Genomic DNA, 72089 nt, shown 5'->3' with positions numbered 1-72089 from the left:
GCCAATAGCCAAAGTTTGGAAAGAGCCCAAATGTCCACCAATTGATGAATGGATAAAGAAGATGTTGTGCATATATATACAATGAATATTACTCGGTGGTCTTAATGAAATATTGCCATTTGCAACAACATGGATGTAACTAGAGAGTATTATGCTAAGTGAAATCAGTCAGAGAAAGACAAATATATGATTTCATTCATATGTGGAATTTAAGATACAAAACAGATGAACATAGGGAAAGGTAGCAAAAATAATATAAAAACAGAGAGGGAGATAAACCATAAGAGACTCTTAAATACAGAAAACACACTGAACGTTGCTGGGAGGGTGTTGGGTCAGGGGATGGGCTAAATGGGCAAGGGGCATTAAGGACGGCACTTGTTGGAATGAGTATTTACATTTATATTCAAATGATGAATCACTAAATTCTATTCCTGAAATCATTATTACACTATATGTTAACTAACTTGTGTGTGTTGTGGGTATGTGTGTCTGTATATAGCGGATACTTCTGGGGTGATCATATACATAGTATAAATATTCATGTAAGTACTATTTTATATTCTGCTTTTTTTACTTATGCCTTAAATATACTTCAGTGTTTTATATAATTTAATTAATCTAAAGAGTTTATAATATTCCATTTTGACAAACTGACATAATTTATTAAAGTATTCTCTCAATTTTGTTTCCTTTATTTATAGTATTACAAAAGAAGTTCTCATAAACTGCTTCATACAGATGTATCTTCACTTTTTTTCTTTTTTCTTTTGATCTTTACTTCTGTTATTTTATTGAGGTAAGTTTCTAGGGATAAATTTCCTGAGTTAGAAGTATGAATATTGTTACCTGCACTAACTGTTTTTCCATTTCTTTCTCAACTGGCAGTGATTATAAATAATGTTTACCAAAATATTAGGTAACAGTCTAGTTTGGAACTTGTGTAGTCCAGTTTAGTCTGATAAAATAGTAATCTCCTGTAAAAACAGATATTAATGTTAACTCCTAACATGAAAAAAAAATTATCATCCCCCAAAATAAACCTTAAAACTTTGCATGGGAATAAAGAAAGCTTCTTTTTGATATAAAGTCCCTCTAATACAGGAAAACATTACATAAGGATCATAACCCTTTGTCTGCAAGTCACAAAAAAACAAGTTTACACTAAGTTCTGCAAGAAAGGAAAGTTTGGAGAGCCATGAAGTAGCCCACGTCATAAAAAAAAAAAAAAAAAAAAAAAAGCTCAGACATCACCAGAGACCTTGTTAAGAACAAGAATGTTATCAGATCTCTCCACCATCTCTTCCCATCTTCTTCAATCTAGAATTTGGCTTTGTCTTCTCCTACTGTAGACAGATGTCTTCACATGGAGCTCATTGCCAACCGCTCCACACCCATAAAGGAAAGGAGCTGTGGTATATTGGAGGATAAGTTGCAATTCTTCACCCCTCCATGTATCCACACACTAGCTGTGGTCTCCTCATGGGGGGTGCATACTTCCTCCCTGGCTTTGGGCTTCTCCATAGGACTAGCTTTGGCCAATATCATATGGGCAGAAGTGACAGTGTATACTTGGATACGTTGCATACTTCTGCTCTGGCTTTGGGCTTCTCCATAACACTTGCTTTGGCCAAGATCATTTGGGCAGAAGTGATAATGTGCCACTTCTAAGCCTTGATCTACAAGACTTTGCATGTTCTCGCCCGCTTTCTTGTGGGACATTCCCTAGCTAGTCTGCTGGAAGGTGAGAGACATATGCAACAGACATGCAAACCTGCAGTGTGGACTAAAGACACCCCAGCTACCACAGCCTGAATCAGTCAACCCACTTCCAACCTGAAGACACGGAAGCCCACCTGAGATTAACAGAGCCTGCCCTGTAGACCTGCAAGTATATGAACTCACTGTTTTAAATGTTGTTTTAAGCCACTTTGCTTTTATGGTTCTTTGTTATGCAGCAATAGCTAACTGATACAGATTCTTCTCTCTGCTGGCTCTAGTCTGAAAAGTCCCAGGGAAGAATGCTTTGACTCTGCTTGCGTCAAAGGCCCACATCTGTCACCAGGCAGTCAGATACATTAAGAACAGGGGACTGGTGCTGGTTGTCGGACAAAAATGGTAACTTTCTACTCAGAGTCAAATTTAAATGTTCCAGTCATCCATCTTTTTAAACTAACATAAAAAGCAAGTATGGTTAATATAGTAAACAATAAAACCATGTGTCATTGAAATCTCCATCATCACCAGAAACTAAAGAGAAAGAAGGAAAAGAAAAAACAAGTAATATTCCCCAAAACTCTGAGAAACAGCAATATTTCTTTAAAGAATATTAAAAAGTGTATTTGGTAATAAACATTGCTTAAAATCTAAGAAAGAAAAAAATAGAATTTTTAAAAATATCATTTTACCCCAACTGCGAAAATAAGGACTGTATTCCCAGGGAAGTAAAGAGTATTGTCTCCCAATTCACAGGTTTAAAAAGCTGCTTTGAACATCTTATTGCCATCTGGCTACTAGCACCAGCACCCAGCAAGGGATTAGAACAAACTCCTATTTGGTGCCAAATGCAGAGCGTTGGAAAGAACTGAATTAATGGGAGAAGACGGAGCAGGGAGAAAGAAGCTAGCTAGAGACGGGAGGCAGAGGAGAAAGAAACGATAGGCTCACATCAGGAATTTATACTCAGAGCCAGAGAAAGTACAGAGAGGCGAGAGTTTCACGCATATTCTGGTCCCAAGGGACTAGATCCCCAGCAGGTAATCCCTGGTGAGCAAGGCAGAATACAACAGAGCAGAGAACCCTAGGACATCAATGGCTGCTTCCAAAGGAATCCATCCAAAATGGAAGCAGGAAGAATGAGAGCAGGATCCACGGGAATAAAATTTGCAGGAGGGAAGGAGATGCCAGCTCCTGTCTAGGGAAAGGATATAATAGCATCTGACACCCAAGCACCTAAGAGAGTCGGGCAGAAAGAAGCTAGACCTGCAGCCTGGCCTCCCTGAGAAAGGCCTTTGGAGGATCAATTGCTTTCATTTATGAAGCAGCCAAAAACTATTTCTAAATTTCATTATTTCCAAGGACAGTTCTATTGATATACTGCCCCAGTGGCCTTTCCTTGGACCCAGGATGAATTGAAAACAGCCTGCAGATAATTGAGTACTTAGTAGAAACAGCTGGGATGGGGCCAGAGCAAGGCAAAGGCTGGAGTTTGGGGCCCTTTAGGGTTCTGCTGCTAAAGACTTAAAGGATTATGTTACGTGTTTATAACTCTGGGCATACGTTGATCCAACTTTTGATATTTGAGTAGGAAATTGGGTTAAGTGCTGGAGGCCTTCTCCCTTGCCTTACATCTTTTTAAGCATTTATGACATCTATAAAGTATAAAGTTTTCCCTTGCCATGAGTTAATAAGAACAAAGGGTTATAAGGGTTCTCCAGAGAAAGAGAACCAATAAGTGTGGTGTGTGTGTGTGTGTGTGTGTGTGTGTGTGTGTGTGTACACATTAGGACCCATTTCTAGAGATGGGGGTGGGATGCATATCACCCATAACATATGGCTTGTGGGTGGGAGTGGGCATGGCTTCTGCACTGGCTGGAGATGTGAACCTTACGCACTGGAGAGCTGACCAATAGGAGAAGCCCACTACTGCCAGATGGCAGGGAAAAAAAAAAAAAGGTCAGGGCCTTATCCACTGTCATCCTTCCGTTCTGTGAAGTGGGAACCCCAGATAATTATAGGAAGAAGAAACCAAAGTAATTCGGGGAACCCTTCATCCTATAACAGCCCATCCAACCAGCCTTATGGGTGGACTTGCTTCAAGCTGATGCACCCCCTGCTTGCTGATCTAAGTCCCAGTAGCTGATCTAAACTTACTTCCTATGAGATTTGCAGACCACTGCCTTGGAGGAGTTGAAGAACCAAACTCTCCCAGCAGATAAGGCCTGACTGCGTTCGAAAATGGCTGCAGCAGATGACAGCGAGTCTGTTCAAGTTTATGTCGACCCCATGAAGAAGCACCTGGCCACCTGTCTCTCTGGCACACAGCCACCCTCCCTCTTTCCCATGCCCTCCCTCTAAAACCCACGAGCTTTGGCCAGGGAAGATGGTCTTTGAGACATTAGTCCACCATTTTCCCAGGTTGCTGGCTTCCTGAATAAAACAACCTCTGTTTTTCCACACCACTTGTCTCTCAAGTGTTGATTTGCAAGCCACGAGCAGCTGAACCTGGGTTCATAACTGGTTCTGTCTGGTAACAATCCCATCTTTGAGTGCTTACTACGTGCAAACAAGATACACAAAATACGCATTCTCATCTATGCAGTTATTTATGGCTTCAAATCACTTTCTCAGTCGGTCGGCACTTGCCCACACAACAGCAGTTCCAGACGACAGCACAACGGACAATATTACCCCCGTCAGGGGCCGAAGGGAATCAGCCTTCTCGTGCTTCTGCAATGGAAATGCCCCACCGACATGTCGGCCGTGGAGGAAGGCTCCCGGAGAGTCTGCTGAGAGACAGCACAGAACAAAGTACAGAATGAGGAGGAGAAAAGATTCAAGGCAAGAAAGGAAAGCCACAGAGTTATGGAATAACGTCGCAACAGCAAAGGAAGGAACTGGGTTTGTTTCCTTGTGCTGACATAACCAAGTACCATAAAGTGGATGGCTTCAAACCCAGAAATTCGTTCTTCCCAATTCTGGAGGCTAGATGTCCAAAATCAAGGGGACACAAGGGTGCGTTCCTTCTGAGGGCTGCGAGAGAATCTGCTCCCAGCCTCTCCTCCAGCCTCTGGAGGTTTGCTCAGTCTCAGGCAATCCTTGGCCTGTGGGCACCTCACCCCTATCTCTGTCCTCCCTGTGTCTGTCTCCACATTTGACAAGGATATTAGTCATATTAGATTAGAGTCCACTCCCGTGACCTACTATAACTTGGTTGAGACCGTATCTCCAGGGGCACCTGGGCGGCTCAGTCTGTTGAACATCTGACTCTTGATTTCAGCTCAGGTCAGGATCTCACGATCAATAGGATCGAGCCTCACATCAGGCTTTGCACTGACAGCACGGCATCTGCTTGGGATTCTCTCTCCCTCTCTCTCTGCCCCTTCTCCTCTCACTCTTACATGCTCTCTTCAAAGTAAATAAATAAACTTTATTAAAAATAAAGACCCTGTCTTCAGATAAGGTCACATTCTGAGGTACTAGAAACTGGGCCTTCAACATATGAATTTTGGACAAATACATTTCAAACCATAAGATGTACTTAACTCTTCCACACCTGGAAACTGAGCACTTGAAATGTGGCTGGTCTGCACTGAGATGAGCTATGGACACCAGATTTCAAATACTCCGTGCAGAAAAAGATAATGTACAATAACTCAACAATCCTTTGTTGATTACCTGCTAAGTATTTTTTGATGTATTGGGTTAATGAAATATAATGCAGAATTAAGACTAATGTCACCTCTTCCTTTTACTTTTGTTTTTCAGTGTGGTTTCTAGAAAACCTAAAATGCACAAGGCAATTTCACAGGCAACTCACACCTGTATTTTGCTTTATATTTCTTTGAATAGCATGGATCCGAAAGTAGTAATTCCCCAGGTCCCTGCCACCTGGTCACTTTGTGACAAGACTTTCTGACCTTTTCACATAGTTCCCTGGTGATGATTGCAAAATTAAGCATGTCAAATGCTTACAACAAACATCAAACTTTATACCTATGTACCCTAAATGTTCAATAAGTTCTCATCTAGTCTAAGCGGTAGACATCTTTGATTGATAAGGATCACACTTCATTTTTATTAGTCAGAACTCAGTTTGGAACAGGCCACCCAATATCATCTCGTATGAGTGGCTTCTGTTTAAAGCAATCACTTTTTCATTTACCTTGGGTGAGAAAAACGAGGCTACGTAGCAAAGGTGACTTTTACTAATGATTGCATCGGAATGGTACCAGCCCTTACTAAAGACGGCTTCCAAGTGAGATTCTGCATATGCTTCCTGCAGATAAATTGTGGGTTCCATGGCGAGCTTACATTAGCATAGATGGATTTTGCTATATGAAATGCACCAGGTTATAAATACTCTGACCTTGTTTATAAAGGAAGCCGGTTAGTTCACTTAATGAAGACATTAATTTGCCATTCAGCTTGGACTGATTACTCATTAGCTGCTCTCTCCTGACCAACAGCTCTGACTTACAAAGTCAGCCTATCTGATCGTAGCCAGTAGTGTGCTGCCATCTGTAGTTGGGAAAAAGAGAATGCGCAGCAAGTTCTGACAAAGCCAGAAAAATCAAAAAGAGTTACAGTGGGGGGTGGGAGGGGGGGAAGGCTAGAACAAAATACATTCCAAAGTAGGCTGGTATGGACCTTTCCTCATGCCAACGTCACTGTAAGACACTGATGGACTTATGAGCAAAATGAAACCTAGACGAAGCAAGCCGTGCAATATCACAGCGGCAGAACCTTAACCCAATTCTTGGCGTGGCAGGTGCCATAAGTCAGCAATGCTGATAAGTCAAATGGCATAAGAGCTACTCTAACCACTTTCGAAGCAAGCCACTGCTCACATTGCCTAGAGCTCATCTGAGGAATCGTTTTATCCACTCTCCTTCCTTTCTCTCCTCCAGGACACCACCATCAGTAACATTCAACAAACATTTTTGGAGATCCTCCTATGTTCCAGACGTTGTCCTGGGTACCTGAGGCGCAGTGTGGATCACTCAAATCTCCTGCCCTTGAAAGCTCACATTCCCGTAGAGTGAGACAGATAATGAACACTAGACAAAAGAAACAAGCCAAATCTCTGGTATGTTGGAAGGGGACAGGTATTCTGGAAAGAGAAAATTAAGAGAAGGATAAGGAGGCTAGAGATAGGATGAGAGGATAAAGGTGGGATGCAGTCTTAGCTAGGGGACCCTCCTGAAAAGGTGGCATTGGACAAATGTTGTCAGGAAGGGGTTAAGAGTATCTACAAGAAGAGAGTTCCAGGAGGAAGGACCACCTGAGCCAAAGCCCCGTAAAGTAACAGCACCTGGAGTGTTGAGAAAGAAGAGTCTTATGGAACAGAAGAGCCAGGAGAGGACCAGGGCTAGAGGATGAGACCAGAGAGAAGGGAGTAAAGTCCGTCGTGGCAGGCCTGGGAGGCCACTGTCAGGATGTTGGGTTTCAGCTGAAACTTCTTGCTTTTAAATTTCTGGCTGACATACCCTTAGGTGTTTCTCTTCCAGGTTTTGTTCTTTAAAATCGTGTTTGACAGGTGCCTGGGTGGCTCAGTTGGTTAACCATCGGACTCTGGATAATCGGCTCAGAGCATGATCTCACAGTTCATGAATTCAAGCCCCATGTCAGGCTCTGCACTAACAGTGTGGAGCCTGCTTGGGATTCTCTCTCTCCCTCTCTCTCTCTGCCCCTTCCCACCTCATGCTTGCTTGCTCTCTCTCAAAATAAATAAATAAGCTTAAAAATTTTTTTAATTTGAAAAAATTAAAAAATAAAATCATGTTTGATAGTTTTATTGCGGTGGTGGCTATTGTCTTTAGATTCACGCATACTGGGGCGCCCGGCTGCCTCAATCGGTTGAGCATCGACTTTCGCTCCAGTCATGATCTCGCAGTCATGAGTTCGAGCCCCAAGTCGGGCTCACTGCTGTCAGTGCTCCGTCTCCCTCTCTCTCTGCCCCTCCCCTGCTTGGCGCTCTCTCTCTGAAAAATAAACTTAAAAAAAAAAAAAGATTCATGTGTACTGACAAAAGCAAATTTGAATAAATAAGAACAAATCCTCACCTTTGATGGGCTTGTTTTCAATATTTTTCAACGTTTATTTATTTTTGGGACAGAGAGAGACAGAGCATGAACAGGGGAGGGGCAGAGAGAGAGGGAGACACAGAATCGGAAACAGGCTCCAGGCTCCGAGCCATCAGCCCAGAGCCCGACGCGGGGCTCGAACTCACGGACCGCGAGATCGTGACCTGGCTGAAGTCGGACGCTTAACCGACTGCGCCACCCAGGCGCCCCTCAATATTTTTCTATTCACAGGGAGATTTTAATATGCTTGGTTATAATAATACTGTACAAATTTGCCAAGAACATTTCGCATATTATTCCACATTTATCATAAATAGTTTATTAGCTGAGCAAAACTCCTAAAACAGGATAAAAGTAGCATTTGCCTTTTGAAGTTATTGTGAGGATTAAGCGAAAAAATGCATGAAAGGCACTGAACATAGTGTTTGACACAGGGTGCTCTCTCAATAAATCTTAGCTTTGAGTCTATGTATAGGGATATCCCTTTTTCCATTTCTAAAGGTTGATTCACGACTATTTACTGGGATAAATAACGTTACAGTGAGTGTCTTGGTACATAAATTAAGTTTTAGGATTGTTCCTCGAAATGGATTCCTAGGAGTACCATTACTGGGTCAAAGTTTTAAATAACGAATCGCTCTCCCAAAGCATGAAAACTTTATTTATTTTTATTTAATTTTTTTTATTGGCGTATGGTTAACACACAATGTTGCATTAGTTTCAGGTGGACAACATAGTGATGAGACTTCTCTGTACATTATGCTGTGTCCTCACAAGTGTAGCTACCATCTGTCACCATACAACACTAGTACAATGTCACTGGCTATGTTCCTTATGCTGTACCTTTCATTCCTGTGATTTATTCATCCCATAACTGGAAGCCTGTAACTCCCTTGGCCCTTCACCGAATTTTCCCACCCTTCGACGCCCCCCTTCCCTCTGGCAATCATCAGACATCAGATTGTTCTCTGTATTTATAGGTCTGACCTGCTTGTTCGTTTATTCAATTATTTTCTTTTTTAGATTCTGCACACGAGTGAAATTATATGGTATTTGTCTTTTTCAGTGCGGCTTGTTTCACTTAACCTAACACCCTCTAGGTCCAATGTTGTTACAAATGGCAATATCTCATCTTTTTTATAGCTGTGTATTATTTCACTGTGTGTTTCATATATGTTCATATATACAAATATATATTTTAATATATATGTTAATATTTTAAACCCTATCCTCTGTGTGAGAGTGCCAATTTTACCACCCCTCACCGTTTCCATGTTTTCTAATTTAACAGAAAATTTCAATCTATTGTTTTTCTACTTAGCATTTTTCACATTTCAAATGAGATAACAATAATCTTCATCTTCTATATCACATAAATGGGATATATGCCAGGGACTGTCTAAAAGCTTTACATTTATAAAATCACTTGGTACTTAAAACAATCGTGTGAGGTAGATGCTATTATTAATATTGTTATTATTTTTTTTATTACCATCATCATCATCCCCATTTTACAGATGAGGAAACTGAGATACAGAAAGATTAACTTGCCCAAAGATACATAGGTAACAAGATGAGGAGGCAGATTTTTAACCCATGCTGCCTGGCCCCAGAGTCCTTGAACTTATGCTTGCTGGGTACCCCTGTTTTCTTTCGTACACTGCCTGTTCGTGTCTATTGTTTGTTCATCCTTCAAAGTTCGGTGTTCTTTTTATTGAGTTTTGTCAAATGTTTATATAGGAAGGATATTAGCCCTTTAGCTTTTACTTGGGAGACTGTTATAAATCTTGCTGCCAAGTTAGTTTTCACTTGTACTAGTGAAGCTCCTTTCCTGCCTCCATTTGTGGGGGGAAAAGGGCAGAAAAGATGGCATGACCACAGTGGTGCGTCTTCCCTCCCCACCCCTGGGGGGGGCGTCCAGGATAGAGCATCAGCTCATCTCCCGGGAGCAGTGACGCCAGCAGAAAAGGTAAGAAAAGAGCCTAAGGGAGAGGACGAAGTTCAAAAGGCTAGTGGAGGCAGTGGAAGTGCGAAGATGAGAAGGAGAGGAATTCTAGCAACAACAGATGTCATAGGAGAAAATGAATCTGGACTTCAGGTACTCGGCTCACGTACACCTCCCCACCCCCGCCCCTCCAGGTCCTGATCTTCCTAGCCTGACACTCTGCAATTTAGGTAAGACATGGTGGTCCTCAAAACAGTTTTGTAGGAAAGGGGCGCCCAGGTGGCTCAGTCGGTTAAGCATCTGACTCTGGATCTGAGCCCAGGCCTTGATCTCAGGGTTGTGAGTTCAAGCCCCACACCGGGTTCCACGCTAGGTGTGAACCCTACTTTAAAAAAAAAAAAGTTTTGCAGGAGAAAATAATATATGTGATTCAGACTTACAAAGAGCAAATCATTCACACTACGTACTCATGCAGACACCTCTATACATATATGTATATGTGCGCACACACATACACACACATATATTTGGATTCACATGTATTTTACATAATTCAGAAAGACAGTAAGTAATCACACAGCATCCAGTGCATGAAAAGGGAGTGCCCTGACTATAAATCAAGATGTTTCCTCATACGCACCCATGACATCTTTCATACAAGGCAACAAACACTTTTTATTATTTTTTATTTCTCATTCTTAAATATACAGAAGTTTTTACTTTTATCTACTAAAATGTATCTTCCATAATCTTTTACCTCCATTACTTCTCAGTTTACAAAGTACTGGCATGGCCAAAGGTTTGATAAACATTCACTTACAGTTTATCTTTCCATGATTTGATTTATTTAAGTACAATATATCTGGAATTTGTTTTTGACTATAATGTGAAGTAATGAATTTTTCCTCACTTTATAGCACCATTTATGACACACATATATTCACAACATGTGAAATTCTTCTTCCCTGAAGAGTTACATATATATTTTATACTATGTAAACAGTGAAATATATAATTCATGTGTATAATGTATATGTTTATATATATTTATAAATATATGTAATATATTTTTATGTATTATATTGTATTAAATATAAATATTACAAACATAATTACATATAATTAATGTGCAAAATATATAATATAATATGTAAATATACTTAAATATATATTTAATCATAGTGGCTAAAATGAACAAATCAGGAGACTATAGATGTTGGTGAGGATGTGGAGAAACGGGAACCCTCTTGCACTGTTGGTGAGAATGCAAACTGGTGCAGCCACTCTGGAAAACTGTGGAGGTTCCTCAAAAAATTAAAAATAGATCTACCCTATGACCCAGCAATAGCATTGCTAGGAATTTACCCAAGGGCTACAGGAGTGCTGATGCATAGGGGCACTTGTACCCCAATGTTCATAGCAGCTCTTTCAACAATAGCCAAATTATGGAAAGAGCCTAAATGTCCATCAACTGACTGGATAAAGAAATTGTGGTTTCTATACACAATGGAATACTACTTGGCAATGAGAAAGAATGAAATCTGGTCTTTTGTAGTAACATGGATGGAACTGGAGAGTGTTGTGCTAAGTGAAATAAGTCATACAGAGAAAGACAGGTACCATATGATTTCACTCTTACGTGGATCCTGAGAAACTTAACAGAAGACCATGGGGGAGGGGAAGGAAAAAAAAAAGTTAGAGAGGGAGGGAGCCAAACCACAAGAGACTTTTAAAAACTGAGAATAAACTGAGGGTTGATGGGGGGTGGGAGGAGGGGAGAGTGGGTGATGGGCATTGAGGAGGGTACCTGTTGGGATGAGCACTGGGTGTTGTATGGAAACCAATTTACAATAAATTTCATATTAAAATAAATAAATAAATAAATAAATAAATAAATAAATAAATAAATTTAAAATAGAATATTCAAGGATGGCTATTCTGTTCCATTGAGATTCTAACCTCAACCCATCTCTACAGTTTTTTTTTTAAGTTTATTTATTTATTTATTTATTTTTAAGAGAGACACAGAGAGAGTGAGCTGGGGAGGGGCAGAGACAGAGGGAGAGAGAGAATCCCAAGCAGGCTCCACACTGTCAGCATGGAGCCTGATGTGGGGCTTGAATTCACGAACCACAGGATCATGACCTGAGCTGACACCAACAGTCAGACGCTCAACCAACTGAGCCACCCGGGCATCCCACCATCTCTACAGTTTTAATTCATGAAACTTTATGACATTTTTCAATACATGGTGTGAATAATCTTCCCAACCTCACCCTACCCTTATTTATTTTTTTAATTCAGAATATCCTGTACTATGTGAAAGTATTTAGCCTTCCAGTTGAAGGAAAGACTAATTTTTTTGAAGTTCTCTGACCCTGCCAAACACCCAAAAATCGTATTAGTATTTTAATTGCAAATTCCTGTATTTGGCCAGCATCTTCACATTTTTCCTTTGCCTGGACTGAATCGTGTCCCCTCAAAATTCATATGTTGAAACTCTAACTTCCAATGGGACTGTATTTGGACACAGGGCCTTAAGGGAGGTGATTAAGGTTAAATGAGGTCCTAAGGTGGGGGGGGGGGGAGCTCTAATCCCATAGGGCTGCTATTGGCATCATATAAGAAAAAGAAAAAAAAAACAGGAGAAATCTCTCTCTGCGAGCATACAGGGAAGTCCATGTGAGGGGACAGCTAGAAAGTAGCTGACTATAAGCCAAGCAGAGAGGTTTCCCCGGAAGCCAACCCTATAACATGGTCTCCAGCCTTCAGAACCTGAAGAAAATAAATTTCTGTTGTTTAGGCCACCCAGTCTGTGGTGTTTTCTTATGGAAGCCCCGGCTGATTAATACATCCCCTCCCCACTCGGAAATGTGATATAGCTCTCCATTTATTTCAGTTTTCCATCACATCTCTCAAAAAGAGCTTTCCAATTTATTTTAAGTAAGTTTCAGCAATTCCTCACTAGAATTATTACTAGAAATGGCTGTTTTGTTTTTATTATTATATATGGGAAACTTTTTATCTGGATATTGTCTAGCTAATTATTGCTGATAAATAGAAGAACTGCTCACTTCATCACTTATATCTAGCCATTTTGTTGAACAATTATATAAGATAAATTCACATAAAAGCTAAAGAGGAATTATAAAATAAATTATTTAACAGAAATTATGTTAAAAACACACTGCTATAGGGGCACCCGGGTGGCTCAGTTGGCTGAGTGTCTGATGCTTGATTTCAGCTCAGGTCATGATCCCAGGGTGACGTTTGTGGCTTCATGCTGAGTGTAGAACCTGCTTAAGAATCTCTCTCTCTCTCTCTCTCTCTCTCTCTCTCTCTCTCTCTCTCTCTCTCCCTCTCTCTCTCTCTCTCTCTCAAATAAAAAAGCAAACGAAAAAAAAACCCCACATTGTTCTATAAAGTTCTATGTAGTCAGAGTGGACTTCAAATTTTCTCTGTCTTCCAAGCAAAAAAAAAAAAAAAAAAGTTCTAAGTTACTATAACTAGTTAGTATTCACTTTTCCTATTTCTAAAGTCTACTTTAGACTTTACTGAAGTCTACTTCAGTATGACTGCAATGCAACCTCTTTCATAAAGCCTCCTAAGAGAGGACACAGCTTCCTCATAAAAGAAATTACTATGTTTTTTAACAGGCTATGCTTTAAACAGGTTACTCTCCAAAAGAAAGGACTCTAGTGTCTTTGAAATTTCTACGTGGAGCTCCAGACAAAAAACTAGATTCAGACTCTTATTTCAAAAGGCAGTCATGGTCTATGCACACACCACCCAGTTTTTCTACAATAACAGGTTCTTCTGTGACTGGGACTCACAAATATTCAACTTACTTCACTCCTACATAGGGAAGCTTCTAGAAAGTTCAGCTAATTACTACACCAGGCCAAATAGTTCACTTTTCAGTTCTTTCTCCTGAGATGATGCAATTAGGAGATATACCATCAACTCCCCAAAACCACGCCCACGCTCCCTCAATCCCAAAAAATGGAAAATCCAATCCTATGTACATCATAGTCATTGCCTGGAATCATTCAGCCATCTTCCTCCCTCCAAGGTCATGATTTCAACCGAAGAGGTGTTTCCATGGAGATGGGGAAGCCCATCAGTATAACAGTCTTCCACAGAGATTTCTCTAAGCTTTCATCAGTTGTGGTGCCTAAACGTAGACATTAATCCCTCTCCTGAAAGTATGCAGGTGTCGGTAGGTAAGAATACATAGCAACACAAAAGTCAACGGAGAAACATGCGTAACCGTTTCTCCTTATTTGAACACAATAACTCACCTTATATATTCATTATATTTAATATATATTATATTATAAAATATGTATTTATATTATATATATTTAACATATATTCATTTAATTCATTTAATTCATTAATTCATTAATGTGGGAAATCCCACATTTCCCCTCCTAAAACCAAATTGATTTTTATTTTATTTATAATTTCTATTAAAGACACATGGATGTTTAGGTTTGTTCTTTTTACTTGTAATGGTCAATACAGCATTTTGTGCTTTTTAAAGTAATGAATACTAGAACCACCATTATTTTAAAACAGCATTGGGAATACAGTCAATGATACTGGAATAGCGATGTAAAGGCACAGATGGTAGGTATACTTGTGAACAGAACATAAGGTACAACCGTGTTAAATCCCTAAGTTGTACACCTGAAGCTAATGTAACATTGTGTCTCAGCGGCACTAAAAACAAACAAACGAACGGCCTTTAAACAGATGAATGGGTAAACACAAGGTAGTATATAGATACAATGGAATATTACTCAGCCTTAAAAAGGAATGGAGTTGTGAGACATGCTACCACACGGATGAACTGTAAAAACATCATGCTCCGTGAAATAAACTATACACAAAAAAGACAAATATTGTATGGTACCACTTATATGAGATTCCTGGAGTGGTCAAATCATAGAAACAGAAAGTCTAATAGTGGTTATGGTGGCTGGGAGGAGTGGAGAATTGTGAGTTATTATTTATTGGGTGGAAAGTTTCAGTTGGGATGAAGAAAAAGTTCTGGAAATGGAGAGCAGTGATGGTTGCACAACATTTTAAATGCACTTAATGCCACTGAATTGTATATCTGAAAATAATTAATATTCTAAACTTTGTGTTATTCATATTTTACCATAAAAAATAAATTGAGAAAAACAAACCTATTATAATATATAGAGAGTCTCCTACCTACAAGATGCCTTTCTATCATAACACCACCATCAAATTCAGGTTCAGCCATATTTCTCCAACTAGATCATAAGATCTTGAACAATCTTGTGAATAAATCTTTACATGTTGTCAAATCACCTCTCAACTGATAGTGTTCACTCTTCAAATACTTGTTGCCACTGATTTCTGATAATCTTTTAAATCCTTGACTGCCAAACTCTAGTTTTATTTCAGCTTCCTCTGTTAATTAGTTGTGTTTGAAGATCTTTTCACACATTTGTTGGTGATAGCAGAGCAAGTGTTCCCTACACACACTTTTTGCTTTTCTGCCTCCCACTTATCAAGTCCCTTCCTCCACCTAGACTTGGTCATGGTCAAGCTCACCCTGAACAACTCGTGACCAGTGAAATGTCCAGTCCTTCCTAACACCCCCCTTCCATATTTTTCTTGTCTTTTGATTTTCCCTCTCCTCTGGTGCTCCTTCTAATCTCCTTTGTGAGTTCTTCTTTCCTAACCATCAATATTCCCTTGGGGGTCTGCCCTCGACTATCTTCTCTGCTCCCTGTACACACTGCACACGCATGGCTTCAAAAATGGACCATAGGTTGGGGCACCTGGGTGGCTTGGTCGGCTACACATCTGACTCTTGATTTCGGCTCAGGTCACGATCTCACTGTTCGTTGAGTTCGAACCCCGTGTTGGGCTCTGCACTGACAGTGCAGAGTCTTCTTAGGATTTCTCTCACCTTCTCTCTCTGCCCCTTCCCCACTCTCTAAATAAATAAATAAATAAATACTGTAAAAAACACAGCTTAAAAAAAAGTGGACCCTATGTTAAATGGCATCAGCAGGAAGCTTTGACACAAATCTTCCTCCTGAGCCCAGTCTTATATAGCGACTACCCAACGGACATCTCCACACACAGGCACGCTTCATCCTTCATGTGATGTATACACTACACTCACCATTGAAAGCTGCATCTCATACTCAAACCTGCTTTACTCTTGTGTTCCCTACCTCATTGAATCCCAACATCTCCTACACCACTATTCAAGAAAGAAATCTGGTCATTGTTGTCCATGATTCTTCTTTCTTACCAGTCCGTCTCCTTACCTGAAATCAGTCACCTCTTTCCTAAATGTTTCACGAACCTCAGTCACCTCTTTCCTAAACGCTTCGTGAATCTGGCCACTCTTTTACTTTCCTCCTAGCACCGCCACCCAGTTCGTTCTCTTGTCCGACAGTCACCACAGTCTGTTAACTGACCTCCCCAACACCACTCTTTCACGCCACACCATAGCCAAATTCTACTCACCATAGCCAAAGCAAACTTCCTAAAACACAAGACTGGTCATATCACAACTTTCAAAATTTCCCACCGTCTTTAAGGTGTATCCCAAACTTCACAATATACCTAAGAAAATTTGGAATCTCTCGTGACTTCTCCCGGCTTATCTCATACCACTCCGCCAAACTGGAGCTGTCGTCACCTGTCCTCATACACCTCATATTCAATCATGCTAACTACCTTTCAGTTATACGCATACGTGGGGCCCTCTCTTGTCCCTCAGCTTTTGCATCTGCAATTATCTCGGCGTAGAACGCTCTTCCACAAGCCTCTTTCTCAGCTTCCTGCCTCATCACTGAAATGGCCTCTGCTTGGCCTAACCCTAACTGCCTACCCTAACCCTAACTGCCCTAACCCTAACCCTAACCCTAACCCTAACCCTAACCCTAACTGCTTGGCTACTTGCGATTCCTCCCCATCCTCTGTACATGACAGTAAATCTCAGTTTCCTCTTCCCAAAGCTGCCTCACTGCCTGGCAGAAGGCCTCTTGTATAGGATCCCTTTGGATTCCACGCTGAGTGGTTGGACTCCTACACCACTCCTAATTCCTCTTCTTCTCAAATGCGACTCTCTATTCTGCTACCATAGGTGTTCCATCCACCCCTCGTCTTGTTTTGGGTTTTTATTTTCGGGAGCTAGGCACCAGTCCCTTGTGTCCCCCAAACTCTAGGTGACTCACGTCAAGGCTTCTCTAAGGAGCTTCTCAGAGCGCCCTCCCTAAGCTTAAGATTAGAGTCTTAATACCATAACCACTTTTTTCTAAAGTCATTCTCTATCTTCTTTAAAAAGCTCCTCTCAGCCTTTTCAACCAGCTTTGTTGGTGGGAGTTGGGGGGTCACCTGAGGATTCTGAAACCAGCTCTTGGTCAACTCCTTTTCAAGTGCTGCACAGGGGACAAAGGAAAACTTTGGCACATCAAAGGGACAGGGAAGGGGTCTGACTGGAAGAGAATAACAGAGGAGAGGAGTGATGAGAAATGTAATTGGTGGGCTAGGAAATGATGGAGAACCACAGAGAGGAGTTTGTGGCTTTTTATTTTTTTACAGAAGGGAAGCCACTGAAGTGGTTTGAGCAGAAGAGAGACATGACCTGTTCCCGTGTCCTAAAAGTCACTCCCTTTCCTTTGTGTAGAATGGAATTCAAAGGGCCAAGAGGAAAACCAGGAGAACAGTATGAAGGCATCTTCGCGGCTCAGTGGAGATATGGAAATGGCTCAGATGAGGTGTTGGCGTCAGGCAAGGAGACCACTCAGTGGGATTGAAGCTCTGTTTTGCCTCTCTGTTAAATTAAAGCTGTGTTTTGTGGTCAAACCAACAGGCGTTGCTGGTGGATTGGGTATAAAAAAAAAAAATTAAGGGAGAAATGAGAGATGACGCCAAGGATTTTGCCTGGAGCGATGCTGTAATTTGCTGAGATGGAAACGGCCAGAAGGAGAGCAGGGTTAGGGTCAGGAAAGAGTACTCCCAAGTCTCTTGGGGGTATGTGATTTGCAGTGATTGTTAGACGTGCACATGGAGAGGAGAAGGCATTTGGAGTCTGGAGTCCACATGCTCTAGTGTCCTGGTTGTCTATTCCTATGTGATAAACCACCCCCAAAATTTAGTGGCATAACTATAATTTTTCTTCATACTCATGGATTCCGTGAATCGGGGACATGGATGGTTTATCTCTGTTCCACAATATCTGAGGCCTCAGCTGGACAGACTCAAACAGCTGGGCATGGCTTAAATGACGTGAAGAGTCTTCTTTACTCACATAATCTGGCACTGAGCCTGAGATGACTGGAGGGCTGGGCTCAGCTGGTACTGTTAATGGGAGTGTCTACACATGGCCTTTCTCTGTGACTTGGGCTTTCTTACAGCCTGATGGCCTCCGAGTTGTGGGGCTTCTTAATGATGACTGACAGCTCCAAGAGCAAGTGTTCTGGAAATTTGCTTTTTCTTCTTTAAGTGCAAACCGCATGGCCTTTTGTGACCTACGCCCCAAAGTCACAAAGAATCACTCCCATGGTATTGTATCTATTGGTCATCTGTTGGTCACCACAGTCACAAGCCCACCCAGCTTCAAAGAGAGGAGACCCAGATCTCACCTTATAATGGGAGGAGTGCCAGAAGAATGTGGCCATACCTAGGATATCCCCAGATGCCCTGCTCGACAGTGGGGACCCACAAGAAGAGCACAGAAAGGCACTTCATTGTAAAGCGAGTTGTATTTTTATTACTTTTCTAATATTTATTTATTTTTGAGAGAGAGAGTGCAAGCGAGCATGAGCTGGGGAGGGCCAGAAAGAGAGGGAGACACAGAATGCAAAGTAGGCTCCAGGCTCCGAGCTGTCAGCACAGAGCCCGACATGGGGCTCGAACTCACGAGCCATGAGATAATGACCTGAACCGAAGTCGGATGCTTCACTGACCGAGCCACCCAGGCGCCCCAGTAAAGTGAATTTTAGAAGTCAGTTTCCTGAAAGACGGAGAGAAAGCTCAGACGACAAGACCTGAAATAGGAAAAAGAGAAGAAAATGTCCATGTTTTCCTAGCAAGGGCCTCAGTGCCGCGGGATATCCTGGAGCCTGAGAGAAAACTAAGCCTGGTAGTTACAGATGCGGCTGTTGTGTTCAATGGGCCAAAGTCAGCAGATGTGATCCAGTAATGGTCTGGTTTTCCTCTCACCACTTCTGATCCTCTGTCCATGTCTCTTCCCTACCCGCCGGTGGTAGCCTGGGCAAATCCCAAAACTTTACCATCTTTTCTGACTCTAAGAATGGTTTTATTCTCAGGTATTCACAAGCCCAGAACAGGATCTGTGTGAAGCGTATTTTGCTTTTGAAACTCAGGTAGTTTCGCACAAACACCCAGCAGTCAGGCCTCTTAAAACCTCGCGGCTCGGGCAGGTCCTGGCCCCTGCATTGCAGCAACTGTCGGGAGCCCAGGAGCACCTGACGCTTGTGAAAAAGGCGAGCAGCCTGTGGCCTGCAGCCCGGCTCCTCCTGTTTCATGAACTGGCCTCACCTGTTTGGTCTCCAGCGCTGGGATGGGCCCTGGGTGGATGGCACACGGCTTCCCCCTTCGAGGCCAGGCTCTGCATTTCCCCCTCGTCATCTGCTCCCGTTTAGAGTTCTTGCTTTGCTGTTGACCTTTCGTCAAGGCAGATAACCAACCGCGGACCTATCTCTGGGCTCCTCACCCACCACCGGGACGTGGGTGAGGCTCCTTCCAACTGACATCTCACAAGATCCGCCCAGACATTGCTCTTCACCACACACAGACTTTGTCCCTTGTCATAAAGGCAGGTCCGCATATGGCTTTAGCCTACCCACCTGCTATGACACACACCCGGCACCATGGTGGGCCCCTGTGTGGTGGCCAAAAGGAACAGGGCACAGGCTCTTGCTCTGTGGCTGTCTCTCCCCAGCCTTCCCACCACTAGACTTCGGCATTGAGAAGCAGGTGCATCTCCCTTCACACACACACACACCCTCTCGCAAATTCCTAAGAACACACATCAGATTCACCCAAGAACCTTTTCTTTTTTTTTTTTTTTTAATTTTTTTTTTCAACGTTTATTTATTTTTGGGACAGAGAGAGACAGAGCATGAACGGGGGAGGGGCAGAGAGAGAGGGAGACACAGAATCGGAAACAGGCTCCAGGCTCTGAGCCGTCAGCCCAGAGCCTGACGCGGGGCTCGAACTCCCGGACCGCGAGATCGTGACCTGGCTGAAGTCGGACGCTTAACCGACTGCGCCACCCAGGTGCCCCCCAAGAACCTTTTCTTAACTCGCCTCTGAGAGCAGCAGAGGGGGGACATAGAAGTTTCTGCAGCTCAGCCACACCCATCCAAGAATGAGAGGTCAGCTTCCGCTTCCAGCAGGCAACCCCATCTCTGTGCAAGGTGCCCTTAGAGTCCCTTCTCTGGACTTTAGGAGGAGAAGTCCCCCGCCTCTGCTCCCGACAGCACTTTCTACTTTCATGAAGTCACTTGGAAGAATCTAATCTCTCAATGAATCATAAACTTTCTCTTATCTAAGCTGGAAACCAAAGGTGGTCTGGTTGAAGGGCAAGTTTGGCAACCTTCGGTATGCCCTGCATGGAAGTGTCCATGCTGTCATTTCTCTAGTATGTGGGAGCATTTGTCTCCTGTTGTCCTCAACTTAGAGGCTTGATATTTTTCTTGATTTATCAGCGTTAGAGATTCTATTTAGCACTATCCGGTAGAATTTTCTACAATGATGGAGATGTTCTATGTCTGCGCTGTGCAAAATGGCAGCCACTAGCCACATATGGCTACGGAGAACTTGAACTAGGCTAGTGAGACTGAGAAGTTGAATTTTTAATATTATTTTAAGTAATATAAGTTAAAATAGCCTCTTGCAGCTAGAAGGTACTGAGTTGAATGGCACCATCCTATAGAATAAGATGGCTAAAACTTACTTGATGCTAGCTATGTACTAATTAATAACCGGTCTTCTGATAGGAACTTTTCCAAACATTGTTTCATTTGATCCTACAACTATACAAGATGGACATTTTCTCCATTTCTGCTTACAATGTGAGCCAGGAATAATTTGCAACTCACTGCACCTCCTCCAGCTCTTTTTTCAAATGTCATTTTCTCAGATGGGTTACCATTGCCATTCTAGTTAAAACTGCCACCCTGTCCTTTCATGCTGTTTTTCTCAGGTCTCTTTTCACCATCAAACATACTATATGCTTTATAGTTTTGTTAATTGTCCACTTACCCTAACCAGAACATAAATTCAGTGAAGGCATAGATTTTTTGTCCCCCTTCTTTCTCTAATGGATGCCTGGAACCCAGAACAGTGTTTGGTGGTTCCTCCTGCGGCTTACTAGGTTTTTGCTGAATGAATGGATGAGTTGCCATCTAGACAGACCAGGTCCTGCTCCATGAACGCCCTCTGTTCTGTGGAGCCCTTGTGTGGGTTTGCAAGTGAAGATGGTCAAAAGCCATCCTCAGAGGCTGAGACTGGGCAGAAATGAACTGTTCCACGTGTTCCAGAGAGAAGAATGTGGGTCCCTCGGGCAATCAAGGAGTAGAAGGGAAGAGAGGAAGGAGCCAGCGGTATGGCATGAGGCTGAGACACAGCACGAGTTTGGACAGCCTGTGAAAATTCCCCACTGTGGGGGGTGGGGGGAGGATCTTAAGACAGGGCTAATAGTGTTTTCTTTGCAGCCACCTGCATTACTGTTATATAAATACAATATTTAATTAAAGCCGACTCTACTCATAAAAGTCTAGAGCTGTAGGTATATTAATTAACTATTTATTTTGGTGGAACTAAAGGAAGTCATTGAGTTTAATGGCTCCATTGACAATGTGTAAAACCCAGCACACAATAACTGACCAACTGAACTAATCTGATGGAAGCAGGCACCTCAGAGAGGGTAACCATGAGACCGACTCTAAGCCAGTCCTACCACGAGAACCTCACTGACACTCCAGAAATCCAACTCCCTCACCAGTTGAAGGACAGTATTTAAGAAATACATGCTGAAGAGTCGATTGGATTTTCACAGAGGGTGAATGGAAATTTGAGTCAATCTTACTTTGATCTTAAGGGCCAGAAGACCCAATATGGACGATGTACAGATAAGAAACTGTGTCTAGGAGAAATTAAATTCCTATGGCTCTACAGTGTTTAAGCGTCAAAACCAGCCTTCAAAACTAGGTCTGTCTTCTGTCTGAACTCCAGGCCCATGCTCTTTCTGTTTGTCCCCACAGCACTTTCTGAAAGGACCTGGATTTGTGCCCTGAGTCATTGCCTACATTTGTGCAATTCCTTTAGTCTTTAAGTGCATACTTCATCTTCACCCTATTTAAAGTATGTTTGCAGCTGTCCGAACACAAGGCCAGTCTATTAAGTGCTTATCCTAGCCAAATTCTCCTACCTTATCTTAGCAACTGGATCTCCTTAATTTATATGTGCTCCACTCCTCATTCTTATAAATTCCAAACCCCATCCTTGATTCCACATTAAGCTCCCTGTCCAGATGCTAATTCATTTATCTGTTCAGCTGAAAGACAGCTGTTTGAGCAGATACCCAGAGTTCTAGGAACAGTATGGAAGACTTTATGGCAGATTGGATTTTCCACAACAGACCCCTCAAATGCCAGATGCCAAGCAGAGTAGGTGGGGTCTTCTAAAAACCAGAGAAGAAGCTCAAAGAAGGCCAAAACAGGGCGTTTAAAAATATTTTCTTCAGAAAAAAAAATTATTTCAAAGGTACCGGTAGTGGTTCTATTCCCTGAAGGTTATCAATTATATGCAACCAAAAGCAAGCAAACGTAAGTATAGTTATTTTACAAAGGACAGCTATTTGTGATTTACAGTCCAAAGCAAAAAGACAGCAAGTTTCTAAAGTGTGCAAAGAAGTATTGCTTTAGAAAGATTACAGTATAGTGGATAGATACTTCTAAATTTAATATAAGTACTCTGAGTATTAATGGGATCTCCTTGCAAGAGATTAATATCACATCAGACACCTGCATATCAAGATGGTAGCTAGAAAATCCTTTAGATGCAGTCTCCTGAAAGAAGGAAATTGGCTGTTTAGGAAAACAGCTGGCTTTCTAGACAAGTGATGAAGTATGAGCCCAGAGGGGAGGGGGAAGACAACGTCTGCTGAAAAGATGGCTGTGTTCAAAGGAAAAAGAAATGTGCTATGCGCGGGGCGCCTGGGTGGCGCAGTCGGTTAAGCGTCCGACTTCAGCCAGGTCACGGTCTCGCGGTCCGTGAGTTCGAGCCCCGCGTCAGGCTCTGGGCTGATGGCCCGGAGCCTGGAGCCTGTTTCCGATTCTGTGTCTCCCTCTCTCTCTGCCCCTCCCCCGTTCATGCTCTGTCTCTCTCTGTCCCAAAAATAAATAAACGTTGAAAAAAAAATTAAAAAATAAAAAAAAAAAAGAAATGTGCTGTGCTCAATTCTTAAAATCTTCTCCATTATCTTTTCATTTATACTTCAAGAACAAGGTAGAAAATAGAGGTGAGGGGAAGAAAAAAAATGTTTGTGGTTAAGCACAAGGTCACACTTTGTAAACTTGAATCTGTGTTCCCACAGGGGCTGAAGGGAAGGTAGGGGGGATGGGTGGAGGGTCCATGATACTCAGTGGGATGGCTTCTCTGTTTGGGTTTCTTGCTGCTTCTCTTGCAAACCTTTCAAAGGCCCCAAACGCACTGCTTCTACCTGATTTCCCCGCCCTACCCACCCACCCCACCCCCCTTCCTCTAACCTTCTGCTTCTGGGAGATGGATCTTAACCTTTTTACTCATTCCATCCCTGGAGAGGTGGTGACCTAGCTGGGTGACCAGTTTGGGAAGAATAACTGGTTGTCATCTGCTCAGCCTGGTCATTCTTCCTTTTGGGATATGCCCATCTCAGAACAGCAGTGGTTGCCCTCTGCCCCCATACCCTCCTGCTGATGAGCAGAGGTGGTGCAGGTGGGTCGTCCAGTGCTGCTCAGGGAAAAGTCTCTCTCTCCTGGGAACCAGGAGCTGTAGGGGTGGGGGGAGCTACTTCCTGCTAATAGCAGGGAACAAAACAACATGGCAAACTTACCTCCTGCTGGACTTCCCTCTAGGCTCTCACTCTAAGCTGTTCCTTCAACTAACTATTCTTGATCAGTAAATTGAGGCTTTATTTTGGTTTTCCATCCACCATTCCTCATTTCATTGCTCTCATTGTCCCTAATTCAGGAAAAGAATATTGAAATGCTCCTCTGGAAACCTGTGGGCAGCAATGTTAGAGAAATCAAAATCAGAATAGAATGTGGGTGGTAAAATACGTGTGATCTGGAACGTGTGGACCCATGATATATAGTGGAGGCCAGGGAATTTTTGATGGCTTGTGGAGGCTTATATTGGGCCAGGTGAGTGTTCACAGTTGAGAAGGTGGCCTGGGTGAAGGGTTTTAGACCAGCCTGTGAGTATTTTGAATCCGGAGGGTCATGGACCTTATGGTGCTTTATTGACAGAATGTGACTTTCTGTGGAATCCCAACTGCCCTCGTTGGGCCTTTGCAAAGGCTGAGTGAGCCCTTAAGGAAAAGGCATGAAAACCTCAGCAGAGGCGTGGGTCACTCCTCACAGACAGTGTCATTCCTTCAGGGACTCAGAAGTTGTACTGGCCCGATGCCAAGAGTCTATTAACTCTGATGACTCAGTTAATAATGAGACACACAAGACCATCACCGCATTTGCGCCACCTGTTTTGAAAGCCAGCCAATCTCCAGCCATTGGAGCAGATATCTCAAAGTTCTATTCCCAGGACACAGTACCCAGCATGCCCAAAGGCTGTAGTCCACACTCAGTGATATCTGAGATAAGCATAGCAGATGGAGAGAATCCTTGTATCAGTGTCCCCCCAATGCCTGTCTGTCAGTGCCCACTTTCTAGAATCTACCACCTGTGAACTTAAATTCAACTGGCAGGAACATCCCCAAGAAGGACCCCTTTGGTGGACCACAAGGAGCACGAGAAAGCGGCAGCAAGGTGGCATAAATTAAATGAAGTTGCCCGCAGCAGGCCTGTGGATGCCCTAACACCAGCAGCAGGCCCTCAGCCCAGTGGGCAACCTCCGGGCACCACTGGGCATTTCCAGGGGAAAGGACTCTTCACAGAGCTTGCAGGCATACCTGGGAAGAATAGTACGTGCTGCTTTCCAGCTCTTTCAAGGCAGCTAGATCCCAATGCGCTACAGAATGCTAGCCAGGTTCCAGCTCTTCACCAGTAGTGCCTGGCCAACGTCACGGGCACTACATGCGTTGCCCCAGATGCCATTCTGCATTGGGGCCCAGGGAGGAAATGGTGGCGGGGCCAGCCTCGGGTGCACTTGTCTTGTCTACAGTTGGCGCTGGATAGTTTAAGTCCGTGTAAGTAAGAAGCCATCCCTCAGAGGTAGCTTTCTCAGGCCTAAAAATTGCCAAGTCTGCCTCACTTCAGAGTTCGCTTGTAGTAAATTCACTGGGCAAAGCAGCTATAAAGCTGTGTCCCACAACCCGGCCTCCATCGGCAGTGTGGACTTCACCTACCACCTGTTTCTTTCTCACATGGTCCAGACCATGCTCTGGATCGCCGGTAGCTCTGAGCAGCTGCTCAAAGCTTGATTACAAGGTCTGGTTGGAAGTTGGATGGAATCTGGTAGACATGACTCAGTAGATAAGTCTTGAAAACATAAAAAGCCCTACATGGGGCGCCTGCGTGGCTCAGTCGGTTGAGCATCCGGCTTCGGCTCAGGTCATGATCTCAAGGCTCATGAGTTCAAGCCCTGCGTGGGGCTCTGTGCTGACAGCTCAGAGCCTGGAGCCTGCTTCGGATTCTGTCTCCCCTCGCTTTGCCCCTCCCCTGCTCGCACTCTGTGTCTCTCAAAAAAAATAAAATAAAAACGTAAAATAAAAATTTACAAAAAAAAGCCCTACACCTCTATCCAAAGACTGAGATTAAGTAAAACAGTAGCAAGGCTAAAATCTGTGCCTCCTTAACCATCTGAGTGATGGGAATATTTTTCTTCAGGCATGATAAAATAGGAGAGATTTTCTCATAAGTCATACTGATTTTGATCAAAAGACTAAAATTAGTAAATTCACATGAGAGGTGAGAAAACGGATATGGAGTGTACAACTCTATTCAGTTAGAAGCAATTTTAAATAATTTTATTTATCTGCCAATTTATCACCAATATCTAACATTTATGGTTTTGCTACATTTGGATAAGCACATTAGAAAGAATGTAAATTAAATACTATGAAAGTTGCCTTTTAATGAAACATAATCTTAACAGGATCAGGATATATAAATTTAGTGGTTTTATTGCATTATTAGAAAATTATGTTATGAAAGATACAAAAAAAATCAATAGATGTTATTATTTCTGTTTATTTCACCATCAGTATGCCATCTTTTACCATTATGGCTTTGTATTTTCAATCTGCCCAATAGATTTCAAAGAATAGTTTATTACATGCCTAATAAAACACTTAAAATATTTACAGATTCAAAATAGATGTTTCAAAACTGAAAAAAGTTGACCTGAGAATTCAATATAGCATTGCCATTTATTTGTTTGACTTTTTTCCGCAAGTTGTTAATGTGGCAAAGTGTCCACATGCAACCTGTATCGTCTACTGCAACAAATATATTTAATTCCTTATTTAAAATTGGTTGAGCATTAAGCTACGTTAGGTTATAAAATTTACAGATGGAGAACCAAGGTTTAATTTATAACCATATTTGTTTTGAATGTAATAATTTAACAACAAATTATTTGCTATAGTTGTAGCATTCAAACAACGAAAACAATTTTAAGGTAATATTTTTATGGAGTTAGACATAACAGTTTTTTAAAAATCACCAATCATTGAGAAGGCCAATTCATAAAATAAGGAACAATGATCATGTAAATATGCAATATACAAACTGAAAAAAACCTTTCCAGAATTCTGCATGAAGGAAAAGATATACACTGTATATACATAATCCTGTCACTTGTCTTCGGCAGCCAAAAAAAAAAAAAAAAAAAAATCATAACAAACTTTCTTAGAAAAAAACTTCTTTAGAAGTTAATGTTAAAATAGGCATAAATGTGTAATGCTATGCAATATATAGAAAATTTCCCTACCTTATGGCTGAAAAACAAAGATAAAATCCTTTATCTCTCTGTCCCTCTGTATTACAATTTGAAAATCATGTAGGTATGAGGTAGTGTAGTTACTTGTATTACATGCTGGCTATTAAAAGTAATGCTGTATTTTACAAAATATCACACTTGGCCAATAATCAGAATATCATCAAAATAAACCCTTAATGCTAAACTATTTATATGTAGAGAGAAATCTAAACCAAGTGTCTTAAAAATCAGAGACAACTAGGATGTATCATAAAATATTAAGTAACCTTTCAAAGCAGTTATTTACAGTAGCAGTTAAAGCAAAAGTTTATGTGACATTTGCACATACACAAACTGATATGACAGTTGAGTGGACACTGAGGTAGGAAATCAAGGATTCCATTGGTTTTGTGTAAGATTTTACATTTTGTAAACCAGAAAAGTTTTTATATTATTTTATATTTTGGAGTTAAAATTTTAAATTACAAGTATCAAAGAGCTAGCTACATGGGGATATTATCTATCTACCTATCAATCTATCTATCTATATATATATATATATATATATATAGGTATGCACACGCGATTCTTCTGTAGTATGGGATGCACTATCATAGAATTATTCTCCCTGACAAGTTCTTAAGTACTCTTATAAAAGCTTCTAGAAAATAAACAAGCCCAACTAGTTTTATCTTACAACTAAGTCAATAACAGAGATAACATACAAATCACTGAAAACATACTAGCAATATCTCCCCCACCCACCCATCGGAAAGGGTAACATTTGATAAATTACTCTGAAATATGAACTCTGGTCCCCATATGCTGTCACGACTAAGGTCTACTTGCTAGACTTGCTGCTGTGGATGCTGGGCTCCCACGTTAGCTACACAGGCCCTTCACCAGACTCGGGATGCAGTTGCTAAGCCTCTCTCTCAGGTATCTGATCTTGGTAAAATTAAGTACTTTTCCAATCCAAACATGATAAATTACTCCTGTGTACCCTTTAAAACTAGGTTCTACCAATGTGAATATATGCAATTTTTTTAAAACACTGTTGAGAAGGTTCATACTCTGTAGGTTTACTGGACTCTCAAACACCAGAATGGCTGAGAGCCACTGCAAAATGTTGGGGGGGGTAAGTCCTGGGACTATAAAAGCTTTATTTTAAAACGGGACTGAATGAACACAAAGACTGATCACGAAATGCCCAAGTCAAAGTGATTTGTGTGCCCTTATACACCAGATCCGGGGAAGGGAAAGAGATTAAGTCTGGTTTCCAGATCCAAACCGACAATGGAACGAGACTGAACTTCGTCCTATTTCACAAACCTGCACGGCTGTGTGTAGATACGTTTTCCTCTACAATAACGCTGTTTACAAGTAAACCACAGGACTTCGGAAATAGGATGAAAAATGAACTGCCGCTCCTGACAAACGTAAGCGGTTTTCTTTCCCCACGAGGTCTGCTTTTCTTGCAGGGGTCGTGACCCGTGGCGGGAAGGCAGAGCGCCTGGTGTCTGGGGCAGCCCTCTGGGAGTCCAGGGAGGCCATGACAGGGCTGCCGGCGTGGCCCCTCATGCCTGTGTCCCAAGTCGTACTTCTTCCAGAAGGAAAAGAATGTCAGGAACCAGAAAGATCACGGTGGATCCAGATGTGGTAGAGACTGCAGAGAAAGAAAGGAAGGGGGGAGAATGACACTTGTCTACTGTTGATGCCGCCAGCATTTCTGAGGTCGACCCCGAGGAGGGAGGAGCAGAAGCCTCTGCCCGGCCGACCGCGTGCCTCTGTGTCCTGCGCATTCCCTACGTAGCTGAGGAGTCGAGGTGCAGGCCAAGCCAGCCCTGGCGTCGGTGGGAGAAGAGCAAAGCTCCAGGATTCGGGCGAGACACTGTCTTCCTCACCCTGCAATTCTGCACAAGTCTTCAGACGGCTGACATCCCACTTCAACACACGGCGGAGCTCTACCGGCCTTACTCGGGGAGGCATTTTCTTTTAAACCGCCGTCGTGCGAAAGGTCAGGTTCTGAAACTTGTGCAGGCCACTCCCTTAGCAGGACCTCTCTGCAGACGCTTCAAGCTGTTAAACTTTTGACACGCTGCAGTTTTCACTGTCCAATTCACTTTGCATATGGGAAGAGTTACTACCAATAGTGATTGTTCTTTAAAACGGAGTTTTTAAAGCCTTACGACAGTTTCACATGTGAGTTTTCAGGATCCGGGAGGCATGTAATTTGTGCATCTCGTGGAAATCAGGGGAAAGTCAGGGTTGCCTTCAGAGGAATTCCCTTAACAGCAAAGCCAGCGGGGGCCAATAACCAATACTGTTAAGAGTCAGAGGCTGTATTTTGCTCTTAAGACGTCAAAACTGCAGCGGAAAACGAGACGGTGTGCCGGAAGTGAATGCGAGTTTACTCATCAGTAGTACATTTATCAGTCATCTGCTGGCAGAAGTCTGAGATGCCGCCCCCCTGCCGGCACGGTTCCGAAGGCCCGGCCTGCTCGGGGGCAGCAGGAAGCCGGGACTCGCCGGGGGCACAGCCCGCAGACCCCCCGCCCTTCGGGCAAGGGCCGGGATGGGGATGGCGAGGGTTTGGCTCCCCGGCAGGGAGTGCCGTGGGGGGCCCCTCAGGTAAACTCAAAATCGATGGTAACGCAAGTTCGCCATCAGGAGTACTTTTTTCTTTTTCGGAAATTAAAAATGAAAGTGGGCAATCTGAAGCAGAGTACTTGGCGAGTATCTGTATTTGTTCTTGACTTAGAGCTGCTTCTTTACAGACTTGCTGGCAAAGTCCTGTTAGGTTCTGCTTCGTCTCACCCAGAGTTGACAAAATGTGATCTCTTTCTTTCAGCAAGCTCTCCTTTTCATTTTGCTGTGAGATGGGAAAGAGAATACAAGGACTTGTGTTTAGTAGCTCAGTCGACATTTCTGAAGTAACCAAACATTCGTATCTCCTGGGTCTTATTAAATGAGACCACCAGGGATTTCTACTTCCAACTCAATTCAAAAATTTTTTAAATAACCCAGAGGCCCATAATCCCTCATCCAAAACTCTGATGTATCTTGGGGTTCAGAAATTTTCAGATTTTAGAAAGACAATACGGATGCACATGTACTCCCTCCAGCAGGGTCTGGGGCGGTACCCCATGGTCAGACATCTTTGTTTCTAAATAAAACACATTAAAATACCAAATAACGCACATAGTAGGAGAAAGAAAGACTTGACAACAGCCTGGCGTCGTTTTTTTTTTTTTTTCCTCCGGTCAAAACAGTTATGACAAACTTGCCAGGTTTTCAGAGCTTTTTGGATTTACAGATTGTAAACGAAAGTGGACCATACATTTGCGATGGAAAACAACCAAAAAAAGGTATGAGTCACCGGTCACAAGTACAGCAGCTCCGCTCCCTGCAGGATTCTAACCATGACCAACATTTGTTGAGCATTTGCTTTGTCCCAGATATTGTGCTAAATGCTTTCAAATATGCAGTCTCAACCACATCATTCACACCATGACTCTGTTGATTTAAGTAACATTACACCCAATTTATAGATGGGACTGAGAGCTTAATATGCCCAGAGTCAGAAAGCTACTAAGTGTGTGTACTAAGTGTGTACTAACTGAGTTACTAAGGTGTGAAGAACTTGGGGATGAACTTTGTGTCTCTTGTTTATTATTTTTGTTCCTGTTATGATTACTATTTAAAGTTTTTATCCCTGTAGGAACGCCTGCCACAGGATGTTTTCAAACTTTTCCTGGTTCCTGCATTTCTGTCCACTGTCACCCTTGCTGCTGCTGCTGCTGCTAAGGCTTTTTCCATCACTGTCCCACCTTATCCTTCCTATTCTACCGCTGCAGTGCTGCTTACCTAGGATGAGCTAGGAAACCAAACAATCAAGCTATTTATAAACAAAGAGTAAATAAATGTTGGTAGACGGTCACAGGTTTCTCCCGTGAAATTTATGACAACTCTCTTGGCTTTCTGCCCACTGACAGGCTCTGGAGAAGGAGGTTGCAAGCTAACATTGAGGCAGGTTGTCTCAGAATGATAATGCACAATGACCATCCTTTAAATAGATTCTTTTCTGGAACAAAAACAGCTAAAAGGGTAAAAGGAAATTTGCTTTATATAAAAGTGCTGCTACTGTTTTACATAAAAGTTTTTCTTAAAAAATTGTATGTGAACCCAGTTACTGAAAAGTTAGGTGTTTAAATATCTCAAGGGCATCTACTATTTTGAGAAAAATGTGTGGTGAATACAGAGTCCGATAGTAAATTTTACCTTGTCAAGTATTCTCCAATTTGTTCAGATCTTTATACAACTGTTCTGTTTTGAAAATACAGGTATAGGTCAAAAATATATACATTTTTATATACAAATGAATAAATAAGTAAAACCAAGACCAATGTTCTTGGTAACAGAAAAGAAGAAAAGTATACTTTTGGTAACAGAACGTTTGTCAGTTGTAGGCTTCTGGTAAAATGAGTCTGCAGGTGCCTAGAGGGCACGACCTGTGCTTACTACTGCCTATCCAAGAAGGAACACATTTACTGGAATCGGCACCCACTTTTTTTTATGACCTCCTAGAAGCCAATCCAAATGAGGACGTAAACAAAGCTTCCAGAAGAAAATAAGAAGTATTTTCCCTCAGTCACAACAATACTCAGCCATAGACTCCTCTATCAAAGTTGGGATGAGTTTCCTTTCTAAATAGCGACAGACGAAATTTTAACTACTGACCGGTCTTTTAAATTAAACGTGGTTAAGCAAGTTAATGAAAATCTCAACTTTTTTCCAGAAATGAGAACTGCCACTTAATCTATAGATACTACGAACATGACAAATATTTTATAACTTCTATCTCTTTAAACACCGATCATCATCTTGGGGCACCTGGGTGGCTCAGTCGGTTAAGCATCCGACTTCAGCTCAGGTCATGATCTCGCGGTCCGTGAGTTCGAGCCCCGTGTCAGGCTCTGTGCTGACAGTTCAGGGCCTGGAGCCTGTTTTAGATTGTGTCTCCCTCTCTGTCTGACCCTCCCCCGTTCATGCTGTCTCTCCCTGTCTCAAAAATAAAATAAACATTAAAAACAATTTTTTTAAATAAAAAAAAAATAAAATAAACACCAATAATCTTAAACATTCTCCCGACTTCCACCCCACTAAATAAAGGGTCACATAACTATACTCCTCAAGTACATCCCATACAAGATGTCTTGCTTCTTTCTTTATAACAACTAAAACCAACAGGTACAACCCTGCAACGCCACCATGATTAGTTCTATAAATTAAATGCCCCCAGCTGTGCCTCTGCACTTTTAACTCCTACACAGGTAAGTTTCTAGGCAGTCGGCTGATTCTTCCAGGCCACTCTAATTTTAAAACACAAATTGATTTCAGTAGAATTCAGTTTAATAACTAATTATTAAGGGGCAGCTGGGTGGCTCAGGCAATTAAGTGTCTGACTCAATCAAGAGTCTTCGGCTCAGGTCACGATCTCACGGTTCGTGAGTTCAGGCCCTGTTGTCAGGCTCTGCACTGATGGCACGGAGCCTGCTTGGGATTCTCTCTCTCTCCCTCACTCTCTGCCCCTCCCCCACTCTCTAAATAAATAAATAAATATTTTAAAAAATAACTGATCATTAAATAAAAGTAATTTGACTTAATCACTTCGTGACATCTTTAATTAAAGACACCTCCTAAACATACGACCAGCATCCAGCTACCTATCTCTACAATGTATTTTCATTTTCTTAGAGTGCAATCGTATAAAGTACAAGTCTGAGGTTCTGTGGCTTTAACCACAGATTTATAAGAAAAATAAAATTGGTGTTCTAGTACCATTCTGCATTTTATGACAAGTTTACATCCAAATCCACACTTTCAACAGCTAGTGTACAACATTCACTCAAATAGAAGAACTTAAAAACATTTTAAATAGAACTCACCCAATAAAGGTAACGAGTGAAAGAATTTGGCACCCAAAGGGCTAGCTGACAGTGACAATGTTTTAGGTCAAAGAGTACTCACTACTAGAAAATGGTGATCAGTGGTTCCTTATGATGTAAAATCTCTGAACACACAGGTCAGGGAACTATGCAAGTGGCCCTTAAAAATATGAATACAAATGCTCAATTTCACTCATAAGAGAAACAAAAGCAAAAGCCACCCCGAGATACCAATTCTCCCTATCAGCCTGTGAAGAACCCAAGCGGACAATAAACTTCTTGCTGAGGCTGGGGGCAGACACCCACACAGCTGGCAGGAAGGCAAAATGCTATGACCCCAGCAGAGCAGAATTCATTAATATCTAACAAAGTGACATAGCTATTTACCCTCTTCCAGGGACCCATCCTAAAGAGACACCTCCTTCAGCAGGAAAAAACAACGTGCACAGTTATCCACCACGAGGTCCCCAATGTCCACCAAGAAGAACCTGGTGTGACACTGCTCTGCAGTCACGGCTGAATATACAGAGCTGTGAAAGCAATGACAGCCTCTTTGAACTAAGAAAAATATTTCCTGGAAATCACTTCTTAAGTGAAAAGAGTGAAATACGGAAAAGCGCATATGGAATTTGTTTACGTAGCAGCAAGGATCAGAAGAATAAACATAAAATACTACCTGTTTTCAGAAAAGAAACACAAGAAAAAAATTAGAGACTAATGAAAAGAGTTACCCAAAGGGCAGAGTTACAAATAGGGTACAGGGAGAGTCTGAGATCAAGGCTTCTGGAGTACAGCTTTCTCTAAACAGTTCTAACTTTTGAGCCATATCAATGTTTTATATATTCAGAAATTACACAAAAAAGGTGAAGAGTAAATCGTAGTAATAAATGCAGAAACATTAATTTCACTGTATATCAAATTGCTAGCATAGAGAAAAAAAATCACTTCAAATAACTTTTAAACTTTAAACTTCAATACTCTGGAATATATATTTTTAAAGTTTTTTTTAATGTTTATTTACTTTTTGAGAGAGAGAGAGAGCACAAGTAGGGGAGGGTCAGAGAAAGAGGGAGACACAGAATCCAAAGCAGGCTCCAGGCTCTGAGCTGTCAGCACAGAGCCCGATGCGGGGCTCAAACCCACAAACCATGAGATCATGACCTGAATCGAAGTTGGACTTAACTGAGCTTAACCGACTGAGCCACCCAGGTGCCCCACTATGGAATATATTCAAGGACAAAAAAGGGCAAAGGAATCTTAAATTTTACTTAATCTGTTTCTTGTTACTAGTAGTTCTGACATTGTAATTTTGTAACTATTATATATATGATTACATATTTTAACATAATCATAATTATTATAACCATAATAAATATATTTACTATTTGCTTTATATCACCATATATAATTATATTTACTACTACTTTAATATCATATTTACTGTTTGCTTTATACTTATATACAAGCAATCATTACATTACAAATATATATTCACACAAAGCAAATAGTAAATATATTACTATAACTGAGAGCTAAGATTTTCCCTGTAAAGAGATAAAAAACACACATAGAAGCAAAGACAAGAGCTCTATACTGCTGAAGTTTGATTGAAAATATCTACCTGGCTCATGAGTTCCATTATAGTTTTTTACTTTTATTTATCCAAGGTGATGTATATACTGAATGCACTCGTGAGTTACACAAACACACATACATTTCCCACTCTGTCCCCTCAAAGAGCCCAGAAGGAGTTAACACCAGCAGCAAGCATGCTAAAAGAAACCAGAGAATTTTGGATAAAGATGATTCCAAATCTTGGGACAAGCAAAGTACAGGGTGAGCCTGTGACAGATTATTCTAGGCAGCACAGAAGCACTAATGGGGTCATGTCAAAAGGACACAGCAGCTAGCCTGAGGGGCCTCTCTCTGGCCAACTTTGAAAAAATACCAACATCGAAAAGACTAATGACGATTATGGTTGTGAGAAATTAAATGAGGAAAAAAATCAATCCCTAAGTCCACAGTGATACTAAAGGCATGGCATGGCGGGAGGGAGGCAAACAGGAGGGAAGAAAAGTCCCCTTTAAAAGAGGAATACCAAACAAACAAATGGATACAAATAAAAGAGTAACAAGCATGTGTGTAAGTGGAACAACAGAATTAGGTCACTATTTTGCAACACCCATTGTGAAGGCCACCAACATATGCTAGAAAACAAAACATGTAGGAGTCGTGGGGAAGAGGCTATTCCTAAAGTGCCTAAGTAACACGTCACAGATTACTGAGCAATTACAGAGGCAAAAAACAGAATCTCGAAAATGATCTGGCAATCCCCATCTGCTCAGGTAGGGCACCTGACACAGTGTGCCCTCTACCACGTGGCATACCATAAAGGACACAACACCAGTTCAGGTTTCATCTCAATTCAACAACTTACACTTTCAGTTTGTGTGAAATACAAAGAATGGAGGAGTGAGTCAAAACCAAGTGGAAACAGTCAGGTAAACATTAAAAGTAGGACATTTTATGAGAAATCTGGCCTGGACTCTTCAAAAAGTTATCATGATTTTAAAAAGGGTTGTGGGGGTCTCAGGTTGAAAGACTAAAAAGGCACAACCAAATGTTCTGTGATGAAAGGACCCTAGTTTGGAGGGGGAAAAAAGCATATAGGTGAAATACATTTGGGAAACTATTAGGGTAATTTGAATAGGGAGTATATATAATACTGAGGATCTATTAACTTTCTCGGGTATGATAAAACTATTGGTAAAGATATGAGATAAATATATGTAAGAATGTCTATTTTTAGGAGATGCATGCTTTAGTATTCAGGGGTAAAATGTCATAATGTGGTAGCTTTTAAATGAATCAGAAAATAAAAGCAGAGCAATAGAGACCGACTGAGAAAAGACACTGGGACCGAGATCAACCAACTGTGGTTAGAAAGAGACCAAAACTGACCGACAAGGAAAGAGACAAAGATGGACAGACCAAACAACGAGAGCAGGGACACACACGTGGCTGGAAAGACCAACAGAGAAGTAAAGCAGATGTGACAAATGTAAATAATTGTTGAGTCAACATGAGGTTGTTCATTGAACTCTTAACTCTTCTAAAAGCTTGAAGCTTTCAGAATGCAGGGGAGGAAGATGAATCTCAGGAAAACACGAAAACACGTAAATCTCTCCCTGTGAGAATTTAAGCATTTTATTGGCAAGGACTGTATCTCAGTCATCTTTGATTTCCTGGTAACTCGTACAACATTTAGTATGCTCAGCAGATGTTCACAGAAAGAAGAGGAATTTAAAATACAACTACTAATATTTACTGGGCCCAGGGCACGTGCTGAGCAGTATAATGGCATGTGATCTTTGCACCAGTCCTGAGGGAGATACTATCCTTATCTCCGTATCACCAATAAGGGAATGTGGGTGGGTATTAGAGGTAAAATAATTTCCCCAAGCCACAAAGCTACCAAGTAGCCAGGGACCATTTCCAGATGTTTGACTCCAAAGCCTCCATCTGACCTCTGTGCCCTAGTGCAACAGGCTCTCAAATTTTAATGTGAATGAAGATTTACCCTGGAAATATTTATGAAACACATGCTTCTGGGACCCTCCCACAGGTGTAGGGTAGGATTAAGGAATGTGCTTTTTTTTTTTTTTTTAGTTTTTCTAGTATTTTTTAGGAATGTGTATTTTCAAAGGGACACTCCCAGATAACTCTGATGCCAACTGCCCACAGACCACATTTCAAGGTGTGCTGCTCAAGGATATCACAGAGTGGCAATGGGCAAGTTCCAGAAGGGCTCACTGGGTGTGTTTGGAGATGGTAGTGTGCGTGTGCTCAGAGCAGCCAGCAGCACGTGGCTAGAACAGATTTATCTTTTTAATATTTATTTATTTTTGAGAGAGAGACAGAGAGAGAGAGAAGAGGAGGGGCAGAGAGAGAGAGGGAGACAGAGAATCCCAGAGAATCTGCTGAATCAGAGAATCTGCTGTCAGCATAGAACCCAACACAGGGCTCAAACTCATGAACCGTGAGATCAGGACCCAAGCCAAGATCAAGAGTACTGACTGAACCATGCACCCAGGCGCCCCAAAACAAGTTTATTTTCAATAAAATAATACAATCTTCACCACAAGATGTAAAATACTAAGGACAGATGAGGTCTTTGTACTCCTATACCATCACAATAGATAAAAGCAATGAAACAAAATGATGTCTATATACCTCAAGTCTGAATCCAAGTGCTTTTGTGAATATTCTGATTTCTGATCATTTATACGTTGATACCAATAAATATTGGATAACATCTAAGAGAAATACACTTTGGTAATTTGTTTTCTTTAAAAAGCTAAATTCCCGGAGTGCCTGGGTGGCTCAGTCAATTTGAGTGTCTGACTCTTGATTTCAACTCAGGTCACGATCCCAGTGTCGTGAGATCCAGCCCCACATGAGGTTCCACACTAAGCAGAGAGCCTGCTTGAGATTCTTGCCCTCTCTCCCTCTGCCCCTTTCTCCCACTTGTGCTCTCTCGTAAATAAATTAATTAGTTGAAATTAAATTAAATTAAATTTTTAAAAAAAGCTAAGTTCCCTTCATTTCAGGGTTACCTTTCCTTGAGGCAAAAATATTATTAGAAACATACTAGTTCTTAATTTCTCAAGAAATGTTCAAGAAGAAACATGGACCTTGTAAAGAATCCTTAAAGACAAGAGCTTTGTAAGCCAAACATAACAAAAATTGAATGATTCTTGAACTTTACTGGTTAAAAAAAAAAGTCATGTTATTGGTCTATAGATTATTCATATTCAAAGTCCTTATAGTAAATGCAATGACAAATCAATGCCTAACCTCTAATACACCATAAATGTTAAAAGTAATTACCATCAATTTACCCACCAAATAAATACACCTCTTTCTTTTTCTTCAAAGGTTCTATTAGATTCTGACAGGACTTCTTGTTGAAAAATACAACTCATTTATTTATTGAATTTGAACTAACATCACCCATTGTCTTTCATAGCGCATTGAGACTATTAAAGTGTCCTTTATACATGATAATTATTCTACAAATCTACCGTGAAGACATTTTAGAATCACTATTCTTACCGTGATCAAAACACTGTTCTTCATGTGTTTTTCCATCCAGTCTATTATGCTATTACTCTTACGACAAACTGCAAAAAGTTTGCAGCCAATAGCCACAGACTAAAGTTTACTAAAATATGGGCCCTTCGCCTAATCACCAGATCAGGGCAACATATACTGTGAATTCATTTATATGTTAACCTAACCAGTTATTGGCTACATCACCATGGCTGTTTCATTACGAAACAAGTAATTTCCCTTAAGTAGGTTCACTAAAATACCACCCAGAATACAAATACTGGGAAATACTGCTTGTCTACTGACCATGTTTCCAGAAAGTACCCTCTCAATTTAAAAAATACAAATCTGTCGCACTCTTCCATATTCTCCACTCTACTGTTGGTCCTTCTCTCTTTACAAAAGGCAACAAGACCCAAAACATCACCCGATAACCAGGGTCTAAATTCCAAGTAAATTTCTTAATGTAATAAAATAACTTAAGGCTCAAACTCTTTTACATCTAGGAAAAGGGCCAGCTTTCTTATTCCTGTTAGCTAAGAAGTAACACATTCTCTGCTTATTTTCACCTGAGAGAGACATCTGTGGCAGGTCTGAACTTTACAAGTGCCCCTTACACTTTGCAGCTAGAGTGTGCCTGTAAAAATCACTAGAACGGAGAGTAGTAGGAAGGACAGGACAGTGAGTTCAAGGAAGCTAAAACATAACGCAAGACACTCTGCAAAAAAGAAAAAAGAAAAAGAAGAAAAAGCTAGCATGTTTTCTCTGGAGATATTGGGAAGTGGAAAGAGACTGAGCTGAGCTCAGTCAGCCTGGTGCACATCTGGATGAGCAGATCCCTGGCAGGCGATGTGCTCTGCCTGCCCAGAGGTGGGCTCCTGGCAGCTGGGCTGTAACTATCTGTCCCTTCTCTCTTGTCACAGAAAAGGACACCTGAGCTGAAGTAAGCCAATTAGATGCTCACCTCCTTGGGAATTTAGAACTAAAACTGTAGTGTCCATCGGACTAGATCCTGGAAGAGAGAGAGACTATTCAGAAGCCACACTGCAGCTACCCTTCCCATCCGCATCTAGCATCACAGTGCAGAGTGAGCAGGTGCATGAAGATGGGGTGACAGAGAAGATTCTCTGGGTTTCTGGTGGCAGTTTTCCACTTTCTTATTCTATACTGTTTACGATGCCTGCTTCACTCTTGGGCTTCTAAATGAGACACCTGTATCCTCACAACAAATTCATTCCTTTATTCATTCATTCATGCTTCAGATGGTTTCTATTTCTTACAGCCAGTGTCCAAATTAATACAACAGGTAAATAGGGTACTGACCACAATAGATGAATAATAAATTTTTATTTTTCCATTTTTCTGTATATAAAGGCACAGACTGGTTTTTTATTCTTTTCTTTTTTTCTGATGAGGGCAAAGATGAACTGAATGGAAGAAAACACAACACTGTCATAACAACCCAGTACAGCACAAAATAAGAATGCATTTCCCCAGACAGGTTCTTTTTTCTAAAATGTTGCTGATTGATTGCTGTTCATAGCTAGAATGTTTGTGCTTGAGAACTTGCTACAATCACAATTTCAAACTTTCACCAATAATTAACAAAGACTCCAAACTAAATATTCCAAGAATGTTTTTGCTATTTCTCAGTGCTGGTTCCCTGCTGTCTCTACAGCTGCACTCCCATAGTTGTCTCTTTCATACAATGCTTTCTTCCACCAACCACTAGGGGAACAGAGAAACCTGGGTGCAAATTAATCCATTTTTCAATTAATTTGCGTTTTGATGCTGGAATAAATAACAAGATTCAATAATGTAAGCATTCCTCTCCCTCTAGAGTCTCAATAAATCTTGAATTTTCTATTCATATCAGCAAATGAGTTCTTTCTTAGACGAAAGATCCAAGTTCGTTTATTGGTTCCAGTATCGATCAAAACAAGTTATTCAAGTCTACCGTCAATTTAAATGAACAATTTAAATGAACAATTGTAACATTAGCTTTTATAGATACTTAAAAGAGATTAAAGTGTTTCAGAGTTTCTTCAATCTCTACTCAACCACTAAGAATTAGGTAGACAGTTAAAACACACACACACCCAAAAATAGTTCTCAGTGTACATATTATAGCATATCACACTAAAGATGTAGAATACCAGCATAAGCATAAGAGTCTATGAAAACTCTTTTCGTCTCCCAAGCTTTCGAAAAACATCATGTAACTTATTTTCTTAAGATGGTAATTGGTGAATTTTGAAATTAACATGTAATTGAGCATCGTATCTGACTCAGGAATTGAAACTGCTATTTCCTCTACAAAAAAAAAAAAAAAGAGTAACTGAAGGGATGCGGTGGAATTTGAGTAACAAGAAACCTGCAAACTTACCAGCTTCTCAATTTCTGATTCCAGATTCTGTATACAGTCCAGTTTTCTCTTGCGACAGCGCTGCGCAGCAATTCTGTTTTTACTTCTCCTTCGAATGTCATGGATGCAGTCCAGTTGTTCTGGGGTCAGCTTGTGCATTTTCAACAAGGATTGAAAATCATTTCGGGAGAGTGAGATTATTCGTTGTGCATTAAAAGGCAGTTTTACCTAGAATGTAAAATAAACATTAGTAATTGCTGCTGAGTAATGTAGTTAGACTCCCATCACGGAAGAGGAAGATCTACATCTATATTTTCCAGAGAACTTCATTTAGACTTTAAAAAAACAAAAAACAAAAAAAAAAAAAAGCAGACCTCTATTCCCAGTTTCTATATAATCCCTTATAATAAAGACTGATAATTTGATATTTCTAGCCTATTTTAGAGGGTTCAGAAGACAAGTACATTGAGAAACAGATTTTTTTAGCAAAATAAAAAAATGAACACAAATATTCATATATTTAAAATTAAAAAACAGAACTTGTTTTACTCAGACATGTTAATTAACACACATATCTTTAAGCCTCTTTCTAAAGTGTTTTTAATGTGTTTAACCAAACAAAAAAAAAATCTATTTTATACTTTGATTGATACTGATCTAACACTGGTATAACTACCTAGTAATTTCTCGAGCATTTTAGAAAATTAATTTTTCTGTTAAGAAATAGTAGTGTCACATAACTCAACTTAAAAATCTACATGTTTCACTTTTTCACTTGTCAGTATAGAAATGGTTAGAAAAACCTAATGAATATTTTAATGTCATCTTCAACATACTTAAATTTGGAAAAATTTAGGGTAATTTTTTTTAATGACAAAATTGTGGGACAACTTAATTATATTAATTATTCATAAAAAACTGATCAGTTTCTCTGGCAACCTACTTAATCTTTCAAACGTACAGAAATTAGTTACACAAAATGTCTTACAATTTCTTAACAGTTTTATTTTTAACATTCTTTTCACAGTTCCATTAAATTAAAATTAAAATCCATTATATGGATTTATAAATGTCATATAAAAATCTGTAGATGTAACTCATGCACATATATTACTTCTTAAATTAAATCACCAATAATCTCCTTCCAAAGCTAAGGAGGAAAGAAAACCTGTCACTCTTTCAAACCCATGTCATCCAACAGCTAGAAAACCAAAGAAAATGATAGAGAACCAACAAGCCTTTATTATCACTGGAATTATGGTAATGTTTTACAAAAAACCATCTATCAAATACAAACAAACATCTGTACACAAAGTACACAGATCGAGCTTGGTAAGGTTAATCCAATACCAGCTAACTCATGCCAAATTATTAAGACATTAAATTAATGGCTGAAATGGCTAAGGGAAACTAAGAAAAAAATTAACGGCTATGAAAAATTAGGGCAAAGAAAACTCTCCCACATTCCTATACCTAGTCACTGCTAAATCATTGCCAAGTAACTAGTCCCAAATCCAGAGATCCTGCAGCAATGACTAAGATTGGAGCGTATGTTGCATTTTTCCAGGAGTTACCATGGAACGATCACAGATTCTTTTTTTTTTTTTTTTTTTTTTTTTTACCTTTTGGGACAGGGCATTTGATTTAAACAGCCAATGTGTGAATACACTCCATGACAAAAATAAATACACCCGCTTGAAACATATGAACACAGAAGTCCTTCAAACTCCGTCACACTCTTTTGGTACTGATCACACAGTTTTAGAACGGTCTCCGGATTTCCCCCTCCCTCCCTCCCTGAGCCTGCGCATATCATCTCTAAAGGTGCGACAGGAGCCGACCCAGAGTAAATCCCGATTAAGTGGTCAAACAAGGACTCGGCAACACACACGTTTTCCCCTCACCTCACATTCTTGCTCTCTGGCCGAACAGGGTTCGCTGTCACCTTCAGTATCCGTCTCAGAGTCATCTCCCAGGCTAATCACGCAAGCATATGGGCAAGGTTCCTGCTGGGGTTCGGAAACATACTCATCGTTTCCAATTTCCAAGCTGCTAGAACAGCCTTCGGTACTCAGAGTACTTATAAAAGGGCAGTTGACAGAACTTAACGTTGTAAAAGTCCTCTGACCAGGTTCCGGGCTCTCGCTGATCCTGATACCTAACCAGGGACACTCAGACCGTTTCTGGGAGTAGATCTGTTCTGAACCATCTTTGACCACCGCAGGTGATAACTGCATCTGGCAAGGAGAGTCCGTGCTGCAAATGTCACTCCAGAAGCCTTTTGCTAGGTGTTCTGCCACTTCCCGTTCCACACTACTCCGATCGCTGGAGGCAAGGCTACCATCTTCCCTGGGGCCAGAGTCAGACTTCAAATGTAAATCCTGACTTTCACCAAACGTTTTCTCTTCCCGAACATCTGTACCTGACAAAGGCTTTTCTGTTAACACTGCTGTGTTTTGCATTCCAGCAAAACTCACGTCACCGTCACCGTATTGGTCGTAGGTGTGTAAAAGAGACAGAGAATAGAGCCCGTGAGGGGCTGCAGAAGAATTGTGGGGGAAAGGAGTCATTTCTGGCTTTTCTGATGGGCACTGAGGAGCAGGATCTTTCTTCTTGGTTTCTTCATGTTCCATTGCTAATTTACCTTCTTCACATTTTAAAATCACCTGCAGATCTGCACAGTCCTGGATTCCTCCCAGACATTCATTTTCAGGAGTCTCATTTGGCTGGGCAGAAGCATGAACATCTTTGACACTGGATTCCGCACTACGGACTCTGTCAGTTCCAAATGCTTTCTGGAATTTTCTGTATTTGGGACATAGAGATGGCAAAGCCAGAGCAGCATCCTTTTCTAAGCACATGGATTCACAGGTTTGACTGGCACTATCCTGGAGAGGAGATGATACTTTTGCATTTCCTTGATACCTATGCAGTTTCCATTGAGGAGTCTGGACATTTTTATTTTCCAAAAATTCCTCCACATCATCAATTTCTAAATCCCTCTGGTCCAACAGTGAAAACTTAAGGTCTGCTTTCTGACAGTGTGATGGGATGCATTTTTTTCTTAGGCATTCTTGCTGGTCTGCAGTGGAGTCCAAAAACTTAAATTTGAGAAACTGAAAGCAGGATTCCTCAATATCACGTACACCTAAAAATTCCACACACTTGCACACTTCATCCACATTGTCCTTACTTAAAATCAGTTTGGCAGTGTAGGCAAACTGAATTAAAGGTTCAAATCCTTTAACTGTCACCTGTTAACATACAAAATGAAAACAAATGCATCACTTGAAAGTGGTCTAGTGGATAAATAAAAGTAGAAGGGGAATAGAGACATGAAGAACTTACTTGTGATCATTATAAAATGGGCATTTTAATTTGGTAAGTAAAAACATCCTTCTAGAAAATGTAACGCTAATTAGGAGTCTGGAAAAGCATGCCTATCACACCTCATTCGTTGGACCTGCACCCTCCACTTCATAGATTTCACACTTAATGACACATGAATTATGGTCTGACTCACATGAGGTGAAGACATCAAACACTGCCATTATGGGATGTGTTGCTAATTTTTAAAACCAATGCTAACCCATAGTTGGCCCTTATCATTTCATTGGCATTGTGTTATTCGTGCTGACCTCTGCCACAGAACTGACAAGCTGTTGATGCTCCAAACTGTTGATACAAGTTCATGGAAGTATGGATGCTGGGATAAGCTAAACTGTAGACTTAGTACCCGTCACAGAGCAGCCCACACCGACCTGCCATAAACAAGCTCTACATACTTTCTCCAAACGCCTCTTAACTTTAAAGGCTCCACGCTCTTCTAGCTGCAGTTACTAACTACCTAAAAGCCAGCTATTCTAGGGGCACCTGGGTGTCTCACTTAAGCGTCCAATCTAGGCTCAGGTCATGATCTCATGGTTCATGAGTTCAAGCCCCACATCAGGCTAGCTGCTGTCAGTGTGGAGCACACTTCAGATCCTCTGTCCTCCTCTCTCTCTGCTCCTCCCCCGCTGGTTCTCTCTCTCTCAAAATGAATAAATTAAAAAAAAAAAAAAAAAGCAAACAATTCTAATAAGAGTTCAGTGTAACCAGCACCTCTCGGTCCTGTGAAAGGGCTCTTGGAGTCAGGATATAACAAGGACAGAAATGTTTAGATGCCTGAGCCCTGCAACAGGCTGGTGGGAAAGAGACAGGTAAAAGCAGGCTCTATAATTGTGAGACCAAATCAATTTTTTTCTACCAATGCACAGTCTCAAGAAAGAAAAAAGATGGGGCGCCTGGGTGGCGCAGTCGGTTAAGCGTCCGGCTTCAGCCAGGTCACGATCTCGCGGTCCGTGAGTTCGAGCCCCGCGTCAGGCTCTGGGCGGATGGCTCGGAGCCTGGAGCCTGTTTCCGATTCTGTGTCTCCCTCTCTCTCTGCCCCTCCCCTGTTCATGCTCTGTCTCTCTCTGTCCCAAAAATAAATAAAAACGTTGAAAAAAAAAATTTAAAAAAAAAAGAAAGAAAAAAGAGGAAAGAGAACACTTATGGGGTGTTTTCCTACTTTCCATGAGGCCCTGTCTTATTAAGATGGATGATTTCTCGAACCCTAAACCCACTCAGTTTCTCATCACAGGAAAAGGTCCAAAAGGAGAGAATGAGACACAGCGTGGCCGCTCGGAGCATGACCTCTCCCAATGCCCAACCCGTTGGCTGTGCCCTCCCTGCTTTGGTCATTTTCTCAAAAAGTCACATAACAGTGGGTCAAGTTATTCAACTGCTCAATAAATATTGTTAACTGACACCCAAAACTAACAATTCTATGTATGACATGTCATCATAATTTCTAGGAAAAAAGTTACAGAAATGAGCTCCCCAGGACAAGAAGGGAGACTGTTCTATTTTTAACTTTATCACGTTACCTTTTATAAAGGTAAAGGTAAAAATAAGGTCTACGGAAAGAGATTTAATTAGGTTCAATTCAATGAAAACCAGGGTAGCCTCCAGAAGCATGGCCCTCTCTCCCACCTCTTCTGGCAGAGTGATGCTAAGCTCTGCATCGGCCTGGCCGACGATTCTCGAGTGGAAGTAGCTGCTGCATGCCGCCAGCACAGACCGGTGGGCCCGGTAGCGCTGGCCCTCCACGAGGACGGTGACGTCGCACAGCACGTCCTTCTTCCGCTGGTCGTTGAGGCCAAGCAGGACGTTGGTGCTGTGCACCGAAGATTCATAGGCAAACACCGCGTTCTCACTCAGAGACATTCTGCATAACAAATGGGGTCGGGAAGGCCAGTGAAAGCATGCTTCTCGTCGTCATCAAACCTGCAGAAACACATGTAAGACCTCACTTAAATAAAATCTTGTTAAAAATATTTTTTTAAGTTTTTTTTGTGTTTTTTTTGTTTTGTTTTGTTTTGAGAGAGTGGGGGCAGAGGGCAGAGAGAGAGGGAGAGAGAATCCCAAGCAGGCCCCACATGGTCAGTGCAGAGTCTGAAATGGGGCTCAAACTCGCGAACCGTGAAATCATGACCTGAGCCGAAATCAAGAGTAGGATGCTTAACTGACTGGGCCACCCAGGAGCCCCTAAAAATATTTCTTTTAATGACAGTGTCAAATATAAATTAAAAAAGCCATCGCAAAAATAAAAATGAAAACAAAAGTCTCTAGAGAACCTAGATACATTTATTCAATTTATTGCATTTAAAATAGGTTCTTCACGGCAGTTTTTAGTTAGTTTTTCTAATTTTAGGAAAAAGGGTTCTCAGGATGAGGGAGGGAAGAACTCTTTGAACCAACGATTTCATAGCTCTCTGAAAGTGAGACATTTCACATTGAGAAAACACCTACAATGAGCAAACAGACTGGGTCCAGGAAATTTCTGGGTGGCATCCCAATCCTGTTGTTTTATGATGCCAATGGGCGTGTGTGTGTGTATAGTTCACCAGAGGTCACCCTTTGGGATGGGACTGACGGGACCAGGCATGTGGCCTTCCACCATTCTCCATGCTCCATTCCCCAACATTTGACAGCTGGTAGGAGCCTTTAGTGCTTTGTAACAAGGGACACATGGTACATAAGGTAAAGTTCCTCCAACATAAAGAAGAAAATGACTTGAGAAAAAGACAAATTTGTCGAGCCAGATCTTAACAAGTCCTTTTTATATAACAAGTCCTACTTTACACTACAAAATACGGGCAGTAAGTACAACTACATCGTCATTAAGAACATGGTTTACCATACATAGAAACTCTTTTCCCCAAATGTTCAAACATAAGTTATCAAAAATGTATATATATTTAAAATACACACCAACATATAATAACCGCCAAACAATTTTCGATCATGTACACATTACAAGCAAAAAAGGAGAGCCACAACAGACGTATGTCTACCTATTTCAGTCATGTACGACTGTTCTTATATACTACATGTTATAAAACACACAGAGACTGAAAGTCAGATTAGAAGAGTTCTAGTATTTTCTTCCAGCCACCAGTGGCCAGTGGTGAGTACCCCCAAGGTGTGTGTGTGGACCCCACTGTGGCGTGATCAGGCTGAGAAGCTCCTCACAGGCATCATATCATCCCTGTCGTTCGCTTTTTGTCCTTCTGAACTCACTCACTGCCTGAGACAACAAGGTCCTCAAAAGTTCAGTGACTGAATAAACGTTATTGTTTCCAGATTCGCTCTACTCCACAAACAAAAACAAAAGGACAAATGAGAACTACCAAAGGTCAGACACACCAGGCCCAGATCACAGGTGACTTCTGCCTCAGAGACAGGCTGTTCTAGTCACAAACACATGAAATGCCATCTATAAATTCTATTCTACTTATGTCTATCTACTTATGTGTCTACTTATGTGTCTCAATTTAGCTAAAATGGGAAGTTCCTCAGAAGTAGTCCATGAAAATGAAATGTCCCATTATGTGGTTAAACTCTACCCAAGGTTAAGGATCACAACCTATCATTTACTGATTTGGCATACCACATAAAATCATGGCAACTTCAAAATTACGTACTAGAACTAACTCGACTTTTGGGTTGTGCCCATTTGAAAGAGTAGTATATTCCCTTCAGCAATTGGTCTTAATATTTCAGTTATCAACACAAGGGAATTACTGTTAAGAATAGCAAGGAAGAACTATCAAAGGAACTATGCACCGTGTGTGTGTGTGTGTGTGTGTGTTACAGACCACTCCACCTTCTCTGTACAACTTCCCCAGCCAAGCTGGACTCAAGTTTGCCTCACCACATGCCTGCACCTAAGTCCCCAACCTCTTTATTCTTTCCTGGCATCTGCCTTGCAAACCCTTAAAACTAGACTAATCTTACTTTTACATCTCGTCATTCTGCCGAACACAGCACAGCCAGACAAAACCGTAAAAACACGTAGGCTGTTGTCACTATAAATTAATGGTGTGCAATTTCAGGGTCTTAGCACGGCTTATCCATTCTTTTGTGTGCCCCAATGTTCCGTTGTCCCCAAGAACCTCCCAAGTAGCCACTTCTCTCTTCAGTTAGTGTCTCTCCCAGCAGACAACTATAACTGGGATACAATCTCAGAAAACATTACCCTCCCACCCACCTCCACAGGCTCCCTTCTCCTGCTGAAAACAACCCCTTTAAAGTCTGCCCTTGACCTCATACCATCCTTGCCTCTCTGGAACCCAGTCCCTTCTCTTAACACCCTCTCTCACTTAGCTCCAAACTCTGTCTTTATGCTGGCTTCTTCCCATTAGACTTTGTTCATAAATATGTTTAAGTCTCTTGAGAAACTGTCCTAGAAACAGTTAACAACTAACGGCAAGTATTTGTTATGCTCTCATTCTGCACCAGGCACCGGGCTGAGGTGCTGACACAGTTTACCTCATCTACCCCTCACCACAGCCCTCTGACATGGATGCTCCTGTATCGTCCCAACCGTACAGATGAGGAAACTGAGGCTCAGGGAGAAGTATCTCGACCACGGTCAAAAGACCAATCAGATAAAGAACGCGGATCCATAGCAAGCACCTGACTATTCCATATCTGTCTCCAGTTAGTATCTGCTGAAACACACAGTACAGAAACTCACTGCGGTCCTGTGGGGAGTCAGGCCAGGTATTACTAAAAGACTGTGCGTGAGAATAGGGAAAAGGGCTTTCCCAGAAAGCCAGGAGCAAATGAACTGGACTTGAACTTCAAAAAGAGGACTCTGGACTGTTTAACACTGCAGCCTTGCAACCTAAATGTTCTCTGGCTCCCAAGGAAACTACGGCAGAAACAGGTTCCATACCTTCACTCTGGAGCTGCTGTCAGCCCACATGTGTGTCTGTGTGACCCTCACTCCTCACCTCAAATTCCACGAAGAATTGATTCTTGGCTTAACCCTCCTGTTTAGGCCGTGTGGGGTGACAGATCACTTCCTAAGTTCACAGCCAGCTTATAGATTGGCCGTGAGATGCGGATTTGGGTGCTAGGCCAACCCCAAGCCCCGCCAGCTGCAGCCACGAGAAGCCAGAGAACCAGGAAGTACAACAGCCACTCAGGGGGACCCCTCTAAGAAGGGTCTCACTAGCGCAGACTGGGCACACGCACACCACGACTGCTCTTGCTCCCACCAGAACCCTGAAACTCACCCTGACACCTCCGTCAGCCCCTCTATCCAATCTCTTACCGAGACCCGGTACCTCTGAACACTGAAACCCGCTTCTCTTCATCTGCGCTGCCATAATGCCAGTCCAAGCCACCGCTGGCTCTCGTCTTGACAAATGCCGCCCAGCCTTCTATAGTAGCTTACAAATGCATGTATGTGCAAATACAGGTATACAAAATAAAAAGCGAAATAAAGTTTCAGACATCAGCATTTTATCCTTACTAGTGCAAAGTACTCTAATTTCTACTCTGTTCTATTAAAAAGAAAAACTCCAGTCGTGATCCACTCAATTCCAAGAACCACTAACGGACCATCATCTCACGTATGGGAAACACATGTCCAGTGGCTAACACACAGAGTCTAAAATCACACACTGTCGGGGTTCAAATCCCAGCTCTGGCATTTACTAGCCATGTGACCTCTGGGCAAGCTGCTCAACCTTGCTGGGTCTTAGTTTCCCCAACTGTAAAACACGTACAGCAGCAGCACCTCACTGGGTTGTCATGAGGTTTACATGGACAGTGAGGATAAAGGGCTTAGCAGAGTGCCTGGCCCATAGTAAACAAATACTCAAGTACCAACTGCTCTTAGTAATAACAACAACAAAATCTGCATCCCCTCAAGCCCCTCTAGATCCCCTTCAATTTATACTCTCGCACAAAGTGACTTCTTCCTTGCCAAAACTCTACAATGTCTTCCCAGTTTCTTGCGATCAACTCTAAATCCTGAGCCTGTCCTCCAGACCTTACCCTACTAATACAACCTTATCTTAAGCCTTTGTCTCCCTCTTTTGCTGTTCTCCAGCCTCACCCTCCTTCCTTCCAGCATAAGGCACTAAGCGCCTTCCAACCTCAGGGCCTCTGAGCATGCTGTGCCCGCCCCCTGCACTTTTCCTACTCCTTAGCTGGCTAACTCCTCACCTTTTAGGTCTCAGCTTAAATGTCAAAACCTCGTCTGACTTGTTTTCTGCCCTAATTCAAGCACATAACATAACCGTACCTGACTCAATGCAGGAACTTGCTTCTGAATGAATGACTTCATGTATTTACTCAAATCCAAAACCTAGATCATCTATATTTTCCTCCAAACACAGTGCAATCAGCTATACTAGTATATATGAAAACAATGCCACTGAGCCAAGCACTCAGAGAAAAGTCCTTGGTTAGCTTTTCCAGAATCAGGAGGAGCAAAAGGGAGCCTCCACCTCTGGGAGCTGGAAATGTGTCTACAAGACAACTGGCCAGAGAAGAGCAAGGCTTGGCAACTATAAACACAGCCAATACAATGGACTTGTATGCACAGACACCATGACCTTGGTCTCATTAGTATGGGGTACTAGACACAGTTATTCTGAAAAATCAATTTTCCTAATTCTGAAAACCATCCAAGTGGTCAGTAATCCATCTGCACCCAATAACATAATGACTAAATCAGGTAAAAGTGGCACACATACTTCTAACATTTGTCAGTGACTAACACTTCTCAAACCTACAAGGTAAGACATAAACACCCCCCAGGGAACCTTCCAGACCTAAAATTCTATTAGTTGGTTAACACCAAATTTAGATTCCTATGTTACATCTGAATTTTTCTATATTCTTGGAAATATATGCTATTGTTATCATTCAAAATAAAGGCTTGCTGACCTTAGCAATTTGCTGATTCATTCAGTAATGCTGATAAAGGATGAACAAGCATTTTAAAGCTTCCTGTACTTCGATTTGGAAATACCTTCTGCTCTCTGCTCAATACATATCATAATTTACATTTTAATACAGTTACCACTGGATGTTTTTGCTTTCAAAACAATAAAGAAAATAAATAAAATGCTATGGCTGTATCACATTTTAAGAACTTTAAGGGTAATTTACTTAAAAAAAAAAAACTTAAAACAAACTTTTAAAAACCTAAGGAGAATGAATATGTGATCATGGGCCAAGTACAATGCAGTGCTTCCTAACAGAAATACAGAAGGTAACTGTAGGAGGATGAAGTTCCACACATACAAGAGCTGGAATTTTATTTCCCTTAAGTCTCAGAACTCTGCTGTGTTTTTTTTTTAATGTTTATTTTTGAGACAGAGCGAGAGAGCAAGCTAGTGGGGGAGGAGAGAGGGAGACAGAGATTCCGAAGTAGGCTCCAGACTCTGAGCTGTCAGCACAGAGCCCGACGCAGGGCTTGAACCCATGAACTGTGAGATTGTGACCTGAGCTGAAGTCAGACGCTTAACCAACTGAACCACCCAGGTGCCCCTTTAATTATCAACATAGAAGGGCACACAAAATAATCTCACACCAAGGATTCACTTAAAAGAAAAAGACTATTATCCAAACATTCGTGATTTTCACTGAACAACGGTGAATGGCATTTCTACAAGTATACACCTGAGCTACCCAACAGGTTCAATGCCATCAAAACACAAATAAAAGGCAGTCCCTACATTCAAGAACATGACCTACCGATGTTCACAATGAAAATGATGCCTTGGGGCAAAAGAGATGACAATGATCAGTATAATCAATTGACACAGGGGTGTGAACATTCGTGACGGTATTTACTTGCAGTAAGTCTCCAAACAAAAACTACTTTCCGGTCTCATTTAACCATAATATTCAATTAATGAGAACAATTATTTCCAAAATAGTTCTGTTATATCCAAAATATACCTAACAGAACTGTGTGTGTGTGTGTGTGTGTGGTTGGGCACAAAAGCGACTAGTAACCTTGGACAGTCAATACAGCACAAAGGGCAACTGAGTTGTCCTTTGCATAAAAGCAATACTCTCTCTGCAGCCTGGAAGAATTCCTTAGGACCTCCTCCCCCTGCTCTAGTGGCCATCTGGAATTTCTACCTTTTCCTCCTTACTGCTCTGCCTGCCACCAATCTATCACCCTGTCAATTACCTTTGCCTCACTCGGTTTCAGGTCAGGGTCTTCAATGGCTCAGAAGACAGGCAAATTCCTCTTAGGCTGCCTTCTTGGCTCCCTCCTAAGCTTCAAGCTGTCCTAAGCCAGTTTCTGTTAGAATTTACCCAAGATACCCAGAGTTCAAGTGTTCTTCTGAATCAGGCACACCTTATCTTCTGTTGGTCAAGTGGGTGGCAAAGACCCAACAGTATCGTGTGTGTGCACCTTTAGTTCTCAGTCTTTCCTTTCAGGGCTTTTTTATATATAATATAAAATATATACATACATAACTTTACACATAACATTATAACACCTCACCTGCCAGGAAGAGCCAGGAAGAATAAATAACTCGGTGACCAAGATTTGCTATTTTCTTTAGCTTTTTACAGATCTTAAATATCATGCTTGCTTAATCATCATATCTAATCATCACATTTAAAAAAATTTTTTAATGTTTATTTATTTTTTAGAGCGAGCGAGCACGCACAAGCGGGGCAGGGGCAGAGACAGACGGGGATGGAGAATCTGTGCTGTCAGTGCAGAGCCCAATGCAGGGCTTGAACTTGTGAACCGTGAGATCATGACTTGAGCTAAAGTTGGACGTTTAACTGACCGAGCCACTCAGGCGCCCCAATCACATTTTCTAAATCCATTTCCCTCAGCCTTATGAAAAACTCCTAAGTATGACTAGATAAGGTACATGAATAAATATATATCAGGGAAAAAAAAAGCTGAATGAAAGCAGAAAAAACAAAAATTTGAATTAAGTGGAGACCTTACAGCAGCACCAAAAACAAGGACACTGTTTTGTAAAGGATTGTACAGTGATACATGAGAAAATGACCCGGAAATCGATGTTAAAACTATGTAACTGAAGATGCCACAGTCTTTTTTTAAATGAGGTGTGGGGAATGGAGAAGGTGAGTGAATCACTACAATTTTTGCAGTTCATGGTTCACTCTCTATTTCCATACAGGGAAAGTTGGACTTTTTTACTTTTCCTGATATCAAAAATTATCCATTTAATCATGGATATTTTATTTACTTGGTCTAATTCCATATCTGAAAAGATGAAGCCAAAGTTGTACATAGAAGGGAGAAGTCTGAATGGTTAGAGAAGTCTGAAGAAGGTCCTTACAGATTCACCAACTAAGAGGTCAGAAATGAAAGATTTTTTACTTCCCAAGTCAGTAAATCCAACTTTGATAATTCCGGGTAGTAAGATTAAGACAGCTTGGAAGGGAGGAGCACCTGGGTGGCTCACTTAAGGTCGACTCTTGATTTCAGCTCAGGTCATAACTCACAGTTGCTGGGATCCAGGATCAAGCCCCATGGAGCCTGCTTAGGATTCTCTCTCTCCCTCTCTCTCTGCCCCTCCCCTGCTCAGGCTCTCTCTTTCTCTCTCTCAAAATAAGTAAAAAACACTTTAAAAAAAATCTTTAAAAAAGATAGCTTGGAAGGGAATAAAGGAGGAAAAAAAAGAAGGAACACAAGAAACCTGAGCTCCAGAAGCAAAACAAGAATAACGGATTCCATGATTATACCTTCTTACTGAATTTAAGAAACAATGAAGTCTTTTATTTGCTTACCATATTTGGCAGCTACCTGATCCTTAATAGGATTGTTATAACTCACTTGAACTAGATGTTATGAAAATATGAACTAGAGACTAGAATTGGCCCACACTAATAAAGCTAGTTTACTGAATATGTATTTTTTATCATGCACTTGTCACTAATTTATATATCAACACTGAGGTATGATTTACATAGAACTGCACTGAAGAGTACAATTCAATGAGTTCTAACACTTGTATATGTGCATGAAACCACCACTACAATCAAGATAAAGAAATTTCAAAAAAAAAAAAAAGATATAGAAATTTCATCACTCAAATTCCACAGGCCAGGGCACCTGGGTGACTCAATTCGTTAAGCGTCCAACTTTGGTTCGGGTGGTGATCTCACAGTTTGTGAGTTCCAGCCCAGCATCAGGCTCACTGGTGTCAGCACAGAGCCCGCTTCTGACCCTCTGTCCACCTTGCTCTCCGCCCCTCACACACACACTCGCTCACCCACTCTCAAAAATAAACACTTAAAAAAAAAATTTCCACATGCCCCTTTGAGGTCTCTCCTACCCTTTTCCCCTGGCTCCAGGTAACCAATGATTTGCTTTATGTCAGTGTAGATTACCATGCATTTTGTATGATTTTTTTATATAAATGGAATCATACATTATGTCCTCTGGTTTCCAGTTTCCTTCATTCAGCTGAATGACAATCACATTGCATACATCAGATGTTTCTCTATTGCCAAATAATATTCCACTGCATGGCTATATCACTGTTTATCCATTTAACTAACAAAGATAGACACAACTTCCAGGTTGGGATTATTGTAGAAAAGCTTCTGTGAACATCCATATGGACATATATACTTCATTTCTCTTGGGTAAATCAATACGAAGCGGAAGAATTGAGTGATATGGTAGGTTTATGTTTAACTTCTTAGAAATTGCTAAACAGTTTTCCAAAGCAATTGTATCATTTTATATTGCTACCAGCAGTGTATAACAATTCCAGTTGGTCCACATTCTCAGCAATTCTTGGTAATGCCAGTCTTTTTAATCTTAGTTATCCTAATAAATGTACAGGAATATCTCACTGTGGTTTTAATTTGCATTTCCTTATGGCTACTGATGTGGAGCATCTTTTTATGTGCTTTATTGGCCATTTGTAGATCTTCTTTTGTGAAATATCTGTTCAATTTTTCTGCTCATGTTTAACTGAGCCGTTTTCTTATCATTGAGCTGTAAAAGCCAGCAGAATTTTGATTAGGACCGCAGTGAATCCATATACCAATCTGGAGAGAACCAATATATAAATTGAGTTTTCTCATGTACAAACATGACAAGTCTCCCCATTTACTTAAGTCTTCTTTCAGCACTGTTCTGATGTTTTTAATTTTTATTTTTGAGAGAGAGAGAGAATGAATGGATGAATGACAGAGAGAAAGGGAGACACAGAATCCGAAGCAGGCTCCAGGCTCCAAGCTGTCAACACAGAGCCCGACGTGGGGCTTGAACTCACAGACGGCGAGATCATGACCTGAGCCGAAGTCGGACGCTCAACCGACTGAGCCACCCAGGTGCCCCTTAACGGTAGGGTTTCTAAGATGAGCAACTGATGGGCAGAAAAGGAGGTGCAGAAGTTACCCTCCCAGTTAACTTAGGGCTTCTACAAGAAACTCAGAGAGGAAAATAAGCAAAGAGTGAAAATACCCCAAAATTCCCCCAAAGAGTGAAATTCCCAAACTCACTCAGCCTCCTTCAAGGGAAGCCCTCACTCCTATACCACTTTGGAAGTATTCACCCAGGACATCCTGAGATCCCCCAATCAGGGGCAGACGGCAGTTATCAGAGAGCACACCTCAAACCGAAAGACTGTCGGAACCACACAAGCACAGCACCCAGCTGCTCCAGAGACCACCAGGGTGGACAGCACAGATCAGCAGCTGATAGCATGACGACAACTCGGCCCCCTGAGCAAGGTACTTTACACCTCCGACATGCCCTCTGTTTTGGGGTAAAGTAGGGACGAGAATAGTACTTTCTGTTGAGAGGATCAAACGAAAGTATATATACAATAATAATTTTTTTTTTAATTTTTTTTTTTCAACGTTTATTTATTCTTGGGACAGAGAGAGACAGAGCATGAACGGGGGAGGGGCAGAGAAAGAGGGAGACACAGCATCGGAAACAGGCTCCAGGCTCTGAGCCATCCGCCCAGAGCCCGACGCGGGGCTCGAACTCACAGACCGCGAGATCGTGACCTGGCTGAAGTCGGACGCTTAACCGACTGCGCCACCCAGGCAATAATAATTTTAATTGTATACAATAATATAATATTATACTAATTATAATAATATTAAACTGTTTTCACGACAGTGCCTGGCATATAATGAGTGCTCAATAATTGTTAGCATTATCTGAATTTGACGCTAGAAGTGTTTTTTGAGGGGCACAAGGCCACACTGAAACTCTAGTCAAAGAAGTACAAGAGCACACTCCTCAGCTTTCAGGTGCCCAACACTGACACGGGCATAATAATATGGACATTGGTCATTGGTCTTCAACTTTCAGAATAGACAGATAACAGAAGGCTTAACTACAGTTATAAAATGGAATGCAGACATTATCGATCTTGACAAAATGCAAGTAAAATTGACCTGCTAGGAGACGGAATCAGAACTGAAAGGAAAGCTAGTATTTCCATGCAATTGATAATGTGGAGTCAAAAGATACTTAAAAAAAAAAAAAAAGTTCCTTAGTGAGACCAAATTAAAACAAATTTTGGGGTTGGAGAGGTGACCAAGAACAGAAATAAAGAGATTATAAATATAAGTGGGATGATGGTCAACGTCCATGGTAAAAGGAAGTCAACAGACATTGTCTTAGGTTCATAAACTCAGGTATAACCATCAAAGAGATATAGAGGTAACCAACAGAAAAAGTAAATTGCAGAAATGAGTAAAGATGAATATTATCTATGAAGCAAAATTAGAGGTAGGATGATGCACAACAGATGGGGTTGCTTTATATCTTTCTATATTTTTTAAAGCAAAAACATGTACTAGACTAAAAACATAAACATAAATTAAAAGATATTTAAATAGTAAACAAAAATATTAAAGTTTAGTTAAGTATAAATTGTTGATAACTTTTGTGAGTCTTAAATATTTTGAAGATTCTCCAAATAGAAAAGAAATTTGATAAAGAGAAAAATCAACCTTTAACATCTTACATTATTTTGACAAAACCAGGAACGGGGAGGGTAAAGAAATATAGTTAAGATTTCTTTATTCCCAATATAACACTTGGAACAATGTTATACATACTGTTTAATATTTTATATTGACAGTGATACTACTCCAAATAGATTCTTTAAAAAAAAGTGAGGGTATCTTCTAAAGAAACAAGTTGTTGAACTGCCAAACCACTAGGGCATTGGTTCTCTGCCTTACAAAATCTGATGAAATCTATTGTATTTAACCAAGAAAGCCACTCACATCATAAAATTTTGCATTTGCTTTTGGTAGAATTAATTCAACCACGAGGTGATGCTTTCAGAAGACCAGTAAAATTGACAAACTTCTGCAAAGTCTCACCAAGAAAACATGAATACGCAGCATTCCCATTTTCACACAAAACAATACTGTAATGGCTCTTCTCCCCATACCCTCCATCTACAATAAAATTCTCTGCTCCCCTTTATAACAGAACTCCAAAAAGAGCCATTTATATCCATACCATCTTCAGTCCCTTCTCTTCCCAAATTCACTTGAGCCCACTAAAACCAGGCCTTTCCCCCTCCACTCCATGGAAACCACTTTGTGAGGATCAATGACCTCCATGCTGCTAAATGGCAGATTTTCAGTCTCCTTCTACAGCTTCTCATCAACATTCAATAGGTTGACCATTCTCTCCCTGAAATCCTTTCTTCACTTGGTTTCCAGGATACCACAATCCTGATTTCCCACCTCACCGGCAGCCACTTGTCAATTTTCTTTGGTGGATCAACCTTCTCTTCCAAGACTCTAAATGCTGGATGGTCCAGGAATTCGTCCTCGGGTCTCTCTTCTTCTTTGCACACGTTCCCTAGGTGAACTCATGCAAACTCAAGGCAAGGATGGGATCACTCATGGACTTACTGTACACTCTCAACATTATATTTGGTCTAATTCTGACAGCTCTCTTGAACTTCATATTCATGTACTCAACTGCATGCTCAAATTACTAATTATATGTCTAACAGGCATCTCACATTTAAATGTCCGGAAGAAACCTTGGTTCCCCCACCTCTAGTTAGGATATATCAAAATATTAACAACAGTTACATCTAGGTAATTGTTGTTTGTTTCTGCATTGAAATTCTGAACCATAAATACATTTTATCTTATAATCAGAAAAATGTTAAAACAGACAACAACTATAAACAAAACAATGTGCTTTCATTAAAAATGCAGTTAACATTTATTGCACTTGCCTTGAAGGCACCCAAGGAGTCAATTTCCAAGAATGTCAATTACTTTTCCCCCTTTATAATATCATCAGTGGCACTGGCTTATCACTATGTGTGAAATTTATGGGCAACTCTCAAACACGGTAGCCTCCACAGATATCTTCATAGTAATCGTGAAAGGAGAAATGAAACTGTGTAAGACTCTAAAAATGATGGTTTAATGGGGAAAAAGAGAACTCTGTTACAGGAACATAAGGGGGAAGGATCCATCAAGTCAGGTCTAACCATCTGAATAAGGGCAAGCGTGCATCCATTTGACTTAAGTAGGTAGCTCCTGATCTATTTCATCTTGCAAAGGCTTTTAAAAAGGTTAAAGAGGGGCGCCTGGGTGGCGCAGTCGGTTAAGCGTCCTACTTCAGCCAGGTCACGATCTCACCGTCTGTGAGTTCGAGCCCCGCGTCGGGCTCTGGGCTGATGGCTCAGAGCCTGGAGCCTGTTTCTGATTCTGTGTCTCCCTCTCTCTCTGCCCCTCCCCCGTTCATGCTCTGTCTCTCTCTGTCCCAAAAATAAATAAAAACGTTGGAAAAAAAAAAAAGGTTAAAGAGCGAAACAAACACACAGAATTATGAAATGCAAGAGAAAATCCAGTTTAGGTTATTTTAACAACTACCAGCAGGATAACATTGGAAAGAACAGAAGCACTGAGATACAATTAGAGCTTAGCCAGTATTACGAAGTATGTGATCTGTGAGGTACTGGACTTCACGCTTCAGGTTTCCCACGAAAAAAACAACGCTACTTTACTCTAAGGGATAACTGGGTGGCTCAGTCAGTTAATCGTCCAACTCTTGATTTAGGCTCAGGTCACAACCTCAGGGTTCATGAGTTCTAGCCCCATGTCAGGCTCTGTGCTGACAGCGTGGAGCCTACTTGGGATTCTCTCTCTCCCTCTCTCTGCCCCTCTCCTGCTCTCTCTCTCTCAAAATAACTAAGCATGAGAAAACATTAAAACTGGACAAGTACGCCCAAGATAATTGCTGGTTTCACAGAATTAAAGAATTTCTAATTAAAGGAACACATCCATCCAGTATAACCCACTTCCCACTTGTTACAGATGTGGAAACTAAAACCCTGCGAGGATAACTTAAAGGTTGGAGGGGTCCTCTGCCCCCAGATCCAAATAATACATTTCAATTCACATACATGTCCTTAAGTGGCAGGTGTGCACAAGTTTTTTTTTTTTGGGGGGGCGGGGGGCAGGTGAAAGTGAAGAGGCATGGAAGAATAAGGAACAGAGAGAAATGCCTCAAGTATCCTATGTGAGATGAGAACAATGTTAGAGTAAAAGGGCATTCAAGGAAGAGCAAACTTCCCTTTATTACTCAACATTTGGTTAATTAATATCTGATTAACACTTCTTGGATTACATAAACAATCTCATGTCATTAAAAGGGATCTGACATTAAACTATGTTGAACTTAAGTCACAGTCTATACTTATACTCAACTATGTATGGACAATTCAAGGACAGAATGCTAGGAGATATTTCACTCAAAGTTATTTTTTTATTATTTTTTTTAATATGAAATTTATTGTCAAATTGGTTTCCATACAACACCCAGTGCTCATCCCAACAGGTGCCCTCCTCAATGCCCATCACCCACTTTCCCCTCCTTCCCACCCCCCATCAACCCCCAGTTTATTCTCAGTTTTTAAGAGTCTCTTATGGTTTGGCTCCCTCCCTCTCTTTTTTTTTTTCCCTTCCCCTCCCCCATGGTCTTCTATTAAGTTTCTCAGGATCCACATAAGAGTGAAAATATGGTATCTTTCTCTGTATGACTTACTTCACTTAGCACAACACTCTCCAGTTCCATCCACGTTGCCACAAAGGGCCATATTTCATTCTTTCTCATTGCCACGTAGTACTCCATTGTGTATATAAACCACAATTTCTTTATCCATTCATCAGTTGATGGACATTTAGGCTCTTTCCGCAATTTGGCTATTGTTGAGAGTGCTGCTATAAACATTGGGGTACAAGTGCCCCTATGCATCAGTATTCCTGTATCCCTTGGGTAAATTCCTAGCAGTGCTATTGCTGGGTCATAGGGTAGATCTATTTTTAATTTTTTGAGGAACCTCCACAGTTTTCCAGAGTGGCTGCACCAGTCTGCATTCCCACCAACAGTGCAAGAAGGTTCCCGTTTCTCCACATCCTCTCCAGCATCTATAGTCTCCAGATTTTTTCATTTTAAACACTCTGACTGGCGTGAAGTGATATCTCAGTGTGGTTTTGATTTGTATTTCCCTGATGAGGAGTGACATTGAGCATCTTCTCATGTGCCTGTTGGCCATCTGGATGTCTTCTTTGGAGAGTTATTTTCAATACAAAGTATTAAGTGTCCATGTCCTACATTTAAATGAAGTATTATAGATTCTTTATACGTCATTTTGTTTTCCGACTATAAAAAGTATAACCATGATCCAAATTATTTACTTCTGACTGCCTGGAGAAAGTGAAAGTCCTAAAACTAGATCAAGGTCAGATTGACTCTAGGTCTAAGAGTTAATACATATAGTACGCAAAGTAACTGGAAGGAAAAAAAGACAACCAAAAAAGTGCCTTCAAATTCCCAACCCTTCCTTAAACATCATCTTGCTGCAACTCATAATAAATCTGATAAAAAAAAAAAAAGGAAAGAAAACAAAAGAGAAGAAAAAAAAATTAAGAGTAAAAACTTCAAGGAATACCTTTAAATAAGGAAGCAATTATATAGCAGCAAGTAGAATATTGCATGAATCACAGATCTGAAATTTTTTTAAGTATTAAATTGAAATGCTTTATTTAAAAATAACCTAATCCAGCAATCCCTGATAGCCACCATAGTGCTACAGCATCTCAATACACATAGCTAAAACTAAAATGTTTAAATCCCTTTCTTGTTATTTATTAAGTTAACTTGGCAGTCAACATTACCATCTCTAAATGGGGATTTCCAAGCTACAGACTTTCCACCTAAGCCCACATAGCTACTTTCCCAAATATATTTATTACAAGATTTTGTCAAATAAGTAAATATGAGGTCTGTTAAAAAAGAAAAAAGTTGAAACATTTCTTAGTGCAAATATTATTTAAGGAACATGGAGTAGATAAATACTATTGCTTTTTACCTGAGACAAAAGTTCTTTTGGCAGTATAGTCTTTCTAAATTCTTTTTTTTTTTTATTTTTTTCTAATGTTTATTTTTGAGAGACAGAGTGCAAGCGAGGGAGGGATAGAGAAAGAGGGAGACACAGAAACCAAAGCAGGCTCCAGGCTCTGAGCTGTCAGCACGGAGCCCGACATGGGGCTCGAACCCACGAGGCATGAGATCATGACCTGAGCCAAAGTCAGGCACTTAACCAACTGAGCCACACAGGTGCCCCTAGTCTTTCTAAATTCTATCCAAAAAAGTAATACCATTTTGAAAACCTACCCTAACCATCTATCACAGCCTCTTAGTTATTATCAAATAGGAAAAATTATTAGCAATTAACTGCTATTTTGTGAATTTACAACACTGTTTGTGTTTATATTATTTGTCTGCCTTTCACATAGCATACACAGCACCAAAACCTGGGATTGAAAAAAAGCAACAAGAATGACAAGAATAAAAATCGTTTAACATATCAACATGCTCTACAAAGTTTGGAAGGCTAGACACTTACTGTATAAACTTAAAGTGGCATTATTCTGGAAGTCCAAAAGACCACTTTTTCTCCTAGCAGGGGAATGTGTGTGTAGAGAGGATGCGATGCTCCTGTCTGTATGTGTAATTTAAGAGGTTGGGTTTCCAACAGTCCTGCCCATCCAAGTCAGTGAATCAACCATTCTATTCAAGCCAGGCTAGCCTTCCCGCTCGGGAGAGCCACAGACATTGCAGGTGGGTATGCCCTGCAGATTAAGACACGGAATCTCCTGGTATGGATACAATCAGAAGCTACAAAATATAAGAAATGGCAGAGAACTTTAGAAGCGTTGAGTACTGAAACAGTCCTCCCATTGGTCATTTTTTCGGTAAAATGGGCATTTTCAATTTTTTAATATTTTTAAATAAAACATTTATATAACCTGACTGTAAAAGCAAGACCTGATCATGTTAGGAAATAGAAGGTAAAGGGGGAAAAAGTCACCTAAAATTCCAAACCCAAAAAACCCCATATTTTCACTTTCTAATCAGAAGGGTGGGTCTCTATACAGTGGTGGTGTAAGTAGCAGGCTAGCATGACACTGTTGACCACCCCCTACTTTTCTAACCAAACTCTGATTGTGCTCACAAACCTACTCTCTACCTGAGGTCTTGTGTTTCTGGGGAAGCGGATCCCAGTCCCAAATGAAGACGAATGACCATACATTTAAGCTAATCACAATGGTCTCATTGCCCTTGACACGGACTCATTTAGGTAAGGGCTTAAGCAAAATGCTGGCCCATGAACAGAGAGGAGAGGGTCAGGACAGCATCTATTACGGAACTTTGGGGAAAGATTTTACTTAATAAGAGACATGCCAGGAAAAAAAAAAATAGTCCTCTCCCAAGGAACTTAGTCACTGACTCATGACACGTGAACTTGTGGCAGCCATCTTGCAACAGTAAGAGGAACTAGCTAAGCACAAAAGAATGACAGATCCAACCTTTTCCCACTGACCTTATTTTTAAATACATACATACACAAACACACACTCTTCCTGATCCAACTTCCCCCTACTAAAATCCCTCTTCTCTACTCTTCTTCAGTGCTAAGCTTCTCAAAAGAGAGGTCAAAACAAGCTGTTTCCTCTGCTTGACCATGCATTCATCAATGACATTCCTAAGACTTTCCTGATTTCTTAAAACTTAGGTTTCCCACATTCTATGGTTCCAAGGCACATTTTACACGTTGCTATTACAGCAATTAATACATGCTATAGTAATGGCTTGTTTCTCTATTAGACAGTAACTTCTGAAACGTTTTGTACTCCCAATGTCTACAGAAGTTCCTGGCATACAAAGGCATAAATATTTGTTTCATAAATCAAACGTAAACCCAAAACCTAATACAAAAGCACACCACAAACGTTTAAATGAATTTACCAACCCTACCATTGACACACACCAAAAGTTGAATATGTGTTTGTGTTTAAGTTTGGGGAGAGGAGCAGCAGGCACAAGAAGATAAGAGACCAGAGCGCCTTGAAACTCAAAAACACAATTATTCTTTACTCTCCAGAGACCAGATAGCTGTTCACCGTTAACTCAGCGGAGGGGCAGGGCAAGGGTCTGGGAAGCAAGGGCAGGGAAGCTGGTCTTAGGGTCCCTCTGCCACGAGTGAGCACTGCTACCTACCCATTCCCGAGAGGAAAAGGTGTTCCGGCCCTCCCGGGCTAGGGAAACAGACAACAAACCAGGCCGATGACAACAGGTAGGCCAGGAGAGGCAAAACACGGGTTTTAAAACCCCAAAGAACTATATCCAGAGTTTGAACAGTGCTTACGACACTCCTTTACCACAAAGAGACAATGAAGCAGGCCAAGGTATAGGAGCTACAGACAGCCTTATCTATCATCTCCTTTGATTCCCCTGGATAACAGCTGGGAATAAAGGCAGGTGACACTACTCAGCTGGGCAAAATGCTTTTCTACTTCAAAAGTCTACTAATGTGGGGAAAATGATTAAAAGAGCCAATGGGTTTTTTTCCTCTCCTTCTAATTAAGTGATAAATCCTATCTAGAGGACAATTCTGAGCCACGATGGGAATAAAACAGAGTAAATAAGAAAATGTTACATTCTTTGAAAATAAAAAGTGTCTTGGGCCAAGATTTGATAACCACTTTACATGTTTAATAAATTGTATTTAAGTGCAAAACACACACTAATGAAATTACTGATCTTACTAAAATTACTGATCTTACTTACTCCAAAATGACAACCTAATAATTATAACCTCATAAATTTATTCAAAGACTAATAAATCTTTTATAGACATATTTTACAACAAACTCTCTAATGGATAGTTTTCTTCACTGATTTAGCAGACTTCCAAGAAGTGCTGGTGCACTTTAAGGAAGGAATAAGGCATTAGGAATATGAAGACACCAGCAACAGGAAGCTGAGTGGGTGCATATCTCCATTTCTTCGGCGGGACCCTAAGAGTTGACCTCCTTAAGCCAAAAACACTTCCCCTTGGAATCCTGGAGGCAGACAAGTCAGTAAAAAGATCAACAGAAAAAAACGGTAGGAGAGAGGAACAAGACAGTTCCCTCACCACACTATTTTGTTCGTTACCATGCAGGTAGGATATTGTCAACTTCCAGGCTACAAAGGAATCGAAAATGGACTCCGTATATAAAAACACTTTTTAGTGTAATTCCGCTTTAATGGGGAATGGAGAAATGGAGTATACATCTGTCTGCTATGACTCTGAGTCAATCTAAGAAAAAAAAAAAAGTGGAAATGACTTTATTGGACAGAAGCTGGGAATAATACCTTTATTACAAAAATATTCTTTCGAATGAGTTTCCTAAGGCATTAAGAAAACCATTTCAATTTATTTTTAAAAGAACATGATTTACACACAGCTTCAACTGCATCAAGGTAACATTTTCTAAATTGTGCCAGCACTGAGAGAGGAACCAGCGTCTGCCCAACTTCACGGCATGCCCACTGTGCTCCTACAACAGCCATTAACAACCAAGATCCTGGCAACTACTATTTCTTCCTTATGTTTGTTTGGGGCAATTTTTATTATCCTATTAATATTCTCTAACCTGTTCCTTATCCTAAACACAACAAAAGATCTGTTCTAGAGGAGTTAGGTTATTAAAGGAAAGTGTTAGATATATGAGCAGTCTAACATCTAGACTATCCAAATTATATTTTTACACAGTTCAATTCTAAATCAATTAAGGGTAAAAAAAAAAAAATCACAAGACAAATATTCTATCTCAGGAGATAAACTAAAAGAATGACTTAAATCCAACTGCCTCCTCAATACTCATACCAATTATGAAAACAGAACGCAGAATTTTAAATGATCAAAAGAGCTTCAACTTGGTACACATTTAACGTAACTTAAGAGGTACAGCCCATAATGTTCTCTCCTTCACTCTTTGAAAAATCCCCAAGTTTGAAGACCACAGAACTAAAATGAATCTATACTATACCCACGAGTGCAGCAACCAGAAGTTGGCAGGACAAACACAGCCAAGGTACACTCAATGTTCCATGGGAGATAAAACAGGAGATATGCATCTTCATCATCAAGAAACTCCCACTCTGGGGAGCCTGGCTGGCTCAATCAGAAGAGCATGCAACTCTTAATATTGGGGTCGTGAGTTTGAGCCCCAGTTGGGTGCAGAGATTACATACATACATAAATACATAAGTAAATAAAAAAAGAAAGTCACACTCTAGCCCAAAGGATGGTCAGAATGTTTGACACAACCTTTCGGAATGACCTACAGGTGTAAGAAGCCATATGACAAACATATCCACTGTTTATTGTGGATAATTTTTCTGTCTTGGAGTATGCATGTCATTTAAAGAAAATGCAATACTTAGAAGTAATTGGCAGGTATATTTACATTCCAAATGTTCCCAACAAACTGCTTGGGAATGAAAACTAAGAAATGAGTCTGTCTTGATGTTAATATGCCAGGAGCAAGTGGACAGGTTACTAAACCTGCCAGACCACAATGTCCTCAACTCTCATATACAGAATAGACTAGACGCAGAATAGAAAATGTTTTTATTTCTTCCAAAGCCAATTCCAATTAACTGGTAATGACCACCTCTGGGGCATTTGCTGAGATGGTTAGATCCTTTAAGTAAAAAGCCATATCCTGTGTTCCTTGCCCTCAGAAGTTGGGTGTTTGAGTTGCTGCTACTGACTTCCCATCAGAATGTTCTCTGGAACTGTTTTTTTTAGTAGCAGCAATCTGATGCATATCCACACAATCTCTTCGGTCTCTCTTGTGATCGGTGGCTGCAATTCAGTTCAAAGAGGCTACAAAACGTGGCTGTGTAACTGAGCACTTCCCTGAGTCTGAACAGATAATAATACCTAACATGTATAGTAATGTTTAAGACAGAGCCAATACTGTTCTAACCACTTAACGTATATTAATGCTTTTAATTTCCAAATAGTCTCTATTATATACGTTCTACCATTATCATCCCCATTTTACAGATGAGAAAAGGAGGCACAACTAGGTGAAATAACGTGCCCAAGGGTTTAAAGCAGGTAGGTAATAGAGCTAGAACTTGATCATCGGCTATCCGGCTCCAGATCTCCCACTTTGAACCACTTTGCTTACTGCTTCTCTATCAATTGCACGCTGACCAAACCCACAACTTCAGTCCTGTTAAAATATACACTGAGTAAGCCAGAAGTCCAGGTTTCACGGTGGTGTAAGTCTATGTTTTATCTGCAGTCCTGAAATATTTACTCTCCAAAGGGGCTTGGATTCTGGCAAATAGTGCTTAATTTACCCATTGCCAGGGGCTTTATTAGACTATTGGGCAAATTTTTTTAAATCAAAAGTTTCATAAATTATCTATTCCACCACAAGAAAATGCACACTCCATGTAGTAGAACCCTCAGGAAATGAGAGTTTTAGGGTTAAAGCAATGCTCCCATTAACAGAACATTAGTCAGAAAATTTGCACTGTGAAGAGAATTTATGACAACTGGTCATTTTGAAGGGCTTTGCCATCACTATTCTAAACATCATTTCTCACAAGACAGGAGTACAAAACGCATATGGCCAATGGGATTTAACTGAATGGTAAATAATAACCATCCCTCAGCATGCCTAGAAGTTGATTTTCTGAATATACACATTCTCCTAAGGGTAAGGGGGGAAATCCCACTTCCCAAGTGATTTGCTAAATATGTAGTCTTATTAATCCTTACTAAAGGACATGTAAACTTGGCTCAAAAAAATATCAGCACCTGGTTGGCTCAGTGAGTTAAGCGTCTGACTTCAGCTCAGGTCACAGTCTCACGGTTGTGAGGTTCGAGCCCCATGTCGGTCTCTGTGCTGACAGCTTGGAGCCTGGAGTCTGCTTCGGATTCTGTGTCTCCCTCTCTCTTTGCTCCTTCCCAGCGCGCTCGCTCACTCACTCTCTCTCTCAAAAAGAAACATTAAAAAAATGACTTCAAGGAGTAACAGAAAAGGGTAACTTTTAAAAAATTTTGTTATATACAAGTTACACTCCAATGTGTGGATTATCTTCAGGGGCTCCCACTGCACACTTTTTCATATTATTACATTTCATCGGATCGTATACATTAAACAAACCAACCACTTGGCTGGTCTCCAAATTCAAAATGCATGGTATCGCATGTAATGGGCAACTCTGTATTTTCTGTATTTCCATTCCTGATATCAACAACTGTGATAAGAAATTTACACTCATGCTTCTAAATTTTAAAGTACAGTATGGGGGCACCTGGGTGGCTCAGTTGGTTAAGCGTCTGACTTCAGCTCTGGTCATGATCTTGAGGTCTGCGAGTCTGAGCCCATCAGGCTCTCTGCTGTTAGCACCGCACCCACTTCGGATTCTCTATTTCCCTCTCTCTCTGCCCCTCCTCCACTTGTGCTCTCTCTCAAAAATAAAATAAACATTAAAAAATAATAATCATGCAGTATAAAAAGAATAAAACTACATATATAATAAAAATTAAACTAATATTAAGAACATTTTGAAAAAATGCTAGTTCTTAAAAGGAAATCGGAAGTTTAAACAAAAATATTCCAGTTGCTGAAGGAACGTTATTGGCAGTGGTGAACAAATTCTTTGTTCCCCGACAGAAAAAAAGGAGCATATGCACCTACATTATATAACACGCATGTGCTACTATTAATCTGTATCTTGAAGCTTTCTTATTTTACATGAAAGTAACATTTTAAAAATCAGAGTCTTAATATTTTCTTCCAAATGGATCATCTTGCACCCCACCTTAGAGACCCTAATACCTAAAAAAGTCATGATTTCGAATCTCCTATAGTCCCAAACTTACAGCAACAAAATTAACCACTTTTCCATGTATGAAATGTTTGAAGTGAATTGTCATCAATAAGAATTAGTCATTCTTTCGACCACAGGTAAGGGCCAGTCCTCCCGGCCTCCACAAAGTTTGTTCACAATGGGGGCTGGCTGGTAAGCTTGGGTCATTTTTAAAGCAAGAAGTAATGAACTAAGATGTAAAGACACTCCATCACCATACCTAAGATAATGAGACAGATATATACGGTTTGCCCTTCATTAGACAGCTCTTTCTGGACTTGACCCAAGGAGACCTGTCAGTTCCACTCACATTCACCTAACCCTTGCCCCTGCCAACAGAAACTACTAGCATATGCATGCAAAGCCAAGGGCCAATGGAAACCAAGAGGGAGTCTCCTTCTATGCTCTCATAAAGTTTTTATGAAGAACACATTAAGCTGGCTTTTGACATGCAGAAACCATACAACAACAAAACCGCAAGAGGGGAACCAAAGACGAAGTGCAGGGAAGGTAGTCAATATTTTTATTACAATCTTGTCATTAGGTTACTCCTAGCTGCGGATTTCTCCCTCAGTGTTCGCTCTCTCCAGCGCAAATCTATTCTCAGGCAGTAGGTCATGAGGCCGGCCGCTCTGTGTTTACACACAACCTCAGCACCACTTGGCCACTTCCTCGGGCTGCTGGAGCACTTGACCCACTGATTACCTGTATTAAAACAGACGGTGCCCGCTGGGTCCAGGTCAGGTCAGCCCTCCGAAGCAACCCCTCTCGAGTGCTCCTTGGCCTTTTATGGTGGAGGCATGTGATGAGAGTATCTGCACCAGCTGTTCTTAATTACCTCTCAGGCTGGGGTGAATGACTCAGCAACCCAACTTTTTTAAGGAGTCATCCTACCTTGTTATCCAACCAACATTCTGAACAACGGTAAACCACTAGACACGGCCCTGTTCAACAACAATATACACGAGGCCATGCAGTCAGGAAACCAAAGCCATCCCACTCAAGCTGACTCACCAAGAGTCCCTTTTTCCCCCAAGGCTCCTTGAGCCAAAGGCAGAAGTGGCCAAGTGCCTTGAAGCCCAACCCACCCCAGCCCTTGCACCACTAGCCCACACCAGGAAGAGGCAAGCTTACCTCTTCCCATTTCTCGGCTTGACCATGTGAAGCGCTCAAGCGCTCCGTCACCAACACGTCCGGCGTTTCCACCCCTTATCTTTCTGAACCGCTTTAAATGCACAGCGTCCAAATATAAGGAGCGTTAAAGCAGATGAACAGAGACCTAGCAGTGGCATCCTCCATAGGTTAACAGTCCCAACACCGATGCGTTTCTCCAAATGGAGAAGCATCCCTACAAAACAAGCCTTTGTTCCTTCACGCACCACAGAGTAGCCTGTTTTTCCCACACACGTCTTTCACAATTACTACTACACTATACCTTCATCAACACAAGTTTAACGCAGAAGGCTCACTGCACAAAGGCATTCCGCGCAGGGCTGCTCGGTGACATAAAACCGCCGCGCAAGAATGAGAAAGCAATGGCACTCGAGTTCCATCAAACCAGCACAAAAAGCTGGTGTCTCTATACGCGGCACCCACCCTCACCGCACCGTGGGAGTCTTAATTACGACGTGTGGGCAAAACTCCAACAAAGGGAGCTCTGGGATGTCCGGTCGTCCACGCCGATCTTGGCTAAACCCAGCCCCGCAAGAGGGTATTTTTGCTGCAGCCACGACCTCGGCCATTCTAAACGAGACTCCACGCGCGACAGACACCCAGGCCAGGCAGACCGGAGGCAAGCGGCTCTCGGGACGCGGCGGGTGCGGAGGGCGGTGGGAGCGGGCGGGAGGACAATACCGAGCCGGGGCCGGCCGCGCGGGCGGTGCTGATGTGTCACAGCCCGGGCGGGCCGCGGCTAGGAGGGCCGGGCTCGGACCCGGGCGCCGCAGAGGCGGGGGCGGGGGGGGGGAGTGGGAGCCCTGGGACCCCGCCGCCGAGGCCACTTCCCCGCCCCCCCGCCGCGCCCGCCCGGGGGTAAAGTGCAGCGCGGGCCCGTAAACAAGAGCTCTGGCCGCGCGCTCGGAGCACGGGGCGCAGGCAGGCAGGTCGCCCCTTCCGGCGGACGAGGCCACTTCCAGGAACAGGGGCCGCCGCCGCCGCCGCCCCCCGCCCAGAAGACCTCCGCCCGGGTCCCCCTCCCCGCCTCCCCGGACCTGCCCGCGGGCGGCCCCGACCGCGCGCCGCCGCGCGGACCCTCCCGGGAAGGGCGCGCGGGACGCCGAGCCACTCACCAGAGCCGAGGCGCAGCGCGGCCCGACTGACGGCAGCGAGCGAGCCCGGCGGGCGGCGCGGGCAGCGGTCAGGTGACTCATTCCCTCCCCGCGGCCGGCCGCCCCCTTCCCTTCGCGGCCTTCCCCTCCCTTCCCTTCCCCTCCCCGTTGTCCCCTCCCCTCGGCCGCCGCGGCGGCCGCCGCCACCTCCCAAAGCCTAAAGCCCTCCCGCCCCCCGGAGGCCCCGCCCCGCCCACCCCGCGGCGCTAAGCTCCGCCCCCTACGGAGACCCCGCCCCCACCCGAGGCCCGGCCACGCCGCCCGTGAGGCCTCAGTCCGCGAGCTGGGGCCGGCGGGGCTCCGGGCAGCTGCAGCGGTTGTCGTGGCTCCACCCGCCCGAGGCCCACGCGAGAGGCCGCGGGGTCCGCGCACTGCGCCCGTTTGCGAGCGCAGCCCGCTGCATGAACGGAAAAGCCACCGAGGACAGCCTCCTCCTTCCCAAGTGAGGGCAGAAAGGAAAAGGCTGACGGCCTCATGGCCCCAAGTGTTGCCAGGACGCTCGGGATGGAGCAAAACTGCCGCGAGCCTGGAGTCCCGCGGACAACAGGAGGTCCCTCCCCAGACCCTCCTCTGCCATCCCTTAGGGACGCCTTAGGCTGGGCGTCCAGGTTCGGAAAGTAGTATTTGAGCTTGCTGGTAGGATGTATCGAGTGCATCCAGGATTTTGTGGAAAGCATCTGGCAGCCCTACTTCTTCTGTCTGACAAAGAAAACACGGGCGTCTGGCTAACAGGTGTTCCCTTCAGGCTGTGGCTGCCAGGAAACTTGGAGCCAGGTTCAGCGCCCAGTGGTGTCGACCGGCTCAGCTCAAGCCCTGCTCGGGCTTTCCTCCCCTGATGCTTATCCTGGTGTTTATCCAATTGTCAGTTTTAAAATTATGTTCCCCAGCCATTTAGCACCTCTGGAGTGCAAAGCACTGTCTCTGCGAAAAGATGCCCACGTGTCAAAGCCCAAGCTTACCAATCTAGAGAGAGAGAGACACTGAGCACACCGGGTCTGAGCCAGCCAATCCAAATCCAATAGTGATTGGAGTTAGGTGATCTGTTCAAAGGGATTTTGCTGTTGGCTTCGAGTTTAAGTAAAGAGGAGATGGAGAGAAACTGGTAGCCGAACAGCCTCAGCATCGGGGTGTGCGGACTCATTCTGGAACACGGCAAGGCAGCTCTGGAGCTCACAGTGCAAACAAAGTTACCAAGATAATAAAGTCAGGTGTTATCACTAACAAGACTGCGTTTGCACTCACTGGTTAGGGACTTTTGAGTTACATGCAGGATATATGAGAAAGTGACCTAACTGCGAGGAGTGACGTGATTCGCTGTGACCTCAAATCAGGGCAGGAGGTGATATTTGCATTGGGTCTTAACTGGGAAGAATGGGGCCTCGCAGTCCCTGGAAGGAGCAGCATATGCAGTAGTCTAGAGTTAAGAGGCAGATGGCATTCCAGACCGCCAGAGTTCATGTGGGGTACAAATACTCACTGAGAAATGAGGAAAGGACATAGACCATAAAAGGATTTGGGTTCTTCCACACGTGATAGAGTTTTTGAGGCTTCACTCTCCTTCCACCCTAAGCCAATGAAATTATAGTATGCTTCTTTCCTCTCACATGTGTACAGTTTCTTCTAGATGAAGAACAGATCCTCCCATTTGGGAAGAACTCTTCCTTCTTTACTCTAGATAATGGTCATATTTTCTAGCACAACCTCTGGTATGCTTCGTTATTTGAGAAGTCTTATACAGGTGTTGGGAATACCAAGACAGCTAGGAATGACTCTCAAATTTTAGTGTCTCTAAGAATCTCTGGGGTGCTTGTTAAAATGCAAATTCCTGGGTCCTACCCCAAAAA

At 41.8% G+C, this 72089-nt stretch overlaps 1 protein-coding gene across 4 annotated transcripts; it reads right to left on the bottom strand.

Annotated features, from left to right (window-relative positions):
• Positions 1-25936: 25936 nt before the first annotated feature.
• Positions 25937-70354, bottom strand: BACH1 (BTB domain and CNC homolog 1). Of its 4 annotated transcripts, XM_086675819.1 has the most exons (6): positions 70207-70354; positions 45355-45648; positions 42246-43595; positions 40363-40569; positions 32947-33024; positions 29652-29788 (listed from the first exon to the last, which is right to left on the bottom strand). In XM_086675819.1, the coding sequence occupies exons 2-5, from the start codon at positions 45586-45588 to the stop codon at positions 32974-32976; spliced, it is 1842 nt and encodes a 613-aa protein (XP_086531945.1). In that variant the 5' UTR covers positions 45589-45648; positions 70207-70354; the 3' UTR covers positions 29652-29788; positions 32947-32973. The 4 variants fall into 4 exon arrangements, with proteins under 4 accessions (XP_086531942.1, XP_086531943.1, XP_086531945.1 ...); XM_086675816.1 differs by lacking the exon at positions 32947-33024 and having other exon boundaries at positions 25937-29788; XM_086675817.1 differs by lacking the exons at positions 32947-33024; positions 70207-70354 and adding an exon at positions 69053-69293 and having other exon boundaries at positions 25937-29788.
• Positions 70355-72089: the final 1735 nt, after the last annotated feature.

The sequence above is a fragment of the Puma concolor genome, chromosome C2 (assembly GCF_028749965.1).
Source record: "Puma concolor isolate L17-30 chromosome C2, mPumCon1.1.hap2, whole genome shotgun sequence".
Taxonomy (NCBI): Eukaryota; Metazoa; Chordata; class Mammalia; order Carnivora; family Felidae; genus Puma; species Puma concolor.
The sequence above is the reverse complement of the archived record's forward strand: the minus strand, read 5'-3'. Positions and strand labels throughout refer to the sequence as shown.

Excerpts from the sequence above, each read along its gene's own strand:
- BACH1 (XM_086675816.1), bottom strand. The coding sequence starts at position 45,588 with ATGTCTCTGAGTGAGAACGCGGTGTTTGCCTATGAATCTTCGGTGCAC. Across the intron at positions 40,570-42,245 it reads CCAGAGAGCAAGAATGTGAG|GTAAAACTGCCTTTTAATGC; the intron begins GTGAGGGGAAAA and ends TTTACATTCTAG. Across the intron at positions 29,789-40,362 it reads AATCAGAAATTGAGAAGCTG|CAAAATGAAAAGGAGAGCTT; the intron begins GTAAGTTTGCAG and ends CCCATCTCACAG.